Here is a 72,089-nt window from a genome sequence, read left to right as displayed (position 1 = left end):
TTTGAATAAATAAAAGAGAAATAAAATAGAGAAATATTGGGTGGCAAGGATTTAGGGCTGCAAACGAATCGAGCCGCTCGCGAGCCGCTCGAGTCGAGCTCGAGCCGGCTCGAGTCAAGCTCGAACTCGAGCTCGAGCTCAGAATATTAAGCTCGTTAGCTCGCGAGCCGGCTCGCGAGCTTGGGTATATATATATATATATATATTTTATTATTTTTATTTAATAATAAAATTACGTATATTATATATATATTTTTATTTTTATTTTTATTTAATAATAAAATTACGTATATTATATATTTTTTTTATTTTTTATTTTCATAGTAAAATTACGTATATATCCTTAATATTTTATTATTTATTAAGAAAAAAAATTATTTTATTTATTTTTTTAAAATAAAATAATTATTTTTTATTTTTTTTGATTCGAGTCGATCTCGAGCTCGAAATTTGCCGGCTCGTCGAGCTCGAGCTTGGTAAAATTTAGTCGAGACTCAGCTCGATTAGCTCAAAACTCGACTCGGCTCGACTCGTTTGCAGCCCTAGCAAGGATAGAAAACTAGAGGCCAACTATAGGCAAGGAAAAGGGAATAGTGAGGAGTTATAGAGTGGCAAAAATAGTTGAAAAAAAATGTAAACTACTACAAGTTTGGACAAAAAGAGGAGAGAAGAAGGAAGGGGTTTGTAAGGATATGACAGGGAGGACAATACTATACTAAGAGGTCTAAAAATTGTAGAAGACAACGGATAGCTAGTTAGTAAAAGAGGATGGAAAGAATGATAGTTTTTAATAATTTTGAAAATTTTAAAAACACATCTTATTAAGATTTTTTTTTAAATCTATGTTAAAGTTTATGAAGAACACCATTGTATAAGCACTCAACAATTTTAGGATTACAAGATGGGAGAAAAAAATCTCTAAAATTGAGGAAAATGAATTAGCTAAAATTTATATTTTTAATATTAAAAATTTTGATATATGGGTATCACATGATATATTGATAAATAGGTTTACAATTGCTCTATCATGTAAATCATTATAAATTAAATTATTTTATTCAAAATATATTGACAGACAATAGGTAATCAAATTTTGGTTTCAACTTATTTAAGATATTAAAATTAAGAAATTCCATTTTGTACTTATGAAATAAACTTTTTTTTAACATGTTAAATATATACACTTTTTGATTTTTTTTGCCTTTTTCATATACTTTATTCTATACTATAATATATAAGTATATATATATTATTGTTTTAAATTGAAATATAAATTCCTATAATATATAAGCATATATATTAGTATTTTTTTGAATTGAAATATAAACCCGTGTATAGCATGAGTTAGAATGCTAGTAAAGAGATAAGCTTTGATAGTAATTCAAGTCATACACGAGTAAATTACTTGGACATATGCTACAAGATGTAGCTAAAGATGCCCTAGTGAATCAAATCATATGATGTTTCTAACCAAAATGCTATACTGAATCACAACAATTCAGGGATTCACAAATAAAATTTCAATAGTTCTCATTGTGATAGGTGAAGTTGTATAATACATCGATGCATGTGTACAAGCTTGAAGAGGGCTAGGTGAAATCTAGCCTCCAAACAAACCATACCAAAATCTGTAGTTGTATATTCTATACATATGTAACGGTTACTTCATGACCAAAATCTGCACGATTAGTGTTCTTTTGGAGGGTTCTGAGCTAGGTATGCTTCATCACACCAAGCTTGCTTCTCCAAAGTATATCCAGTCCAAAAAACTTTCTTTGAAACCCAGCAGGAGTTAGAAAGAGATTTTTTTTGTCACCAAAAAAAAAAAATCGAATAGAATAGTTTGAGAGCAAATTGTTCATAATCTGTGAGAGTCAAAACAACTTAGAAGTGTTTGGTCTTTGCTGAATCTCTGAAGAATTCACAAGCTCATCACCTTTGCGACAATCATATAGGTAGTTTCTCAAACTCTAAATTCCCTTACTTGATTTTCCATTATTCTTTGGTTCAATTCTGGTTTAGAAGTAAGAATTAGAAGGTTAGAGTTCGAACTTTGAAGACCTATTAAATTTGAATTATCTTTATTATTATTATTATTATTATTAATTTATCCTCTCACTCCTTCCAGATCCTTTCAGTCTAACTGTCAGCTATTAGTTACAGGATTCAAATTCTGAACTTAATAGTAAGGAGGACTTTGAAAGCCCTTCTCTGACCACTGTTATTAAATTTGGATTATCAAATTATATTTTGATTCATTGCCTTGGGATTTAGGGCTCGACCAATAGGTGAATATTAATAATCGGTTATGAAATTGGATGTAGAGATGAGATAACATTGATGTGCAAATCAAAATTCACAAGTGCATGGTCAAAAACCCGGATATGGACATGTAACAAAGATAAAATGCATTTGTTTTCTTTTGCTCTCTCTCTCTCTCTGGTACACGTATTTGCTCGTTAGTCAATAATATATATCAAATTTTCCATCCTGACCACTATTGCTATTGCGGCTAATCCTAAATTGAAGTCAAACCGTACATTGCTGTCTAGGCTCAAATCTTTTTGATATAAATTTTTTGGAGCCATATAAACTTTGGAATTGATATAGAGTCTTTTTTAAAGTTTTTGTAGGTTTAAAAGTTTCAATCTATAAATGACATTTTGTGAAAACTTTAAGCTTTTTAAGGTGGGAAATCATAAATTTGGAGGACTTGCAAGCAGTGGCCCCTCGTCCTCTCCCCCCCCCCCCCCCGCCCCGCCTCCCGAGGCCTTTAATCTTTAACATACATACATATATATGTATGCATGTTTGTATATTAAAATTTAATTTCTCTTTAGAAGAGTGTGCCATGTCCTGAATAATGATATAAAAGACTGATTACCCGATGCTCTTTTGTCAATTTTGTATGTTTACTCCCATCTTACTACTTGAGTTAAAAGTCAACTAAAACTAAACTGAAATGAGTAAATTTTATATATACCGTTAGTGTATACACTATCACAATTGGATGGATGACATATGAACAAATTTTAGATTTTAAATTCAAATTTTGTGCATGTGTCATAAATTTAATGGTGATACTCTATATACTGACTGTATATATAAGATTAATCTAATTGGAAAGTGTAAATCTTATATATAGTGTCAGTGTATATACTATTATAATTGGATGGATAATACATGAGCAAATTTTGGATTTTAAATTTTACTTTTGCACATGTGTCATAAAATAATAGTGATAGTGTGTATACTGACAGTGCATATAAGATTATTTTAACTGGAAGAATAAATGTTATGTACACTGTTAGTGTATACACTATCACAATTGAATGGATAACACATGAGCAAATTTTAGATTTCACATATAGCATCTAATGACTTTGTATGAAATATTGATTTTGTAAAACCTGTGGTTGGAAACCAATGTTCTAATTTTTTTTTTCTTTTTGTTAATAACGCCAACTGAATTTCAAATTTATCAAAACAAAATTTGGCCATTGAAGTTGCAAATACAAAAAATCAAGGAAGTCATGTTGGAGTAGTAATTTCAGGGACACTTGGGAATTACAAATTACAATTTTTTGATAAAAAAGAAATTTCATTAATAGATTGTTGAAAGTCGTCCAACATGATTTGATTATCATTGCCCCAATAGCAGATGTTACAAATTAAGGTTGATGTTGCTTTGGAATGAATGAAAACTAAAAATCCTCAAGTACATAAAGAGATATACAAACAAGGTACTGATTAATTACTGTACTTGGCCCGAATTTACCATATCACTGTTAATTTATAATTTATTCATGGAATTATATTCTTGTCAAACTGATGACTAGGTTAATGGCATTAGACTCGGTTAGGAAGGTGAAAGAAATCACTTCTAATATATGTAAAATGACAGCCCAACAGACTGGCCATCCATGCAAAAAATTTTGGATGATTCTTGGTGATTTTTGCTTTATTGTCAAACGGTAAAGTCTACTTTGAAAGTGTAGTGTAAAACTTTTTCTAACTATAAATGCTGAAAACTTGTGGGAAAAAAAACTTTTCAGACAAAGGTACAGTATGAATGTTTTCAAACATTTCATCCAATTTGGAACAAAAAAAAAGGTTTACATTGGAGATGATTCTTAAAGTTTGAAAAAGAAAAAAAGAATTCCCTAATTCTTGAAGAAGCAAAAACTAAATGTTCTGTGTATAACTAAAGCTAGAAAGAGTATTTTCATTTCAAATTTTCTTCTTTTAACTGAAAAACTTGAGTGTTTTAATTTCTCATTAATGTCCATGTATGGGGTTTATATATATAGGAGAACATGATAAGTTGATAACTAAGAAAAGCATGGATTTAGCTAGGTTAAAGGTGCACACATATATGGAGCAAGAAAAAAGGAGGGGGAAGATAAACACAAAGGGAGGAGTTCTTCTGAAAGCACTGATAAAATTTAATCTATTCAGAAATTACCTATGGTATCCATTACCATAGGGGAATGTAGTAGTAATCTACATTCTGCAAAATCTATTGCCAATTAATTTATTGCAGCTCTTTTTCTTTTCAAAACACTATTACCCTTTTATTCCATCAGAAATGCTCCAAGACAAGGCAAGGTTATTGGCATATCTAAATCTTTGACTGGGAAATATTTTCTCCCTGGGGGATGTAAGAATTCTCATCCCATCTGGATGCCAAACTAACTCCTCCTCCTTTTTTTTCTACTGATAATCAACATAGAAAAATAAATAAATAAATACGAAAAACTACGCAAGAAATTTCCCAAAACTTGGGTCCCAAAATCTTTAATAAAATATAAAAGCATGTCTCAACTATTTTTGCTTAAGCTTAAGAAAAAAATCCTTCAGAACGTCAAACTAAAATAATTAAACTTAAAGCAAATTTTGCGTTTTAAGATAAAGAACTTCCAGACAATCAACTCTTCAAACGACAGCTGCTCTTGGAGTTGTATGAGAAGAGGCAAAAAGCTACATCCATCTTCAATGATGCTAGAGTTCCTGCCAACTAATGAAACAAAAAAGAAAAACAAAAAAAAGTTCAAATTTTCAGATGAAATGAAGAATCTAAAAAATCATTATTTATATGAGATGGTTCACTATGATGATAGTGCAAAAGATTGTAAAATGATACCAGTGAAACTTACAGTATTTCCATAAAGAAGCTGCAAGAAGACCAAAATCAAGCAAGGTAATTAAATTACAACGATTTTTGAGGCTAATACTTTGTCATATGGAGGAGCAATTCCTGGTTAAACCTCTCCTCACAAAACCCTAAGTCAGCATTTTGAAGATATATTTTCTGTGGATTAATAAGTACAGAATGGCATTTATGCAGTAAGTAATAGTTTGCTCAAGGAAAATAGAGAATATCTCAATAAGCTAAAAGGCTAAGCAAAATGAATATAGAGAAGAGCATGATATTTAGCAGAAACGCATTCACTTGTCTTAATCCATAACATAATAATAAGAGTCCCAAAATTATTTTAAAGAATATGTAATAATTGGTTGTCAAAAAAGACTTTAGAATTAAAGTAAGAAAAAAAATGAAAAATGATGGAAAGTTTAAAAAGCAAAAAAATGGGGATTGAACCCCCTTGGGTAAAAGTTTGAAACTTGGAAACTTTTTATTTGTAATTTCAACAACGATGCAACCAAGATTAACATGAGGATATGATATGTGAATACTACTTCGATTGGAAAAATGTACAACCCAATTATTCTAGCAGAGACCCAATATTTGGGGGCCTATCATTCTTATGTAGGGTACTGACCTATTCCAAACTAACCTTTAATATCTAAAATGAAAAATGCCAAGGTTTTCTAAATCCCAATTTCAGAGCGTGTGAATTGGCACATACAGATGAAAAGAGAAGGACAATATCTATGCTAAATTTATAATGTTGGATTGCTAATTTCTTGATTTTACTTTTACTTTGTACTTTTTCCCTAAGTATGTCAACTCGTCCTTCTAGATTATGTCAACAAAAAATGTGTCTATTGAAGGGTTGTTTCCGAATCCCCCAGGCTAACGACACTTTATTAAGTATCTATACACAATTAAAGCCACCTCGACTGGCACCAAAAGCACAAACAACATAAACATTTGTTGCTTTAGCCTTTAAGCAGGACAAGGAGAGAATACTAGTAAAAACTATAAATTAGTGCGCAATAAAGCAAAATCGGTTTCAAATGTTATGCATCCACCAAACATGACGAAATGACAAATATAGATGCATTTTGTGTTTGTAGATGTGTGTTCTATGGTATATATATAAATATATATATATATATATGTATAGACACACACAGGAAGAAGCATGCCTATTAGACCAAAATAGTTCTGCTTGACCTTGTATAAACCAAAAAAATTTATCTTGCAATATTCCATAATACAAGATTCAAAAATCTTGTGGAATGCTTGTAGCCTGAAAACATTCAAGTGGCACCCAAAGTATATATCCCAAAGTAAAGGACACTATAAATTGTTCCCAGAGAGAGAGAGAGAGAGGGAGAAGTTTTATTGCAATGATAAAAGAGGCAGGAAAATAAACAACATTTAAACCACAATATCCCCGAGAAGTGCCACTGAATCCCAATTTCTAAGTAATTAAGGACAACTTTTTCCCAAGTAAGAAAACCATATAACATTCTCAAACAATGTTTTCTCAGTAATTCACATGTACCTGTAGTTTTTGCCACCATTTTCTGATTTCAACGAAAATTCACCCCTCCCCCAAAAGGAGGGCTTTCGGGAGCAGTCTTTCTCTCTGAATCCAATGGCTTAATCTCCACTCCATGCTCCCTCTGCCCAAACCCTCCTCCACTCATGCTTCTCACAAGCTCTCCAGCAGGTCCAACACCAAGAAAGTCTCTTGTTAGCCCTTGATCGGCTCCTCCAAACCTAACCCCAAGATTCTGCTGCATTTTACTAGCTTGTTCCAGGTTGGAGAAACTTGGGCTTCTGTGTCTCAGAGATTGTTCACCAAAGTTGAGCTTAGTAGCACTATATCCATAGTCATGCTCATGTGGAGCTCCACCAAAGGGTCTGAAAATGGAGGACCTTGGACCGGTGATGGAACTCATGAACTCATAGATATGGTTTCCAGTGTTGTAATCGCCAAAGATGCCTCCAAATTGAGTTGAACTAATAGGGTCTGGATCAGGTTTTGTGCCACTAGAGGACGCCCCGCTTGTGAAGGATTTTAGGAAAGCCCCGGTAGAGTTGCTGGTTGTTGAGCTCAGTTGAGCAGCCTTTTGAAGCAGGGCAGTTGCTGACATATATGGGCTAATGTTATTGCTTTGAATCGAAGTGCTGTAGTGAGAAGGGATGGAGGCAGAGCTCAGGTGCTGGCGAACAAGATGATCAGAGAATAAGGTCGACCCTCCATTGCTACTTCCACTTGCATGATGATGGTGGCTGCTGTTGCATAAGTTTGAAAACAGGAAGCTCGAAGATATGTTGCTGGTGCTGTTGGGACTGTTGTTACCTAAGTTACCAGCATTGCTGCTGCTTGGGAAAATGCTAAGGTTAAAAAAACTCGAACCAGCAGAAGCGCTTGAATTGTTCTGAAGATCAGAAAATTGCATCAGGCCATGATGAAGAGTTTTGTTAGAGAAAAACTCATGTTGAGAATGATTCTCCAGATGATAATCTTCCTGATCAGATTCTGGCAAGAAGTAGCTAGAAGAAGCCATGGATTTTGACGGGCGAAGAGCCGAACCCATTGATGATCCGATTAGGTTATCAAATTGCCCAGTGACTCCAGTACTCCTTGCACTTCCTAGGCGTAGCATATCAGCCTTTGGCTGGTTCTGATGATCATGATCTTGCCCTGCAGACATTTGGGAACCAATTTGAGACATGTCCATGCTCATGGTGCTGCTGTTGCTACTGCTACCAAATAGTTGGCTCGCACCAATTCCCAATGGGGGTGGGTTCCTTGCACTTTCTTGAGCAAGTGCATCACAAAAAGCTCTGTGAGTGATGAAACTGTCCCGCCTGCAAAAATTATCAGGCACCAAACGATTAGTTAAGCTCCCCACAATAAAAGAAAATTGGTGTTTTGTTTTGTGCATGCTTCTTAAAACTTATCTGAACTGCGGAAGTCTTGAAACTTGAAAAGAATTCTGTGTTTTCATGTGAAATTGTTGTTGCTATAGTCCTTTTCATATGTTGAAAAAACACGCCCGTTAAAAGGGTGCCTTCACCATCTTCAGGTGCATATTTCAGTTAGATGTTTTAGTTGAATTCTTCCTGATAAAATGGTATTCTGGTCCCACATGAAGATTAATTGTTTTTCATTACTAAGATAACTCTAGAAAGTCATTTAATCTATTGGAAATTTGGATTTGAAGTAAACAAAAATTTGACAGTAGTAAAAAGAAGAGGTAAAAATGGTAATTTAACAAGAGACAAGAAAATTTGTCATGATGATCAAACAATGGAAGGTAGTCTACAATTGTAGAATGACATAATGGTTGACAATTTAGTTGGCAGAATAACGGTGACTGAGATTTCTGAAGTAGGCCTTGTATATAAATTTGGAAAAAGACAGGAATTATTCTAGATGGTAGGTGAAAAAGTTACTAAAATCGAGAATGAATGCATCAACAAAAAGCTAACCATTTCTAGTATTGCCTCCAAACTGAAATCTAATAGAGGAATTGACATGAATATGCAATTAAAATTGAATACTCAATCATAAAGGCTCCATTGCCTTGAATTGAAAGATCTCATTCGATGAAAGATCTTTTGACACAAGAATGACACATCCAAATATACACTTGAATTACTATAAATTAATGTTAAGAGGAAAATCTAGAAGGCTATGCAAAAGGGTACCTGAAAGAGTATAGAAACGGATCACATCTAGCCAACGTAGGAGAGAACAAACCTCACAACTGAGATTATTTTTTTCCCGAAAATGCACCACGTGAATGAGAAAAAGGGGAAAAAAAGGTAAAGGGTATGGGAAAATATAGAACGGTGGTTCCAAGAAGGGTGAGGAATAGAGATAAAGATGAACTATTTTTCTCTTTGTTTCTTAGAAAAATTTCTCAACTACTAAATAATTCACGTGCAGGCATATTTCTCCTGTTTTGTTCCCACTCAAGTGCGAAAAAGCATCCAAAGAATTAAACAAACAAACATGAAGAGAGAAACAAAATTTAATTTTGAGAGAGAGAGAGAGAGAGATTTTAGTGGGGAAATTTGAGGAAAATTTTCATTAGGCCTTAATTAGTTAGTTTCTGGTCCAACATCGATCAGAAAATTAATGTGCAAAATGCCCAAATTTGACTAAACTTCAATGATGAAAACTCCCCAAATTTGAGATGGATCTATGTTTTTTTCACCTTGAGAAAAGAGTTCCACAGTCACATTTGTACTCCCTAGTACCACAGGTTTTTGTGTGGGCTTTCCAGTCAGAGTGAACAGCATACTTCTTTGCGCACTTGTTACACTTGTACTTCTTCTCACCATGTTTTCTTGAGTAGTGTTTCTTGATTCCTGTGAGGTCACCAAGAGCCCTTGAAGGGTGATGGTGCACGCAAGTCGGCTCGGGACACAGATACACCTTGCGCTTCACTTCTTTTGTAGTCTTCTGCTTAAGCTTCCAAGGGAGGTTATGTCCTCTTCTGTGCAGTTGAAGATTTTGTTCCCTTTGGAACCCCTTGTTGCACACCTCACATACAAACCTGTTTGTTGCCATTAGGGTGTGGGGTGATAGTGCTATGACTTCTGCTTCTGGATCTACTCATGAAAAACGCCAAACCATAAATTATTAGAAAATTCACATAAGACATTCCCAAACTAAATTTTCAAGAGTAATAAAAGGAACCCTCGTTTTTTTTTCTTTTTATTTTTTTTGGATTTATTTACAAAAGCAACTTTTGACAATTAGGGTTCCCTTTATTTAAATGTCTTTGAATAGAAACAAAGAAAAAAAGGAAGGGGAGTTTTTGAAATTCTTGTAAAGGGCTCATCATGTGTGGTTAGATTAACCATTTCTTGATAAAATTGGTTCGATACTTGCTTGGGGTTCCTGGCTGGTTTCTTCTCCTCTTTTGTTGTTGGTCTGGTGGTGGTGGTGGTGGTGCTGATGATGAAGATGGTCCTGCAGAATGGTGTTGTTTGCTTTTGATGTGATCTTCTCCATTCCTCATTGCTAGAAAAAGTGCTGATGAAGATGCCGCCATGGTTTCACTTTCTTTCTTGTTCCTCATCTCCAGCTGATGATAATAGTCTTTCATTCAATCCAAAATCTACAGAAATCACCAACCCCACATGCAATTCAAGCTCTTATCAGAAGTTACTTAGCTCAAGACTCAGAAACTAAATCTCTTGAGCTCTTCCTATATATCTACATATAATGAAAATTCAAGAGAAAAAGAAAATAGAGCTGCAAAAAATCATGGAAAAGGAGAAGGAAGAAAAGAGTGTAAGAGCAAGAAACAAGAGTGCTTAACCATGGCTAACTAGCTAGCTACAACACTTCTTGCTTCTTCCCCACTATTTATCTTCTGCTTTGAACGAGAAAATCAATTAAAAAAAGAAAAGAAAAAAAAAAAAAGAAATGGTTATGCTAGCTAGCTAGCTTCTTAGGTTTTGTCAAATGATTTGGTGTCCTGCATAGACACAAGCACAAAAGAATAGAATTTATTTCCTTCCCCTGTGGCAATTTCTTCCCGTTGCTAAAATATTTTTTGGCAAAGAAAAAAGTCTTTATTATCTAAAATTAATTTTTAAAAAAATATAATCTTACAGAAAAATATTTTGGTTTTTCTTGGGGGGGGGGGGGGGGGGGGAGGGGAGGAATGCTTCTCCTACTCTTCGTGTTAAGCTTACATCCCCTAACGTGTCCATATTTGGCGTGGCATTGGCCCCAGTGAACCCCTCCATACCCCTCTCCCCATCCCCCCTTCTGTGTCTTTCTCTTGTTTCATAGTTACTTCTACTCAGATTGAGATAAAATGCTTTCGTCACTTGCTCTCTAGCTGCCACACAAAAAAAAAAAAAAATTAAAATCAAATCAAATATAGACTAGTAGTCAAGATTATACCTCAAATTCCTAGTATATAATACAAAATAATTTGTCTTTGTGTAAAATATATTGGCCTTAAACCATTAGACCACATGACCATTTATTCTGTGAGCAGTATTTGGGGAACTTGCTGCATAAAGATCAAGCATAGCCAACATTCGAGTATTTGACTCGAGAATGGGAAACGTAGTACTAAGTTTGTGGTAGATGATTTGGTAAAGAAAAATCCAACAAATAGTATTGATAGATGTGTAATTCTATCGATGACTCAATTTTGAATTAATTGATAGGGTTTGATTTATCGTAAATATAATTAATGGAATTTTCAATGACTATTTAATTTGAGTTTGTACTTAAATAAACATAGTATATAATAGATATAAAAAAACAAAATTCTGCACATTTTACCACAATGCTAATGCAAAGGGACTTTCACGTAATTATTTGCATTTGAGCAACATATAATTACATTCAAAATGATCATACAATCATGCTATGCAAGACCTTTTTCCTTGTGCAATGTGATTGCTAATATTTCACTGTCTATTGATAAATGAAAAACCTACAAGCAACCAAATTCACATCTAATTAGACAACAATTGAATTTGAGAATATCACAACCATTGTTGCTTTTCGAGAAATATAGACAAAGTACCATACTTAACATGAAGTGAAAACTACAATTAACTGAACCTAAAAGGAGGGGGAAGAATGGGTCGGATGGTTCGGAGTAAGGAAAAAAATACTAAACCAGAAAGGATAAGTCCCAAAAAAATTTTTTTAGGAGTTCTAGACACATCAATTCATATTGGTTTGAGAATATGAAAACGGTAATTCAAGACAAAGAAATAGTGTTAAATCGAGAGCGAGGACGAGGACACATACATGCACCACCAAGAAATGAAAAGGTAATTATGTAGTTAAAGACAAAAAGTTATTTTCAATCGCTACCCCAAAAATGATCTAATCCAACTACTGAGGAAAAAGTATTGTATTACACTGAAATTTAGGTACCAAATAGCGGTTAAAGTTCGAATGACATCAACCTGCACAATTCCAAGAACTGTCACACGTTCTTTATTGCTTTCTAGACAAAGAAAATTGTCTTTGGCATATATCTAAAAACTTTTTAATGTAATATGGATAACTTACTTGGAAAATAATTGGATACCATTTCAACCGATAATTCATTTCAACTACTACTATTCATGAGTCCTGTAAAAAGTAGGGACAATTCTTTATTATGTATACCATGATTATAAGAATAACCTTTATTTTTAGAGTAATTTTATATGCACCATCATCGTTTGATACATAACACATGAGCAAATTTTAAATCCCAAATTCAAATTGATATATGTGTCATTTATCTAATAGTAATAATATATACACTGACAGTATATATAAAATTAATTTTTATTTTTATGTAAAACAAGAAAAGTTAGTGAAAGTTCACTAGTGCAAGTTCCTATATATGCCAATATTTATCTATATGTGTGTACTTAGAGAAAATGGGAACTGTGTGTGCTTTGTGTGTCTGAGTGTGTGCAGACTAAAGACATTTAAGGTTATTATCCAAAAATTTTAAAAAAAAAAAAAGACATTTAAGGTTTCAGTTACGGCTGATTTGTCTACATTCTCAAAGAACAACGACCTTCTTTGCGGTCGCCAGGTGAGAAAGTAAGATGTGCTAAGCATGAGACCTTGCTTGACAGCACAACGATGTGTTGTTGCCAAGGGAGCGGGGCTGGAACATTTGTCCCCGAGCGACGTTATATTTTTACAATTTGAACTCTTATACATTTGGATTTGAGAGATGTTATATATGGATATTGTTTACATGGACTCTTATACACTCGCCGTGTCAAAATGACGTGGCGTTATCTCATCTATACACTGTCAGTGTCATAATAACGTAACGTTATATTTGGATATTGTTTACATGGATTGTTATACATTTGTCGTGTCATAATAAATTTTTCTATACATTGTTAATTTATGTATAATATTTTTTTATACTAACAGATCTAAATCATTGTCACATAATATAAAAATCAAATCATGCACATTTGATATGTATTCGTAACTGTTAATGTTAAAAATTCACTATATTGTTAGTGTATAAAAAGTTAATGCTTTAAGTATTAATTTTGATCTATTTATTATTTAGAATGGTTGTTTCTAATAATCGTCCCTGTCACATTTGTCCTATTGAAAAACCAAAACACTATATGGTCTAAGTATATACATTGACTGAATTGCTTTATTTTCGACAACGGCGGCTGACTAAGAAGTCTCTCTTTCTTGGGATCACTACTTTCACATTTATGAAGATATTGATTTGAATAATTGCCCTTTCTAGACAAAATTTATTATGGATTTGATCTATCTGAATTGTGTTTTGCAGAAGATGTGGATCCTATAGATAGTGTTCAATGTGAACTTCAAGTGCTGCATGAGAACCTCCTCTCCCTAATTATCTAGAGATATTGTCATAATGGATGATAAAATTATGACAAATTTAAAAAAAAAAAAGATTATGACAAATTACGACTCTAAATAATTAATAAGTGGTTAGGATTTATGTTATACTGTCAAACACATAAATATACAACTTAAGGATGACATGGTACTCCACTGTACAAAAGAAAAAGTAAACACTTGGCAAAATAATACATGCATATATCTCTTTTATGACGCTCCTTTGCTTTAAAGAATTTATGAGAGATAAAGAAAAAACAAAAGGAAATAAAGAGGGGAAAAGTTTCATCTTGAATTTTAAAATTAAAATCAATAAAAACATAAAATCATCCAATTGTGGACACATGGCCGAACGGTTGTTAGGAAAATTGTTCGGACCGATTTTGTGCAAAATGTTTGTATGTATATGGTATAATTTACTTTCAACAACGTATAATTATAAAACAATATTTTACGAATCCCACGTATGGTGTGAAAAACGATATACAAGATGCAATATGAACCTTATATATATATATTTTTTGGTCAAATCTTGGTCATGAACCTTCGGTTACTTCCTGTGTTCCTGCCCCTCCTCCTCCAATTGTAAGTTGGAAGAAATTTACTGCAGATTTGATAATTAATTAACTTTCCATTTACGATTAGCTTATAATTTTATTCTCTTAACATATAAAACCAAATTAGAATCGTTTGTGTCACCGTTTTGTTCTTTTCCTTGCTAAATTTCATGCTAGCAAAGCTAGAAATTTATTTTAGTGCTTCCCTTTCTCGTGTAGCTGGTGGTAGCAACTTTCTTTCTTACCATATAAAACTTCCACTAGTTTTGGTTTTTAGAAAAGGACAAACACTAATTCAAACAATAGAATCTTTCATTACTGAACGGTTACAAACAATGAGTCGGATTGCAGACCATTCACGGGTGTATGCAAAAACTTACAAATATAGACCAGACAAATGTATGTACGACTTTATCTAGTTTTTTCTTTCTTTTTTTTTGTAAAAAAAAGCCTTTTTTTTTTAAATCTTCCCACCCTTAACTGTCAGACCCAGAATTCGGATTCTGAACGTAGCAATAGGAAAAACTCTAGAAGCTCTCCCTTAACTATTAGGCTAATGTGTATGGTTTTATCTATATGCATACATTTAACTTTGATAGACAAGGACAAAGTTAGATGAAAGACCAATTTGATGAATGAATGGTTGCCAGCTCAAAATAATTTGCTCAGTAGCATCCAAATTTTGGTCACAGGTGAAAATGGTTTCTTAGCAAAACCAAATTTGTAAAATTATTGATCAATATGTGAGTACTTTGAGAATTGTTCATTAACTTGTATGATTCACAAAATTTGACAGATTGAAGACATAAATATGTACATTATGGTGCAAATAGTACGAGGTGCAATCAGAATTACCAACCAGATTGATCAACCTTGGTCAAATTTAAAAATGCAAAGAGTTTTACTATTTTTTTTCAAGTTTCTTTAAGAAAAATGAAAAGATATTAGGTTTGTGTGATCGGAAATGGAGATGTCCATATATATAAGTCGTACAAATTCTATGTGTATATCCTAAAACTATTGTTTGGAAATTAAGTTTTCAAAACTAAGTATGAAGAGGAGCAACTGTCTATTGATTCTGCTTGGGATCGCCAAACTTCATTATATGTGGTGCATTGAAAATCACGTTAAAGTTCTACTAATAAAAACTATCATATGATTTTAAAAAGTGAAAGAAAATAGTAGTAGTCACAAAAATCACAGTTTAGTGAATTGTCTCTAATAATACCCATGTGATTTTCAAAAGAAGAAAAAGATTAGTTTTTGTTTACAAAAATACACTTCATATCGATCGAGTACTTTATTTCTCTATGGATTTCGTCAATATGTTGTAACAAGCGACAAAAGCACAGTTACATTTGAACCTTCGTGCATATCAAATTTATACAAGACTTTGGTGGAATAATTAAAAAATTAAAGTAGGAATTCATAAAGGACTTGCTCATTATGTTTCTACTATTGGCCCGTATTTTCACTATGTTAGTTGTGGAAATGGCTAAACTACTTAGTCCGTATGACAGCCTAACAACACGAATTGATAAATCTAACTAGGCCGTAGAACCAAACCTAAGCCTGCCTGGCACCGCAATCCAAGATTCAAAAAAACAATCTAGATATATTAGGTAACCAAAGCAACTATGTTAAATCTATTTTTAAATAAAAATAGTGTAATTTTAATTCATTTTCACTCCAGACTCTATATTCTTCTTTTCTAAATAAATTTGGCAGGGTTTTTCCTTAATTCCAAAATTTAAAAATCTAGATACCCTATTTTTTTACAGGTATACAGATCGTTTATTGAGTATAGAGAATATTGAATGTCGATTACACAGGGGTAGGGTGATTAATTACTAGTATTACTCGAATTTCTTTATTATTTAAACTATCACAAATGCAAATATATATATATATATATTTTTATCTACACTACAAACATATAATAAAAAGGAGGTAAAAATAACAATAAAAAGGCTCATACGGTTATGGAATACCTAATTACTTTTGAAAGTGAAAATACCGGTTAAATGATTGTTATTATCTTGGCTACGTTTTAGTGTAATTTCCTAATATATGTAAAACCTATTCTTATAATGAATTAACTATACTTATACCTAATCTGTACCTACTTTCATAATTATGAAATTAACTATAATTTTATTAAATTCTATGAAATTATATGGAATAAACCACCAAAATCAACAATTGTGCATTTCTACTCTCGCGAGTATACTCCCTAGGACTAACACTTCCTTGAACTAATGTTAAATTCCAATTCTTATTACAAACTTAATACTTGAGATTTTTATAATTAACACCAGTTAATCATCATTATAAAAGCAAAAATACTAAATAACTGGTTGAAAACAATAGCAGCAAATAACTAAGTAAATATCACAAATAATCATAAAAAGTTCATCCATACCCAAAGCATAAACTTAACGAGACATAAAGGAAACACAATCAACAACAAAACTTGTATTATGACCAAACATAAGATTCAATACAATAAATAAAGTGATAGGAGAGAAGTTATCCTTATCACATGAGATTCCAAAACTCTCCAATCTTCATCCTCTACCTTATTCATGTCTAGTTATATACAAAGATTGGATACAATTATAGTAACTTAAACTAAGCTAATAAATTAAGGATTTCTAGTGAAAGACTACATTTTGGTGTAATTTCTCTAGCCTCCAAATTTATGAAAATAACTTACAAGAGGCCTATGTATAAAAGATTTTGCTCCAAATAATCATGTTTCAAATTGTGCAAAATTGGTCTTGAGATTCTCCAAATTTTTAAAATGCTTCTTGCACTTTCCAGCAGAAATCCGCTCACAAAATTGGTAAAAAAAAAAAAAAAAAAAAAAAGTAGTAGGAAAGAGTTGCAAGTTGAACTGCAACTAGTTCTAGTTGTGAAGCCACCAAAATATGAATACATGGGTGAAAAATGCAGGTGGAGGTCTCGTTTTGGTTTGCGTTTTCTCCTCCCATGCAGGTTTGCACTTTTCTGATGAATCTTAGAAATTGTCCTATTTTTGCACCAACTTGTGCTGCAAATTTCTCAATAATGGAAGTTGAACTAGCTTTTGCATAGAACATGAAAGTTGTAGATAATTGAATAGCTTTTTAACGTATCAAGAATCATGTCGTTTAGAATTTTTGTAGGTTGAGAAATAATCAAAATACCCTCAATTAGTCAGAACCCTATTTTAGATCTTGGTATTAGAAAAACATAACTGTATTTCAGTTTTTTGACCCTCAAAATGTGTGAATTAGACTTTGACATCTCACATGTAGCCCTAGATCTTATCTTTAAAGTTCTTTAAAAATCATGCCAATCCAACACTTGTAACTCAAGTTATTGATAAAATATCTCAATGTGTCAAAGTTGCCAATCTTTTCTTCATTTGAACTTGATTGTATTTCATCATTGGAATATTTTGCACTTCACGGCACTTGAAATCACTTCAAATCATGAAGAATCATCCCAATATCTTCTCATTTTACTCCAATTAATGATTGAGTCATTAGAACCTGCAAAAATATGAAGTTTTAACCACTTAAATCCATAAAAGTGCAATATTTCTCACTTAAACCACAAAATGCAACTAGAAACCTGGTTTTGTAACACTTAAACTGACTAAAACACACACAAAATAAGTAATAAAAAATACTAGAAATATGCAAAATAAACACTTACAAAAATTCATCATATTAATAATGTTTGTGTTCTTAATAGCAAACTCGTATTAATGCCTAAATTACAAAATATAAGAACCAATTATTTTTATTTAAAAAATAATTAGACAACGTAATTGAATACCAAAGCAAAATATTACTCGAGAACCCAAAGCAATCAGGGTGAATTATTGGGCGCAATTCAATTAGTTTTTAAAAAAAAGCGATAACAAAATTTTCGGTTTGGAATTGACTACATTTATTGGTTCGGCATTGAGAGGGTGTATGCGTATTTGGAGTCATTTATTATTCCTAGAATACACCAAATTCTGATTAGAATTGAGATAATATATAAGTTTTTTCAAGATCAAAAGAATGTAAAGATCATTTCTGCCATACATTATCTGTATGGTTTTTGTAAACTAGATTGCAAAAAAAAAATTTTGAATTATGACCTATAATAGTAGTTTAACTCGAGAAGGTAAATGTTAATTGCTGGTGTGTGGCCAAAAAACGTAAATATGATGTGGCAAATTTAGTTTATAATAACTATTAATTTAAGTAAAATCCTAATTTTGTAACAAATTTCTGCAAGAAATATTTAGAAAACAGTTCATTAAAAGTGTCAAAATTATGATTACACGAGAAATTCTATTGACGTTGTAATAATGCACAGTCATGTTTGAAAAGTGCCAAGTTTAAAAGTTTAAATAGTCAATGATGATTTGGAAATTAATTGTTTTAAATAAGAAATTTCTCAAACAAGTTGTTGTTCACAATTTTCACATAAACATTTTGGTATATGATTTACAAAGATATATCTTTAATACTCTTTTGGAGTGAATTTTTATATTTTATATCTAAATTTATTTGCGACAGAGAATTGTTCAACAATACTCATTAGATCTTGTTATTCCACAAAGTAACTAAACTTTTGGCCTAATTCACGATTCTTTTATGTTAATTTAAGAGCCTCACTAGCAATAATGGATCCAAAATTGAATTTCAGATAGTAATCTATGTCAACATATTAAAAAAACTATTAGGGAACTAATAAACTACAAAAACTTTTATGAGTACAATTATAGTGATTCAAGAGGATAGATGTTTAAAATTGGATTCAATGCTACTTCGTTGGACTATTGAATTGTTACTAAAGTTGAAACATATAAAAGCCATCTAGAGTGCAATATTTGGGTGCGTTTCTGAACCACCCTATACAGCATATGGTGGATACTAATTAACATAATAGGAATGACAATGCACAAAAATCGGAATTTATTTCATTTTATTTACTTTGATATTAGAAATATTATATATAACAAATAAATGGTTAAATTAAATGCCTAATTGAATCCCTATAAAATTGAGAATTTAGAAAATATCCTAGAATAGTATAGAAAAATTTTATGAATTAAATAAATATATGGCATGCATATCGTAATTTATGTCATTTGCAAATATTACTAGACACGTATCATATACTAGAAGTTCAATAAGTACATGTCTAACAAGTTTTTCTTAAAGCTAAATGTGTCAAAATCGACTAGATCAACGTAAGAAAATTTTCCACGAAAATGCAAATTAAGTTAGGACTGAATGTATGAAATATTAAACTAAAAGACCAAATTAAGCTTGGATTTCGGATAAACTACCGTGCAGCCACGCAAGTCATTAGAATTTCACAAAACAAGAACCGAGAGAGGAAATACTTGGAGAGATTAGAACCCACTGGAAGCTAGATAACCGTCTGCTAAGTTCAAGCGGTGGAAAGGAAAAGGAGTAGAAATTGTCTGACAGTTTGGGCGGCGGAACATTTGCTGAGTTAAGTAATGACCGAGAGAAAGGAAGTGCTCTGACATTTTGGACTTCAACCGAGAGCAAAACCAAGAGAGGAAACAAATAGGAGTCGGCTGTTTCATTTGATAGCAGAAACCGTGAGGAGCTGCAACCTATTGGTTTCATAATTTGAATATAATCATTGTTGCATTGAATGCCCCACTCCCCCTCTTGAAAAAAATAACTTTTTAAGTCCTCCTATGCTGCATATTAATAATAAGATCAATTTGATAGAAAAATTCAAGATAAGATGGTGCAAAAGGATAGCATTGCTACGTTGGGAGGAAAATATATGTCCATCCTTCTATGATTATTTTAGGAATATTTTTATTATATGGGGGGTACATTGTTACAAAAGATATGATTTGAGGAGAGGTGAGTGATATTTTTAAAACTTGAGGGGTGATGAGAGATATTAACATAAATCTCTAGAGAAGTATCTCAAATCATCCCTTCTTTTTTTTTTCGGATGATATTGGAGAATGGAAGAAATTAGCCATAAGTTTGGCCTAAGGAAGGATTTACCAGAAACATCATTAAAATTTAGCCGAACAAGACATACTAAGGTTTTTGCCTGAATAACAATTATTTAAAATCGAAAGAAATAGCCATCACTTCTAAAAACTGAGAGCCCATTTAAATTGCAAGTTTTTGGGATTTCTATAGGCATTAGTTTTTATTCAGAGCCATGTTTATTCTAAGATATGTTTCTCTAGCTCGATGCCATTATAATCTACAAAACATTGTGCTATTATCTAAATAAAAATCTAATTTTGCAAGAGTTATGATGATTGTAAAAAATTGAGTTTACAACTTCAAGTTTCCGACAATAAAGCGTAATCGAATTGGAAAAATACTTTACCTGTAATCGACAGGTCACAGGTTCGAGTCATCAAAAGGATAAGTGGAGAATCACCGTTGATCGTCTCAAAAAAAAATTTTGAAATGTCCTAATCAAAGGGGCAAACTGTTTCCTGTTCCTTATAGAGCATTTCCTAGCAATCTATTGAGGTAAAGCTCTATATCCACGTATTTTATATTAATTACTTTTACTTTATTTTGATGTTTACTGTATTCTAAACCCTTACTAATATGTTTTTGTGTTTGATAACAATGCGCAATCAATTATACTTCAAACATCATAACATTCTGAATCTCATGCATGTTTATAAGGATTTCTAATTTATCCAACTCAAAAGAATGAGAAATTTTCTTAGTATGAAGCATAAAAAACATCTTCTTAATAAAATTAAAGTTTAATGGTGCTAATTAAACTTTTTGATACTAATAAAATTAAAGTTTAATGGTATTATCACTCCAGTTTTGGAACTATAATACATCTTCTTAGTTGCTAAGTCTTTTCTTGGATTATCCAATTAGCACCAACCAATAAGTAGACATTCATCTTTCAATGTACACTGGACCTGGGAAGTTTAGTGCCATTATCTTCTTTAATCCCTTTTGTAATCTTTTTTTGAAAGCCCAGGTGCAGCCAACTCGTCAGCTATACAGGAGTTACTGATGTTCTTTGTGATTTGCACGTTATGGCTGAGAATTAGGAGATTGTTTCCTTGCAAGTTTGGTTGATACCAGGATTTAGCCCTTCTTTTCTTCAATTTTCATTTTGCTGCTCTCAGAGTACTGATTACTTTCATAAAGAAATTGCGAAAATTTTTAGACTATGCTGAATTTTTTTTTTCTTTAAATTGCTTTAAACTTGTGAATTTCCTATTAAACTTTTGGTTCTGATTCAAAATCTTAAATTGAGTTTCGAGTTTTCCTGAAAATCATTATAGAAGAATTTTAACTAGCTCACCGCATTGTTCAGGAGATGGTGCTTGAGGAATCGAGTTCTATTTCATTTACATCACAGCTAGACGTTCTTGAATGCAGGACATTTTCCTCTATCCTTTCTATTTGTCTATACAACACATAGTAGGGTTTTAGTGATATTCATTTCGCTAATCATGTTCAAGTCTTCTTTTGCTTGTTTTCAGACATGTTTCTTCTGTTGAGGTTTTGTATAATGTTCTTTTGATCGTCACCAATTGATCGATCTGTTTCAAGAGAATTGCAGTTTCTTTTCTTTCTGTTAATTCCTGGAATTGTTTATTAGTTCTCCTTCTTATTTGTCCAGTAATTCCAATGTGTCTTCCTTCTCGATATGAGGATGCAATGAGGTGATAATCAGATACAAGAGCTTAATCAATTATAGCACTACTGGAGAGTCTAATCCAACCAGTATAATCAGAGCAAAACTGAGGTTTTGTTTTGAACAAATTTTTTTCAAGCTTTTTTAGTTAGCAAACATCTTGACTTAATGATGATTTTATAATTTTTTTTTTTTTAGCTTCTATTGATAGTGCATTTTATGATACATTTTGGATGTTGGTCTTATTAGAAGTAAAGTTGTGCTTGTATTAAAAATGCATTTAGGACATAAACCAGTGGGGAAAAATCTTCAACGAATTGAAGAAATATACAAGGTGAACAATTGAATATGGATGCAATTGACGGGTATTTTACATACATGCAAGTTAAAAAATACCGAATTACACCCGTTCACTGCAAGTATACAGATCAACTAGTAGTTTAGGGTATATATCGGGTCGATCCCATAGGGAAGAGTGAACAATTACCGATATTACTAAAGTTTCTCTATTATTTAGACTATCAATGAATTATAACAAATTAAAACCTACTAAAATTATTCAAGAAAATAGCAAATGAAAGCTCCTTAGGTTGTGGTATCCCTAACTACTCATGCAAGTGCTATATTTGGATCATTGAATACTACATCTAGGCTAGTTATGGTGTAATTTCCTTAAACATGTGAAACCTACTTTCGTAGTGAATCAACTATACTCATAACTAATCCATACCTATTTTCATGGTTATGAAATTAGCTACAAGTTCATTTCTTCAATGAAATTACATGAAATGAATCACTAAAAACCACATAAGTGCACCTCTACTTTCGTGAGTGTACTCCCTATGTTTAGCACTTCTTGAACTAGTGTTAAATCTCAATTTTCATTGCAGAAACAACACCTTAGATAATCACAATTAATGGTACCAGATTAATCATGATTTAAAGAGCCAAAGTGCTAAATAACTTGCTTAAATCGTAGCAATCAAATAACCAAACAATTAACACTAACAATCATAGAAAGTTCAACCAAACCCAAGGTATAAACTTTAGAAACACATAATGAACACAAAATCCAGAACTTGTATATTAACTAAACTTGGAATCAAATACAAAAGATAAAGAGTTTGGAAGGAATACAACCCTTGTCACATGAGCTTTCTTCCTTGCCTTCTTCATCCTCCATCTTCATCCTAATCTAGATAATAAACAAGAATGGAAAAGCTACACTACTTTATACTAAGCTAAACTAACACTAGGGAGATGAAAGAGCTACATTTCTGCAGCTTCAAGCTTTCTCCCGTAGCTCACTCTTTATTTTTCTGCTATGGACTCCCTTCTCTGCTATCTACTCCAATCACTTCATTTTGCAATGAATTTGGCTCTTTTATGATGAAAGGTGGTCAAGAAATGAGGATTACATCTCCCTTTTACAGCTGGGAATGTTTCTCACATGTATAGCATCACATGTGAGTTGGTGGAGGTGAAATTGAGTTTTACGCGTACAAAGCAGCTTTTTCTGACCACAATCCGGCCAGGAATCCGGCCACAAATCCGGCCAAATTCCTGCCGGATTGCTACAGTGACCATTTGGTCACTTCTGGTTCAATTTCCAGCTCTGCTCCGATTTTGACTCAACTTCAACTGAACTTTTCTTGATGATAAAAGCTGATTTAGCTCTTGACCAAAACATAAAACTTGTAGCCCTTTGAGTTATCTTTCCAATGCATCAAGAATCACCTCATTTGGATCTGTGTAGGCTGAGAAATGACCGAAATACCCTTACCTGCTCATTGCCCTGTTCCAGTTTCGACCAGTAGAAATTTGCTATTGTAATTCGGCATTTTGACCTGGAAAAACTTCAAACTGGATTTAGATGTCTTCACCAAAGTTGTAGATCTATCTCTTATCTTCAAATTGGTTCAAGAATCATCTTAATCCGATCACTGTAGCTCAAGTTATAGCCGAAATACGAAAATATGTCAAAACTGTCAAAATACACAAAATTCAAGTAAAAAGTGATAAAAACCTCATTTAACCATTTAAAAACATTTTTCACCAATTATAGCCAAAATGAATCATTTTCTTCCAATAATATACCCAAAGTGACTAAAAATAATATAAAATATCATACAATTATTACGTAAATTAGTCACTTATCAAACTCCCCCACACTTAAATCATTGCTTGTCCTCAAGCAATTCACACATAATCAAATGCAATGATTCAAGAGGTGAAACAATATATGCACTTTGTCCAATTTAATTCCTCAAGACTTGGAAAATAATCATTATACAATTATTCAATTTACACTAAATACTCATAATATCAAGTAAAGGAAGATAATTATACCCTAAATTCAACAAGTTAAACTTAATCTCTTACCCTAACTTAATTTTACAAATAAGCAAATCACATAGTCGATTTATAGCCTTTCTCCTCCTATAATCATCTTTTTCTCAAAATTTTACATCTAAGAGGGATTTATTCATACTAATTTTACTTAATTAGTGAGAATGCCTTTTTACGCGAAAATCGACACTTTTAGGTGAAGATCTCCGGTTACTCAACATTTCACTTATTCAAGTTGCTAATGCATACTCTTAATTCAAGTACCTTTTTACGCGAATGTCGACATTTGTAGATGCCAACCCCCGGTTACTTGGTACGAGAATCATTGGAGTAGAACAAATTTTTTTTTTTTTTACTTTCTTTTTTTCTCTTTTTTTCCTTTTTTTTTTTTAATAAAAGACAATAAATAGATGTTCCCTCTTAAAAAATATATAAGACTACTCAAAGGAGGAGTATAACCTTATCGACTATATCAATCACTTACTTGCAAAATTAAGTAAAGAGAAGAAATCTCATTAAACATGTAAAATTATAGGCATAATTTTCCTCACTTTATCCAATATATTTTCTAAAATGCAAAAATCCTAATTGCATAATACTATTTCCAAGTTAAATGAGGACTAAATCTTCCAAAATACATATAACATTTCAACAATTGGAAGAATAAGGTTGGAACAATTAGCCCTTTTTGAATGAAAATGCAAGAATTTGAAGAACTTTTGGGCCATAGTGAAATATTGGAAAAGATTTTAGAAAAATTTTTACAGAGTTTCTCCTTATAAATGGAAGAAAACTCCCTGCCAACAAACCTATTTTCTAGCAAATTATCCACATGGCAAGCATTTCAAACACAATTCCAACATTTCCAAGCATTTAAATCCACAAAATATCATCACCTAGCAAGTAAATGCAAGTTCAATACTTTCCTCCCCCACACTTAAACTTCACATTGTCCTCAATGTGAGAAAAGAAAAATAAATAAGGAGTAAAAGAAAATACTGCTCAATTGAACTTGCGCAATCCGAATTCATGTCCAAGTGATGAATTTCCAACCGTATTTGAGAAAGAGTGGAGAGTTCATTTATTGCACCCTGAAAAAGACAAAATCAAAACAAATAAATTTCTTAAAAATAAAAGGTTGCAATCAACAAAATCATGCAATTCAAGGAAAAAGGAAAAATGATCAAGCATGTGGAACCATACAATGTTCAAGGGATAAAAACATGAAATGAGCTAATCTTTGCTAATCAAATATATGCATTAGTATCCAAAGCAAAGGGAAGCTAATTTCACACAAAAAATCCACAATCATGAACAAAATAAGTTCCATTTATACATTTTGTCATCAATGATCAAATCCCCGCAAGTACAAAAGTAATCTCAAAATGGAGACAAACACACCAAACCAAAATATAGATGACCTTCGTGAGAATTCATGAAATACTAAAAACTATTGAACCACAAAAATTGTAAGTGCATTTATGAATTAAGGTCATCTTCAATTCACCTCTTTTTTTAGAATTACCTAAGAATTCAACAAATCATTCAACCAAGCCCCTTTGCATTCATTAGGTAATCTAAATTACTCACATGAATATCATAAACTCCCACAAAACTAATTAAAATGCTACATTGGCCACTTAATATGCAACTTGATCACTAAGCCAAATTAAGCATAAAATTAGCAAAATTTCACCAAATAATGACAAACTCATGAGTTAAACATCACCAATAATCATCAATAAGCTCAATAAGCACAATGTAAAGCACCAAACTTCACAAAATGAAAAAAATTCGAAATTGCCCAAAAATAGAAAAAAAATAAAAATTGGCAAAATTCAAATGACAACATTTGGTGAAGATTTGTTACCTCAAACTTGTTGGTTGATGATTATGGATGCCAATGGTGATGAAACCCCCAAAAATTTCACTCCAATTCGGCCTCAAATGAAGAGTTCAAAAATTTGAAACCCTTGCTCTTGCTAAACTAAAATCCGAATTTAGACTTGTTTTTGAAGAATTTTTTAGCTATGAAATCATCTCTCAAGTAAAAGGGGAGTGTTTTGGTATAGTTGGTTTGAAGATTGGATGGTGAAAAGAGTGAGTTTAGTGAGTAGTGTGTGTTTGAGGTGTTAGTGTGTGAGTTGGGTTGAAGAAAAAGGAAGAAAAATTGTGAGGAATCCGTGAAACGGATTCATCTTACGCTGGTTACTGTTCACAATCCGGCCAGAAATTGGAGGGATTCGTGGAGGGATTCTGGGCAGAAAATTTATTTTTATTTTTTTTTTACTGTTGCATATCCGGCCAGTTTTTGGCCGGATTTCCGGCCGGATTCTTGGCCGGATTTGCTACAGTGGATTTTTTTTTTTTTTCATTCCGGCCAGTTTTTGGCCGGATTTCAGGCCGGATTTTCGGCCGGATCCTGTCCAGAATGCTCGAAAAAATTTTCTTTTCTCCCCTGACTATCCGGCCTTCAATCCGGCCAACATTTGGCCGGATTTATGGCCGGATTTGCTGCAGAAAAAGCTGTTTTCTGCAGTTTTTCCTCCAAATTTGCTTGGCCAACCTTCCACATTCAACCCACTTCATGTTCTTTGAATAAAATTCAAATTTAACATGATCATGCATGAATATAACTTAAACATGAAACACTTTAAATGCATGAAATGCAGCAATTGAACATGAAAACTCCCTTTGCCTTAATATAAACACCTTTGCAATTGAGATCATTTGCATGAACTCTTGCCATTGCCACTGAATTTGAGGTATTGAGATCTTTGATCAAACTTCGCCCTTTTCACCTCATTTGGTCACTTTTTCAAAACCTACAAATGAAAAACAACAAAATTACTCAAACTTATACTTTAAACATAAAATCACTCCAAAGTAACACCAACTTAAACAAGCATTGGGTTGCCTCCCAATAAGCGCTTCTTTAAAGTCAATAGCTTGACTATATCACCTCATTTTTCAAGGAGGCTTAGTTAACGAATAATCCACCATTTTAGGCCTTGGTGGATCATTGTAAGGTGACTTAATAGAAAAAGCCACATGATCTAATGATCTGAGAGATGGAAGTGACTTACATATTTCAAGTGTTTCATAGATATTACCTTGAATATGCACCACTTGAGAACTTACCAAAAGAAATGTCATGAGAGTATCTTGAGCAGGAATACCTTTAGAACCTATACTTTCAATGCACTCCTCAAGAGGGGTGAAAAATGAGTCATTAAAACTCACCTCTTGAGGTTCAAAGTTAGTTCCAAAGATATTATCATGTGAAATGGATATTTGCTCATTAAAACACTCTTGAGATTCATCATTTTCATCAAAATGCAATCCATTTTCACATACAACATTTCCACCATTCATGCTAGGATCATTTTGCAAATTATTAGAAGAAATAACTTCACACAATACATTCAATTGCTCATGTATATCACCAAAGTGAGAAGCTAATTCATCTAACCTTTCCTCAATCCTATCAAAACGGTCAGAGGTTGCATTTGCTAGCTTTTCTATGGCTAAATCAAATTGATTAGAAAATTTTTCTACAGCTAGCTCCCAAGATGCATTAGAATCATTAGCTAATGGTTCACTTTCTAACTCCCAAGGTAGAGGTGTATTAACTAACTTCTCTATTGCCAACTCCCAAGATGGTTTTGATTCATATTGGACACTTTCAGGTTGGTAATCATAAAAACATGAATTATCACTATAAGTACATTGATTATTCCAACCATAAGCAGGAGAATTGCTCCAATTAGCACTATATTGATCAAAACAAGGATTGTAATGCTCTAATTCATCATAATAATCCACATTTTGTGCTTGCATACATGTATTAGTAGCATGATAACTTCCACACAAGTCACAAATCACATGATAAGAATTAAAAGCATTAACATTCCTCCCTTGCTCAATTTTATGCATAATTGTGTCCATTTGAACTTGTAACATCATAACATCAAATTTAGCCTTTAAGCACCTTAAACCATCTTCAAAAGACATACATTCAGTAAATTCTTGGTTACCTCTGTTGAAGGAGCTTTGCACTTGGTAACCATCCATTGCCAATCTTCCACTTCTCAAGCATTGTCCTCCAAATTGACCTACCCTTCTCATTACCTAAAATTGCTTTTAAACAACTTAAGAGCAAAATTAGTAAGAAGAATAGGTGATAAAACACATACACACATAAAACACAAAAATAACAGAAAATAACATTCACATTATAACTAATATTATGTCTAAACTAATAAAGTTACTCTTCACACCGATATTGCCAAATCTTCCCCGGCAACGGCGCCAAAAACTTGACGGGTATTTTACATACATGCAAGTTAAAAAATACCGAATTACACCCGTTCACTGCAAGTATACAGATCAACTAGTAGTTTAGGGTATATATCGGGTCGATCCCACAGGGAAGAGTGAACAATTACCGGTATTACTAAAGTTTCTCTATTATTTAGACTATCAATGAATTATAACAAATTAAAACCTACTAAAATTATTCAAGAAAATAGCAAATGAAAGCTCCTTAGGTTGCGGTATCCCTAACTACTCATGCAAGTGCTATATTTGGATCATTGAATACTACATCTAGGCTAGTTATGGTGTAATTTCCTTAAACATGTGAAACCTACTTTCGTAGTGAATCAACTATACTCATAACTAATCCATACCTATTTTCATGGTTATGAAATTAGTTACAAGTTCATTTTTTCAATGAAATTACATGAAATGAATCACTAAAAATCACATAAGTGCACCTCTACTTTCGTGAGTGTACTCCCTATGTTTAGCACTTCTTGAACTAGTGTTAAATCTCAATTTTCATTGCAGAAACAACACCTTAGATAATCACAATTAATGGTACCAGATTAATCATGATTTAAAGAGCCAAAGTGCTAAATAACTTGCTTAAATCGTAGCAATCAAATAACCAAACAATTAACACTAACAATCATAGAAAGTTCAACCAAACCCAAGGTATAAACTTTAGAAACACATAATGAACACAAAATCCAGAACTTGTATATTAACTAAACTTGGAATCAAATACAAAAGATAAAGAGTTTGGAAGGAATACAACCCTTGTCACATGAGCTTTCTTCCTTGCCTTCTTCATCCTCCATCTTCATCCTAATCTAGATAATAAACAAGAATGGAAAAGCTACACTACTTTATACTAAGCTAAACTAACACTAGGGAGATGAAAGAGCTACATTTCTGCAGCTTCAAGTTTTCTCCCGTAGCTCACTCTTTATTTTTCTGCTATGAACTCCCTTCTCTGCTATCTACTGCAATCACTTCATTTTGCAATGAATTTGGCTCTTTTATGATGAAAGGTGGTCAAGAAATGAGGATTACATCTCCCTTTTACAGCTGGGAATGTTTCTCACATGTATAGCATCACATGTGAGTTGGTGGAGGTGAAATTGAGTTTTACGCGTACAAAGCAGCCTTTTCTGACCACAATCCGGCCAGGAATCCGGCCACAATTCCGGCCAAATTCCGGCCGGATTGCTACAGTGACCATTTGGTCACTTCTGGTTCAATTTCCAGCTCTGCTCCGATTTTGACTCAACTTCAACTGAACTTTTCTTGATGATAAAAGCTGATTTAGCTCTTGACCAAAACATAAAACTTGTAGCCCTTTGAGTTAGCTTTCCAATGCATCAAGAATCACCTCATTTGGATCTGTGTAGGCTGAGAAATGACCGAAATACCCTTACCTGCTCATTACCCTGTTCCAGTTTCGACCAGTAGAAATATGCTATTGTAATTCGGCATTTTGACCTGGAAAACCTTCAAACTGGATTTAGATGTCTTCACCAAAGTTGTAGATCTATCTCTTATCTTCAAATTGGTTCAAGAATCATCTTAATCCGATCACTGTAGCTCAAGTTATAGCCGAAATACGAAAATATGTCAAAACTGTCAAAATACACAAAATCCAAGTAAAAAGTGATAAAAACCTCATTTAACCACTTAAAAACATTTTTCACCAATTATAGCCAAAATGAATCATTTTCTTCCAATAATATACCCAAAGTGACTAAAAATAATATAAAATATCATACAATTATTACGTAAATTAGTCACTTATCAGCAATATTTATCTTTGAAATTGGATAGGAATGGTGATGACAATAATGGCCCAAGAGCTGGTGACACTCGCTGGAGAAATGCATAATATATTGGTTAATGCTTGCTAAAGATATTCATTTTATCGCATAGGCCATTTTATATTTTCTAAAGTTTATCTCTTTCTTTTTTTTTTAACGAATATTGATATCAAAGAACTAAAATACTAAATAAAAAATTAAAGTTAAACCCAACAAAGAATAGTTAAAAATAGGATATTCAGTTTTGCTTACTCTAATTACTGGGGCAATATATGGTAATTACGAAATTAAGGAAAAGAGGGTGGGAAAAGGATGAGATTGATTGTTATTAAACAAATAAAACACGAAAAATAGAGCAAATAAATTGTGAAATATGCACACATGATAAAAAAGATAGGGCTTTTATTTGGCATAGTGTAAGAGTAGCTAAGTCAATTTACTATATAGAGAACTGAGTAGTGAATTATTATATGATACATATGATAAATGATATGACATGATAGATTCATTGAAATTTATGATAAATGTATTGAACTTTAGAAAAACTAAAAATTATTCAAATTTTAGTAATAGGAACTTATAATCAAACCAAATAATAAGGATAGAAAACTTGGTCGGAAAAAATAAAAAACTATGAGCTTATTGACAAAAAGGTTTACAAAGGCATAATTAATACGAACTTATACAAAGTATGAAATTAAAAGATTGATTGAAAGTTGCAATAGTAAAGGAAGTGAAAAAAAAAGGGAAAAGAGAATAAGTGGATGATAAAATAAAGATAGAATTGATTATTACCAACAAAAAATAGAATACTTAAAAGTTTTTTGAAAGTTGCTATAGTTAAGGAAGTGAAAAAAAAAAAGAGAATAAGCAGATGAACAAATAAAAGGTAGTACTTACCCACAAATAAAAGATAGAATTAATCATTATAAAAATTAAAATACTTGAAATCTAATCAAATAAAAAATTAAACTTGGCCACATGTTGAAAAATTAATCAATCCATCGCGGATTGTTCTACAACATGCAACTACTTTAATGTATCTTTTGCTTTGTCAAATGTTTCTCATGCTTGATTTGAGACTTTTAGTGGTTCTATAACTGTTTTAGATTTTAGCAATGAAAATTATGATAATACATGTATTAGGAAATTCATGTGATTAAACTAAAAAATTGATAGAGATAGAACATCATTATTGTAGGTATAAAAATAAATATGAGAAATAGGTATGTTGAATGGAGAAAATACTGCCGTTCTAATAGGAATTAGAGGTTTTGAATTCAAATCTACTCGCTCTTCACTTCTTAATTCACACCCTTCCTAAATTGAATTTTTTTTTTTAAAAGAAAGTATCTTTGACCTACTATCATGTATACTTTTGACGGTGCTAATGAAATATATATATATATATATATATATAGGGCTTGTTCTCGGTTGATTATTTTAATTGATTATAGATCTTAAATTTAGATAATCAGTTTTTGTGACGTTCTCAATTGCTTTTGTATCTTTTTTTTTTTTTTGTCAAAGGTCAACTTCTATATATAATTACTTTTGTATTCGGATTATAGATTTTTTTAGTGACCAAGCTAAAATCTCTAATCACCAATTGAGTAGCTATTGTTGATTCTTTTTTTTAATATATAAAATGCAAATTTCATTAACAAATTGCTAAAAATCATTTAGCATAAATTGATCAGTATCACTACCCTAATGGTAGGTTAAACATACACTAGCCATTACAGATCTGCAATTTAACAAATACAATAGATATGAAAAATTATGAACAGATCTAAAAATTATAAGAAATTTTAACATTATTTTCTAATAGATAAATTGTTGTAGCTCCCTTCTGTGCATGTTGCAATTGCCATATCTACTAATCAATGGTCTTAAAAATTTCAGATTTGACAACTAGATCTAAAATAATAACAAAAAGGAAAAAAAAAAACAAAAATCTCAATAGGAATCCTTAGGAGAATAAAAAAATCTCATCTGAAGTCTAAATCCATTAAGTTATAAAATTGTTAAGTATTAAATCTAATACATTTGAGTGCATATCACATTTAGTAACAAGTGAATAACTTATCACTTATTTTTTGGAGTAAGCTTTGTATAGAAAATTCGGTGTCACTTAATTAATTCAGATATTCAATTTTTCGTTATCAAACACGTCTAAATATGTTAAGATTTGAATCTATTAATTTTAAGTATTGAATTGGATTATTAAACAGAGATTAAGAAAACTTACGATAAACTTTATTGAAAAAATAAAATAAAATTAAACGAAGTTCATGAAGGGTATAAAGTAAAAAAAACAAAAGTGGCAAGGGTATTATAGTCTCTTACTAAAAAAGACGAGACAATGGCAGTGTAAATAATAAGAGAGGGTATCATTAACATTTTGCTTTGTATATACCGATTTAATTTATATTCATTTTTATTAAGAATATATCCTTTTTAATTGGTAATACTAAGGGTTACTATCAAGTCGAATTCAAATAGTGCACTATTCGAATAAAATATTTGAATTCGAGCTTATTCTCATCAAGATCTTCAAAGTTGAGCTTGAATTGGAGCTTATTTTACCTTATGTGATCTCGATCAAATCGATTTCAATCGAGTTTTCAAACTAAGTTTTTTGAGTAAATTTTATAATTTTTTAATAAATAATTAAAACATATACTCTTATAAATACACTGTTCGATAAAGGTTCAATAAGTACCCGAGTTTTGATTTTTTTTGCTCAGAAATGACTCAATTACCTTATCAGGTAGTTAGAAGTCGAATCGAGCCTCTCCCCAAGTTACTCGCGAACTTGAGGCGAGTGGTTCGCTGAGTGGCTTGGATTCCAGTTCGCGAGTAATTTGGTTAATTTACACCGCCAAGGATCAAACAGCCAATTACATGGGTTCGGCAAAATGGCAAACAAAATCATGAAGTACCAAATAGACATTGTATAGTGGTCCTATCGTCCTGCTGAACTCTCTGTCTTTCCAAATCCTTCAAATCCCTGTACAATGGCATTTCACATCCCAAAATCCATCCCTTCTTCACCAACTCCCTGCACATTTCCCCATCCTTCATTCTTGCCTCACAATCTTCATTACTCTCACTATTACTACCGCACCAGATTCACTCCCATTTCCCGCCGCAAGCTCCTCCGACCACAGCTGCATATTTCCAACAGTTCCAAAAGCGCGAACTCCATTTCCGACGAGGATAGTAAGAACAATAGGCAGGATAGTGTTGAATATGTGGAGGTGTTCGGAATCGGGAGTAGGAAGGATGCCATCCTCGATTTTTGCTTGAATTCTCCATTTCTTTCCCCAGCTCTGCGTTTCTGGTAATATATTTTTCTTCAACTGATTAATTCACTTTTTTCATTTATGCAAATGTATGAAGAAGGCGCTTTCATTGCAGCATGGTGTACAATATTTGATGCAGTAATTTTAATTAAGAGTTGTGTTGTTCTGTTGATGCAGGAATATTGTTGTGAAGGATTCCACAAAGGTTCAATTGCAACAAAGGCTTTCCAACCAAGGTCTGTTCTTTGAACTTAGTAGTCCACTTACTTTAATACATATGCATATAAATTACAGGGAATTTTTTGACTTTTTCGACTCATTGGAAATGATAGAATAACTCCTATTACTTTGTCTTTATTCAATTTTGTGGAAAGGGAGTGAGTGTAAATTCAATGGAAGATAAGGGTTGTTTTGTATGATTTACATCTTTAAGGAAGTTAAGGGAGTTATCTTATATTTGTTAATCTTAATTGGCAGTCTACTCAGGCTGATGATATATGATCTTTGGAGACAAATACACCCCTATCATTCATTCCTGCACTGGACTTTTTGATAATACCCTGTCTTTCATTCTGATTACAACATTGGATGGGAAAACAGGGTGAATGTAATGTTGTTGAAACATTGGGTAGTTTTACTATATAGTTATGATTATTTAATTCGTGGGGAAGCTGAATTTCTGAAAATGCAGTTGCAGTTAGGGAGCTGATATTGGTGCTCCAATTGGCCATGGCACTTCCCTGGGATTTTCTAATCATATTAAAAGACAGAAAAATTATAATATTGGATTGGTTGAACTTTGAAGTTGTTTTCTTGCATTATTGGAAAGAGTCAGGAAGAGTGCAATTAACACTTGGCAAGTGTGAATATTTAGTCCGTGGCAGCTAATTAGATTATTGGTTAACTTTATCTGCTAATATATATTTATAGTGAATTCGCTGTTCATGATGGCTTGATCCATTGGATTGGCTACATAAATTTACTCTAGACATCTAGCATTTTGTTTGACCTGCTAATGCAAAAGAAAGGTAACAGATAGTGAGTGATGAGACCTTATATTAGTGCTATATCAGCCTCTATAATTGCAGAAGAGCTGAATGACAATAGCTTCTGCATGTGAGTTAATTTTCTTTATTCCAAATACTGTTGGAGCTATCCCTACTTGGTTGAATGTGATTCCTAGTTGGGTGATATTGGCACCATATTTGGCTTTGGAATTTCCTCAGTCTGTAATTTTGTAGATGAACAATGCTATTCCATTACCACTCAATTAGGTTATAGTTTATGATATGAAAAGTAAACTTATCTTTTATACCAAAAGATTCCTAGAAATGAAATAAGTGGATATTCAACCAAAATGTCATTTCACCTATCTGTTTACTGTCTAGTTTGTTCCACTTTTTTTCTTCAAACAGTTGCAAGTTGGCAGTTTTATTTTCAAATTGTGTTTTCATCAATATAGCTGCTTAAAGTACTATTTTCCAAGTGTTGGCCCTATCTCCAAATCCAGCTACCTGCATCACTCCATAAATAGTCTTCAATAAATATTATTACTGGTGTACAGGAACTCTATGCCTACTTTCTAAGACAGTTTAGGAAATGTTGATTTGTATGTCTGATTACTGTGGTACACTTCTCATTGTATGACTAATTGAAGTAGTGGATTGCCCAAGCAAAAAGGGGAGCATTAGTAGTATTGTCCTATTTGCTTGTTTGGAGCTTTAAAAATAGAAAGGCCCTTGGTCAGTTAAGAATCAAAGAGTACAGTTGCTGTTTGGTTCGTTGTACTTTGGGTCAATTCAAGAATTACTCCTTGCTGGTTTATTACACCTATATGCAACGGATTGCAGCTTTTTTTTTTTTTTTTTCTTTTTAATACGGGAAGTTTGTCTACGTCATATTGCAGTCTTCCTTTCAGAGTGAAAATGTTCAAATATAAAGAATGGAAAATGCATCTGTTAGGTCTGGTGCTAGGAAATTGACCAATGAGAATAATAGGGTTCTTGACAACTCAATAGAGACAATAACAAAGCAAATAAAATAAACGGAAAAATATAAAATTTTACATGGTTTAGTCGAATTGACCTACGTCCATTGGCGAAGGGGTAGCAGATTTACTATAACAAAAGGAGAGTACAAAAGAGAGAGTGCAAAACCTAGAAAAAAATTCAAAAGTTCAACGGCACCTAAAATTGAAAACACAAAAGAGTCTAAATAACACAAAATGTTTAATGGTTCAAAGTCCGATAACTTGCCCTTTTGGTTTGATACCTAACCAAAACTCCTTTTAGATTGGGACATGGGCTGCCTAAAACTCTCTTGGGCTAGTGCCTATGGCACTTGGGTTGGTAAACTCACTTAAATTTACTATATTTATAGCCACCAAGAGGAGAGACTTCTTTGTAAAATTTCTAATGTGAGATACAAAGATAAACTCAACTAATTTCACCTTGGTGTGTATTAGCAAACAAGGTCCACATTCTCCATAAAAATTTCAACGGATCCCAACAGACCACAAAAATTCCAACATATCTCAATAAGTCACCAACGAACCAAGATGCAAAAGGATAACGAATTCCAGTGGACCAAAACTCACAAAAGGTTTAACAGATCCCAACGAGCTAAAAATACGAACATAATAATCTTGCTCCATCTTCTCCTCAAGACCCTCAATGAGCTTGAATGGGTCAAACAGCTCTTCTTGACAAAAAATCCAACTAAACTTCAATGGCTCTTCCTCCACTTTCTGTAGTGCTAAACCGACATGGAATTGATATTAATAGTTTGTTATCGTCATCAAAAACTTAGAGCCTGAAACTTTGATATCGGTTTGTTAGGAGTGGTCCCAGAAAATTAACCAATGAGAACAACATGGTTCTTGGCAACTCAATAACGACAATAACAAAGCAAATAAAATAAATAGAAAAGCACAGAATTTTATGGTCCAATTGACCTACGTCCACGGATGAAAAGGTAGCAGATTTACTATAACAAAAACAAAGTACAAAAGAGAAAGTATGAAACCCAACGATACCCTAGGAAATAATTCCAAGGCTCAACGGCATCTAAAACTGAAAACACGAAAGAGTCTAGATAACACAAAATGCTTAATGGCCCAAAGGCTGATAGCTTGCTCTTTTGGTTTGATGCCAAACTAAAACTCCTTTTAGACTAGGACATGGGTCCTTTAAAACTCTCTTGAGCTGGTGCTCTTAGTACACTTAAACTCACTTAAATCCACTATATTTATAACCTCCTTTGTCGACTATATTTATAACCACCAAGAGGAGAGACTTCTTTATAAAACTCCCGACATGGGATACAAAGACAAACTCAACAGCATCACATGGCGGATGTGACTTCTAGCTCCCAAGATATTCGTTGGTGGTGTTTTTAGAATTGAGGCTTTAGCCACAACTGACAACATAAGAATTGTATTCAAATCAAGACAGTTATTGCTAACTGAGGAAATTTCCATCCCCAAGTTAATGTCTTCACAAACTCAAAACCAGTATTGCACCATCACAAATTATATCTTAACTAAACAAAGGGCCTGGTCCCATTGCCTTAAAGGAAGCTGTTTCACGATTCTCCTCCTTTTTCCATTTCCATTTCTACCTGCACTTCATCTTTTTTTTTCTTTTCATGAAATATGTGTTGTTGGTGTATTGATTTTTGCTTAGCTCATCTTTAGGTGAACAAAAATGGTCTTTTGTTTTTCAAAAGCTTAAGATAGCATTTTCATGTTATGAGTATCTACTATATTGGACAGAAGAAAATGGGCTTTAGATAACCAACTGCAAAGCTTTCTTGCAGGCCAACAACAAGGTAACAAATAAATAAACTTATCTGAAGGCTTATTGATTGGGCCATCATCTAGAATTAAGTGCCTTATTTGAGCAGTCTGACTTGTAACAATGGTAATTACGACCACTGTCCTATCTCTTTTTGCTTATAGAATAGGAATCAAATCGAGTGCATGCAAACTCTGTTTTATAATGCTGCATTCATGCTACAGTAACCTGTTCACCACCGTCCATATCATGTTCTGGTTGCAACCCAGTTAGTCTCTTCTTAATTCACATCCTAGTAATATATGTGTGTGTGTGTGTGTGTGTGTGTGTGTGATGAAGATTAGAGTTAAAGGTTATATTAGCAGAAGCTGAACAGTTTTGTCCTGTATAATCATGTAATAGAGGGCACATACTAATAACACCAAAGTTCACCAAACTGGTAATGGGAAATGCTACATGAATCTAGATGTCTGGAACCCAGAATGGGATCATCATATGCATGTGGATTTCTCCTTAATGAAGGTTTCAATTCCTCTTCTACTTTTTTTCTCCTCCTTTAATTCCCTGACCAAAACAACCCCCCCCCCCAAATCTTCTCTCTCATGGGCATTCTTTTACACCTTTGCAGATATAAATCCATTAGTGGAGGCTCCAGCCCAATTGCGGCAATGTTCAAAAGCGGTTATACTTGTTTGTACATCCTTTATTCTCATCCTTTTGACTGTTTTGGTATTCACCTTTTATGTCAGTTTGCATATCTGGGCAAACACTTAATTAAATAGGCAAATGAATCCCAACAAAATGCTTGGCTAGATGAGCAATGGCAGTTTCCAATTGTTGTGATGAAATGTCAGAATAGCTAAATAGTACAAAACCAATGAGATCTTTAATAGATGAGTCAGAATGGCAAAAAAGTAGAGTTAAATATTTGAATTAGTAAAGAAATAAGTCTGAAGAAGAAAAACAGAAGGTTAAAAATGAGATCATTATGTTGGAAAGGCGATAATTTTTTTCAGAAGTTGTGATGTTCAAATATAGGACAACTGCCTCCAAATCATGCTGTGCTTTACATTTTGGTGGTGCGAAGAAACTTTTCTTTCGAGTCTTCATTGTATTTGAGAATAACGGCAAACTTTACCACACTATGACTAACTTGATCGCCTTCTCTTCTAATAAAGGAGGCACAATCAGAAAAGGAGTTTTCCAGTCTAAAAATATCATCCAAAAGAACATCAAGTAGACAAATGTCTCTATACCTCTTCTGGATCCTGTTTATGATACTCTTGCAGCCAGATTGCAAAATGACATTCTTCCACCATTCTTCAGCTGCCTCATGCTATGCTATCCTCAAGGCCCAAGCTTCTGCAATCTCACCTTTCATTTCTGATCTAAACAGACTGTCCTTGTATCCACTATCATCCCTGTGAGTTCCTTGCAACTATCACCATGCTTATCTTGTTCTTTGTGGAACTAGTTACGGTGTCTGTGTTGATGTCGATATATCCTGGAGATGGAGTTTGCCAAGTTTTTACTTCATTCCTTGTTGCCTCTGTAGTGTTCACCTGCTGATCTTCGTTTTTCTGAGCTTCTGAAAGTTCCCTCAATTCTCCAATTGTTTTGTTGACCAGGATTGGTCCAGTTATTATCTTCAAACTTCATTTCTTGCCTTCCAAATCTGTGAGAGAAAATTTACTGTTAATTGAATATGCTCCATGGCATTAGTTCTTTCTCAGCTTGCTCAAGTTTTTTCAACCACCCAAAAAGCTCCATCTGTAATTTCCATAGGCTAATCCCATTAGATGAGAAAGATTTTCCAAGCCACATGTACATCATTCCTTCAAAAGAAGAGCATATGCTCAGCAGTCTCCACTTGTTCTCTGCATCAATTACAAATTCTTTCATATTTACCAGTTCTCTTTCATTGCATTATTTGGAAATATATTTTTTAAGCATTTCCACAGGAAGTGCTTGAATTCATGCTTCAAGTTCTGGCTACACACAAACTTCCGCACGCTAGCTTCTTGTTGGTTGTCGCTGCTCTCACCTTCCACCTGATGTCTTATTGTCTGGTGATGCTGTTGTTGGTTTCCCAAGTAGTGTCTTCTTCCCAGAGTGTACTGGGCCAAGGGGGAGAAGTTCCAGTAACGACTGTTCCTTCCTCTGAATATGCTTAGTGGTAACTGCTTAATCTATTACATTCCACCTCAGAGAATAGCTCTCCTAACAGTTTGGCATTCAAATTCCTTTTATTAATCGGATCCTTAACAAACACATGGGGACTGTTTGTGGTTGTTGGCAATCTTAATTTGCCTTCATTTTGTTTAGGTAACCACCTGTCTTCCCAAAGTTTAATGCTGCAATTGTCTCCTACCTTTTTCCTTTAGTCCGTTCTCAAACAGACTGATTGAACTGCACTGACTTTGCCAATCTAAGAGGAGGCATTGGGGTTTGCCTTACTTCCAAAGAAGATGGAGTTGGGAGCTATCTTGCTTTTATGACCTTACTGACAAGCAAGTTAGGATTTGTAATAACTTTCCAAACTATTCTATTATGAGAGTACTAAACTGTTGGATGCCCCTGAACCCAATGGTTCTGTGTGCAAGTAAGCATTCAAAGGACTACTACAAGAATTAAAAGGTGACTGATTGGAAACTAAGGATTTTGGTGGTTAGTGACCTCTAGATTGGCATTAAAAAGGATAACGTTTTAAGATTTGAAAAAAGAACTGAAATATTATGACTCTTGAATGGAGATGTGCATACAGTATGAGACAGAAATGCAGTAAGAGATTGTAGCAAATGGTAATGTGAGAAGATTTGGAAATATTACTAGAAAAGGAGGCACTTGAGGATTGACTTTTGAAGAAAATCTGGTCTGTTGGCAGTTTTGCATTTTGGATTTAGTGTAGGTCTCTTTTCTGTTTTAAGTTTGTTTGATAATTAAGGGTAGTTTTGCTTTGTAAATCGGGTCTAACTAGTAGATTAAGATGATAATAAGGTGCTCTGTGCCCTTAAATTATCAGGGGTTGGCTGCAGTAGCTCATTGACAGCAATTATGCAAGGCAAGACTTTAATTGGTGATGTCATTCTGTCCTGTAAAAGTTGTAGCCTGTGCTGCATAGATTCAGGTGTAGGATCTGGTTAAGTTGATTGTACAAGCATCAGTCTTTAACACGTAAAATTTTAGATTGAGGAATATGGATACAAAATTGCTCTAAAATGGATAATGCTACAAGAAGCAACTTAAAGATTTTCTGCAAGTTGATTTATACACCTTTTTCTTGAATCCTCATGTGTAGATCTAGTATCAATAAAAATTCCTTTTTGCCGAATGTCCAATGCAGCAATAGTGCTGAATTTAGATTCCCTACAAAAATCTAAGTCCATTACATGAAAGATTGATGAGGAAAACTCAGAAAGTAAGAGTCCTTTTTGCCAGGGCTTTGGTAAGCAATTTTATTTTCTATTTTTGGCTGTAATTTGATTGAAGTTGATCTATTAATTGTTTTAATCAGAGTAAATTCAGAGCTATTTCCTGAATTTAATGATGTAAAAACTTCAGAGAGTTCTTTAGCATTTGGCTCTGCTGTAGTTTTTAAGCATCCCTGAGTAAGAGCTGGTCTAGTTTTGGGCAGTCTGACAAAGAAACATGTTGAACTTATGATGGAGGAATACTTGATGTAGTTTCTTGATCAGAAGCTGCTTGCAAAATGATCGCACGGATTTCCAGAATGCATTTGTTAAGAAGAAGTTTGCTGCTGCAGCCAGACTTTTGAAGTTTTATTGATTAACATAAATTAAAATAGTAGTCCATCTTGCGACGGAACAATATTTTTTCAGGCATCGTGTCATGTAAATTATTTTTCATTCACCCCTTAGCAACTGATATTTTCATTTTTCATCAATCTTGTTAAAGTTGACATTTGTGAAGAAGCATTATGACGAAAAAGAGAGTTTTATTCACATACTCTCGAGGATGCATTATGTTAGAGAAGTAGTTTTCATACATCTAGTCCTATCGTTCTTCATCTTCTCGATGTTAACCTTAGCAAAGAAGCATCCCACTTTTTCTTAAACATTATGACTATGTGCCTCAACTGCTTAAAACTGGCTCATTTGTGGCATTATTTTCATTTTAGTTGGTTGTTTCCTTGATCCTAGGTGGCTAGTGCTGCTTATGGCACTGAGGATACTGTTGCTCTTGAGATTCTTGGGACAACAAAGTCTGAGAATGGTTTAGTTGTTGGCATTATTTTGAGACCTTTCAGCTTTGAAGGACAGAGACGCCAAGCGGAGGTATAATTTTATTGGTATAATTACTAGTGATCCATATAATGGGATATTGAAGCTTTCAAAGTTTGTAAATAGAATGCTAACTAAGAATGGCTGAAGCAAAAGTTTGCTTTACTTTCTTTTCATTCTTTTGTTGGTCAGAGACACTGTAACATAATTTAGTTAAGACACTGTAACATATTATTTGTATCTAATTCAATTTTGCTCTTTCTGTTACCAGCTTCCATTCTATTGAATAGGGCATATTTTTTTATTTTCTAAAATGCATCTCAGGTGAATCATTTGGTGGGCAAACTTCAAGAGCATGCAAACTTTTACATTGGTAAGCTGTGACCTTTGTGTCATTCACTGACTGTTGGTGGCATTCTGGGTTTTAAACCATAAAAGTTGTATAGACTCTTTATTTATGCCTGTTGATCATAATGGTTGTCACCATTAAATATAACTAATTTCACATTACCCAAACTATATTGTTTGCTTTGCTGAAAAGTTTCTTTGAACACCTAAATATTGTCTTCTGGAGAAATTGTTTTGCTGTTGCTCTCTACTGACTATGTATCATATTGGCCATGGAACTGAAGGTTTTTGTTGAACGTTCTGATTTTATTGAAGGTTCTGATTTTGACTTGTCGTAAACTGAAATTTCCAGTTTTCTTTGCTGCTAATCACCTGCTAAATTTCTTGAGGGCTATTAGGTTGTTTGTCTTGACATGCAGTGATTGACACTGATGCACTTCTAGAAAAGGATTTGGTGACTTTGGATGAAGCTTTAAAGACTTCGAACGACGCGGTTTTAATGGCCATAAATGCCATAACCATTCTCATAGCTGTGAGAAAAACTACTGACTTCTCTTATCTTCAAAACTTCTGCACTGTGCAGGACTTTTGGTGGTTTCGTTATTTACTGATCAATTTGGTTCTACTTATTTTGCATCATTTGACAGGAAAAGAATCTAAAGCTTCAAGAGGTGGCACGTAATGATGCTAAAGAAGTTAAAGTTCAAGAACTTCAAAGGGTGAGTTACCTGAATATCTGCTTTGATCAGTGTAGTTCATTGCCCTTACCCTGCCTAGGCTAGTAAGCTGTGTGATTTATGTTTATGTTTCCTTTTCATACACATGCTACTTTGCCCTGGCAATCCCACTTTTTATCCTTGCTCTGCAAGCCAGATGCTTTCAAGACCTTAATGAGCAAAACAGAAGCTAGAATATAGTCTTATTTCATGGAGATTTTCATTTTGCACTTCTAATTCAAGTTTTAGTTGTCGCCCAAAAAGCTAATGAGACGTTTTGCAGATTTTTGAGGCCTGCCGTGAAGCGAAAATTGGATTTGGAAATGGTTTTAATATCAAGACTTCAGTTCTCAGGGCTGTTTTTGACTGCCCCTTCCTTGGTGTAGGCGTAAAGGTTAGAGCGGACTACATATTCTGCAATCTGAATTGCTTTTTTGTGCATTATTTAGCACTTTTCTGGAGTTCAGTGGCATAGCTGTTAGACATGGCTTAGACGTGTTCCTGGTGCAGGGGCTAAATAAATGAGATGACAAGTTAATCAGTGTATTAATTGGTGGAAGGATTAGTATTAAATTACACATTTCGTTTGATACAAGTTAAATTATTATTCATTTATGAATCATTTAGAAATATGATGATGACTCAAGTTATGCCTCTCTTTGGTTAAGGAAAATTTTCTTTCCCTCTATTCTGAGGGTATATTAAAACAGGCAAATACTCTCCAAATATCACTTGGGAATACCAGGCTAAGAGCAAAGTAGATTCAAATGCAAGATTAATTTTTGAGACAGTTTCAAATTTTCCTTAATTTTGTTGTCTCATATGAGCAGCTAAAGGCATTGTTAGATCAAATAACATGTTTCAAGATGGTAATCTTTGGTTGTGTAGATATAGGACTATTTTAAATGTTTGTTCTGAGCCATTTCCACCATGAAGTGGGAAAGATGAGAAAGTACGTCTAAATTGATCAGAACTTGGCTTCCAAAGTCCCACACACCTGATAACCATTCAGATTCTAGTGGAAAAGGACAATCTTTGGTACGTGTCAGCACCCAAGAGCCGAGGAAAGATGAAGATGCTAAAAGTGGCTAGATAGGTTAATGCTGATTAAGTTTAAGATTATCCTGTTTGATGAGGCTAGTCTGATAGTTTCATCTTGTTTCTGAGCCTGTTGCTATGCTTTATTTTTTTTGCATTTAAAGCCTGGTTCACCTTGTTAACCTTTGCTTGGGTTATTAGAAATATTTTCCCTCTGCAATTTACTTGATGACATTGCATGTTTGAAGTTTGATTCTTAAGCTTTTTTAAGACAATGCTTTACATCTTCTTTTTATACTTACATGGTATATTAATGCTCAGGATTCCAGTGGCACAATCATCTGCATTCTTGCAAGCTCAGGTGTCATCAGTAACAATGATGCTGGTGCCATTTTCCAAAGTGTTCGTCTAACTACTGAGTGCAAGGGGGAAATTATAATGTCTATAGTCCATGACTCCAAACTCGAGTCCAATTTAATTAGAACTACAATAATAGCATTTGGGTAAGGTTTCTTTCCCAGTTTTTTGCCCTAGTGCAATGGTGAACTCTTTGCATTCTAATTATGGATCTATTCATTTAATCTACTTTCTTTTTTAACTGAAGTTGTCACTGGTCCAGGAACTCAGTTTGATGCATCACTCTCATTCCCCTTTCTCCACTCCTCATGTTGCACATCCTGTTGTTAAGCGTTGTTCAAGCCAATTTTCTATGTCAAGCATAATTGCAAAGAGATGTTTTGAGATTCTATGCTTTGGAAGGACCAGATTTTAGAGTATTTTTCTCTTTCAGTTATTAAAGTCGTTACTAGTGTCCTTTTCCGAAGTAGTTATATGGTGTCAAGCATACAGAGGTTCTTCTAAATATAGTTTTTTCTTCTAGTCTTCTCGTATTTCCCCAACTAGGCAAATCAGCCTTTGGGTTTTTGGGAAAATCCTGCTTTCCACATAAGAAGCCAATCAACGAGTCATAATGTAGTCTTGAGTAGGATTGCTGTTCCAATGAAATAGCATTGGGGGCTATTCTTAAATCATCTGCTCACATCTTTGACATAAACATTCATATGATTGAATGCTTACACCTCTAAATGAACTTACTTGTACTGTGGTGAAGTTTTTGAACATTTTAAGGTTGAAGTGACTAATTGTGGATTTTATACTTCTTTGCATACCACTGATGTGCTTTTATGACCAAATCTTGCCAAATTTTTTAAAATATTATTTATTGTTTGCTGTGGGTATTTTCATTGTTCTTTCATTCCTTATTTGAAATAATGCCTCATTTCCTCTTCAAAATTTGTGATGGTCAAATACTGTTGTACAGTTGGAATGGACATGACATTGTTGTTTGATAACAAGAAGTCTTGGCACCCAATACTATTCATATCTCTTCCAATTAGAAGTCTTATGTCATCTATGTTATTGGTGTTTTCAAGCTGAGTATCTTCTTGTTACAGTTGTACTGGACATCAATCCACTAAGAAGATGGGATTTTTATCAAGACTGGCCCAACAGTTTCCTTTCATCTTCAATATCTTGAAGAACCAATCACCAGAACCTCAGAGAACCACTGAAGCCAATTTATCCGAGCCTCAGCATTTTTCTGGAGTGACATTTTCTCAAGAGCATGATTATATGCTAGATAAAGGTTCCCTTGATGATACTTCTGATGCTTCAAGTGCCTACAGAAGAGAAGTTGAACCATCGTTTAATAGTAGTGATAGAGATTCATCTTCTTTAAGGTATTTTCACTTCCTCATCCTTGCTTTGATCACATTTATATGCTTGCATTATGTCACTGACATTTATACAAATGTTCCAAGTTTTCTTTCCAGGAACTACAATCTCTCTCATGAACAAGTTGGTGTTGAATTTGCTGATTCTGACTCATTTTCTCTTGCAAACATGCCAGATGCTGAAGGTAGGTTATTTGCTTCTCATTGTCTTACATCACAACGTGCTTTTCATTATGTTTTGTAATCTCACTCTGTAAAAATCATTGAAATAACCAGTGTGGTTACAATAAGCATATATGAGCATCCAATCTTTACTAGAGTTGAAGTAATAGTGGTGTTGATGCACTTACACAGGAGCGCCTACTTTTAGGGAGGAGCTGCTTATTAGATACCGCCTGGGGGCAGATGATCAGAAGACACAAGAGTGGACCCAAGAGTTGGCTGGAGATACAGAAACCACTCTAACAGTTGATAGTGTCAGCGTCTTCAGACTTCCTGTTGGTGTTAAACATTTGGAACAGGCAGATGAATATCCGGCACACGCTAAGCATCTGAAAAGATGGACAAGGGAGGACAGCAGGAAAGCTCAGGTTGATACTGCTACAAGTGTGTCTCGGGATGCGATGGGTGACAGGGGCTTCGAAGCTACAATAAACTTCAATAATTTCTCAAAAACTAGAAAAGGAAATTCGACCAATGATTCCAATAAGCCAGGAGTTCTTTCCAATCGGGCAGCATCAATGCTGGTAAAATCCAAAGACTTATAGCAGTTTAACATACTTTATAAGAAGCCATAGTCATAGAAAGTCTTATTTGTGTTTTTGTGCTCCTAAGATTAATGTGGAGTTATTTTATCTTCAACTTGTATGACTGGGAAAAATGCTACTTGGTTAATTTGCATTTTCTTTCCTTGTTAGGAAAAACAAGATTGTTGGTTTTTGTTAGGAAAAACAAGAACTTGTACATACTGCATTACTGGCTTCCAGTTTTATGAGTGATTATTGGCAATACCTTTCTATGAAGAAGATCTACCCCACTGGTTTATGTTCTTTCCCCTTTGACTATAAGACTTCTTTTTAACCAAGTGCACTTCAAAGAATTACCCAGCCAAAATGTTAATCTACCTAGTTCAAGCATTATTAAGTACAAAACAAGTTTTTTTTTTTTCCATTTCTATTCATTCAAGTAAAATGTTCTCTACATTCGTGCATGTGGTTTCTGCCAATTGACTCGTACAGTAGGAAAATCTTTATTGTCTAGATGAAGCATGAAAGGAGCGTCACAAGGCATTAATTAGAAGTTTCTGTTGAAAGAAACGATAGTTTTTTGTTCTTGTTCTTGACTAACAACTGCGGCAGAATCAAATCAAATCTTAGTGTTTTTTTTTTATTGTTTAGTTTGTCTTCAGTTAAAAATGTGTTGTGTAGCTGGTGTACATGTGCTAGGCATGTGGCCCACTAAGAATATTTTGGTCATTTTTGCCACTTCAGGACAACCATGTCTTTGGGGCCCTATATGTAGACATCTTATGTACTGCAGCGAGCAGTTTTTGATATCGAATATTTCCTAAAGTTTTATCAGCTTTCTCGGGCTTCATACAAGCCTAGAAGCTTTTCTCCTTCAATTTGTGATTTCCCTTCATTAATTCCTTGTGTTTTAGGGCTGCTACCTAAATTTCCTCTTAGCTTTATGCATCAAATACATAACGTTGCTTTTCTTCATGAGACACTGAATTTAAAGATGTATAAAATATGATATGCAGCATTCTGCATAATGAATACGGTAAAATGGATGTCAAGTGAATATTGTGTCAAAGGTTATGTGCAAAGACTTGTGTTTGTGAAGATACAATCCAGCTTCAATGCAGTGAATATGTGTTTAGAGTGCTTACCCTTCAAAAGTCTTATGTTTTGTCCATGTAATGCTGGACTTTTGTATATCCTACACATGCATTTTAGTTCTCTGCCTATAACAGCTAAATCAGCTACTTGAGAATTTTGAAAGTTCCTTACTTTCACATCGAGAAGATTTTTCTTCTGATATACTGCAATCAAATGTGATAAGAATCATCCTGATGTAAGGTCCATCTTAGTAAGATGGAGGGATGTCTGGAATTATAGAGAGATGGGACCATAATGTGGGTTGGGTTTTTGGTCAAACCACATTGGATTACTGCAGTATAAGTTCTCTTCTTTGTGTGTTTTTCTTGTTTAATTGACACAGTTGTTTTTGGGATTTTCCTTTTTGTACTCAATTACAAACCGAATAAAACAAAGAATCTGCTACTTTACCCCTCCCCTCACCGCCCCCACCCCTCCAAAAATAAATTGACGTAAAATGGAATCAAAACTTCTGCTTTTTGGGTTGAATAAGATGACTTTAGATGCAACAGTGAGATTCAAGAGGACAGAAATAACCTTCAGGCATAGGCAGGAGCAATGCAGAATTTGCTGGAAGAATCCTCAATCCTGGTCCGTCTTTTGGGGCCTTTTGCATGCCTTTGACCTTTAGTGTTAAATACTAAAATGGCTTCTATAATAGCAAAATGGCTTCTGTAGGATGTTTTTTGAGGCAGAATTTGAAATTTTGATTTGTTTATTTGGGGTAAGTTCAGAAAGTAAGTTGATATAGCTTGACAATTTGGGAGATTGACATTGTTAAACATCTAAAAGTAGCAAGTGTGACAATGATAGCGAGACGAGGAAATGTTGTGCCTAAACCAATGATTCAAGATTGAAAGATTGGTCTAGTAGAAGAGTTTCGGTGACCATTATGCTGGTGCAGATTTATGGAGAAACAGACTTTAGAAGTAGAGAATAATGCTGAAATCAGAAGGAAAGAGGAAGAAGTAGAAGATAAGACAGGAGTTAACTTGTAGAAGTATTACTTAACATATAAGCTGCCCAAATGAACTGATGATGAGGGGAGGTCTGTTGTGAGAGGTTCTTCTCTCTTCCTGCTGCTGGTCCTAGCCTTTCCTGGAAACTCCATAAGTTTTCTACTTTTATCCTTAGCATGTTCCTTACCAAGGTTCTCCTACTTTAAGTAGAACTAGATGCCTAAAGGTTAACCTGGAGTCTGAAAATTTCACTTGAACAGCCTGGGAATAAAACCCACAAGCGTAACTACTACAGTTCCTTAAAAGAAAAGGAAAAATAACCCTTTGGCTAAATCCTATTTTTATAGAGTAGAATCTTGCCAACATGGAGAGAACCAGAACGGTTACTTTGAGGGGGCGAATTTCACACACATAAACTTTGATGCCGGTACAAAATTTTTTAAACTTTTTTGAGGCAGCAAACGTTTCAATTTACAAAAGAATATCTTAAAATATTTCATGGAGGGGGGAAACATTAATTTGGAGAATTTGGGGCAGTGTCCCTTCCTGCCCCCCATTCCCTCTAGTTCTGTCTGTGCCTTTCAAATTCAAGTTTCTTCTCTTAAAACTGGTCAGTCTCCTTGTTTTCTGTCAGTTCAACAGGGAATAAGCTTATTTCTACTCAACCGTCTATTCTCCATGTTTTTATTCAAGTGCATGGATCACCATTTTTGTACTAGTGTACAACAGACCATCCAGCAAAGTGCATGGTTTATTAGCAGAGTTGGCAAATTACCTTTGGGTTAATGCATCTTATTCAATTTGGGATGATGCAATATACTAATAAAGCTGGTACTGCAGGATAGTTCCTTGGTTGGCAAATTACCTTTTTAGTTTTTTCTTTTTCTTCCCTAGTTCTTTTGGACTGAAAGTAATCTTTTTTAAGTAGGTCCTTCGAGTGGTGGAGGGGATAGAATCTTAGTGACTGTTGAGCTTCTATCTCATTTTTCACTTTTCTTACTGTCTGACTTTGAATAGGAAGCAGAACGAGATTTACCAAACAAGAAGTGGAATCCTGTACTGCAAATGAAATATAGAGGAGGAATATACCATGGCCGCATCCAAGGAGGACTTCCAGAAGGAAAGGTACTCGACAATTCTTTGAAGGGCTAGAAAATCTCCTTTCAGAGATACTCGTTCTATTAAAATGACAGAATTGCAAATGTAAATTTTCAGGGCCGTCTTTCTCTTGGAGATGGAAGCATATATGAAGGCATGTGGCGTTATGGTAAGAGATCTGGTCCAGGTACATTCTACTTCAAAAATGGTGACATTTACCAAGGATCATGGAGGGATGATGTCATGCATGGAAAGGTATGAGCGTTACTATTCTGTCCTTCATTGAATTTTTACTTGTCATTTAATGTCATAGAGCTAGCCTAAGTCTTTGTATTGCTTGCTGGGATATTGTTTCGTCTTCTGTTCTGGTTTTTTCTTGAGTGTATTCTTGTAAATTGTCCAAGTATTGTGTTGTCCTGAGAGAAGAATACTATTCTCGAGCTCTATTATTAGAGCACATGCATGAGCATGTGTCTATTATCACACTGAAGCTTTTGGAAAAAGCACTTTGACTTTTTTTCCTATGTTTTAACGAAGACAACTACTTCTGTCACTTTGACCTTGAGATCATTGTATTACTGTAGGGTTGGTTCTATTTCCGCACCGGGGACCGATGGTTTGTAAATTTCTGGAAGGGTAAGGCAAATGGGGAAGGGCGATTCTACTCAAAGCTCGGTGATGTGTTCTTTGGTCACTTCAAAGATGGATGGCGACATGGCCACTTTCTTTGTATTGGCATAGATGGAACAAGGTCTGTTTTATTCAAACTGCTGTAGTGCACACTCTATGTTGTCTGTTACATGCTTTGGTTGTACTCCATGCGTCTTTCAATATTTCTAAAATATTCAAGAGCAATGAAAACTTTATGTGGTTAATACAGAAAGTGGGAATGTTGTTCTGAAAATCTCTGCAATGATACTAAGATCTTAGCATACACATGGTGGTGATTTTTATCTTGAATTACCTGAAGAATATGCACCTTTTGGTTCAAATCTATGTGGTGTGGTCGCAAGAATTTCACTGCCTGCTTTTCTAAGGGATACCTTATAAAATGTTCTAAATAATATCTATTATATGTAGATCACATTGAAAAGTGAGCACTCAGGTTTGTAACATTTTAACATTGCAATCACAGATTAGCAGATTCAATGCTACATTTGCAAGTGAGTTTTATAGAATGCAATAGAGATGCCATATTAACTTACATGTCTTTCATGACCCCAACCTAAAAAAAGACATCAAGAAAATAAGGATTCAAATGAGACCCAACTGGATGGATAAACTATAATTTCTTCTAGCTTCCTGCTATATATGTGGTTTAGGGATTATGACTGTGGATGACAGCAACTCTTCATGATCAATTTTTAGAGTTAAGAGATACAATTGTTGATATTTTCTTCATCAGGTGTGCAGTCATCAATTGTTTCTTGTGGAAACCCATATTTTTCACGTGAAGCATCTAGAGATTTGTATCGTAAAACGTTAAAGGATTCTTCTTTCAATCTATGACAGCTAAAATCTTATCGGAGAATGCATTTTTTGGGTCTAAAAGTACAGAGGAATGCCTAAAGGAATAAACACTTTGAGAACCTTCAATTGAACTCTACTAGCATAACTTGAGCTTGTGACTTCTCTTTCCTTATCTATTCCTCCGCATTTGTCATGCGGTAAATACACATTTGTATCAAGCTAGACTCTTCATTAGCTTACAATGATGTTTATGATACCTTCAAAAATTCCCTTCCTCGTCCATATGACTTCTGTTATTATGTTAATGAATGCCAATTTGCCTTTGAGCAAAGAATGCTTTTTTATTTTCACTGTTTCCAATCTTAGTGAACTTCTTTTGATGAGGAAAAAGAAAATTTCAATAGTGAATGACACAATAATCTATTGAGTTTAGATTCACCGGTTGTTGAAATTCATAGATATTGAACTAGTGTGCTTCAAAATAATTGGAATCATACTTCAAGATATGGCTTTTCTAGATTTCATTGATTTATTCATAATACACACAATCTGTGCAGATCTCGTGAGGTTTGGGAACAAGGTGTTCTTGTAAGCCGTGAGCAGTTGGATTCTGATGCTGATGTTGCTTAAGCTCTTTAGAGATGTAATTCAAGTTTGTATTATTCAGCCAAAGGTTTTTCTCTCTGACTCTCCTGAAGCTCAATATGGTAAAACAATAGAGGATGCCGGACCAGCCTTTCAGTGAGAGCAAATACTGGGACCAGCTGCCTTGTAAATGTTGCACAGATCTTGTTTAGTTTCTTCGCCTGTCTTGCCAACATGTATAGGTGTCCCATTCAATTGTCAACCATTTGTATATATATATACCTCTGACAGTATGCAAAAGGAAAATTTAGCGTTTCATGGGGATGCATTTTTAACGTATGTTGTGATGATTTCAACCTAGAGAGAACATTGGTGCACTCGTGCAGATTTTGAAGTTGGGTCATTGTTGCAGATAGTACCTTGCTTCAGCTCTGCTTCCTTTATTTGTTGGAAATCTATTGTTGCATTCTTAGATGAAGGATTATCAATTAGGGCTCCCTAGGATTGGGAATTTTTGTATTTGCTTCAAGGTCCACTACCGTATTAATTTCCCCAGGTTTCTCGTCAGTGTTTGAACTGTTGCCACCCGTATTATCTGTGTTTGAAACTGCTCGAGTTGTTGTATTATGTTCCCTTTAATCAAGACTAATTTCTTTAGACAAAGTGTGAATCATATGGTTTCGATTGCAATTTAATTTAGATAAGAGCATATATATAAAGAATACTACTGAGAAGAAGCAATACTAAATTGTTGTTGGCTGATCTTGAAAATTTACTGGTAGCAGAAATCCAGAATTACATGGTTCCGTCAACTATTTTGGCATCACATTTGAAGTGGATATAATCTTTCGTCGGTAATGCATAGAAAAATTGCTTATATGATAGATAATCAAGGAATCTTTGTTCGGCCGAGCATGATTTTCGAATTTAAAGGCTTTTTTTGTTTCTGAATTATGGTACAACTTTTTAATTTTTTTTTCCCTTCAACATGACAAGAACGAAGTTTGTATCACACAGCTTACAAAAGCAGAAACCAATTTTTAGCGTAATTAGATTACTTCACTCTCCGTCTTACGAGACCTTGTCTCTAAATTGATGGGCGTATCTCTTCTTTGTAAGAGGTTTCAAATTTCAAACGTCATCCCAAACACCCGCCTGCTCTAATCAATCCAAAACCCACGAGAATAACCAAAAATTCTACAAAATGATATGTTTTGTACCATTTTGGTATAAAGGCAAAATTAATGGTTAGGAGGAAGACAGCACAACAAACACTCAATTATAGGTTGTTTTTGAGGAGAGATGAATCCCAGTTGAAGAAAGAAATTGGTACAAATAAACAATAAACAAGGTCTCTGCTTATAAAAGTTGCCTTGTCTTATACAATGCTATTGAATAATCTTCGCCCACTTGTAAAAATAGTCTTATCTAATACAATACTCGTTAACCTACGTTGTTAATGAGTTACAAAACAGAAAGCATGAAATTATTTTTTATTATAAGAAAAGCATAAAAAATATGTGTATATGCATTAACCATTAAAAATTAATATTACAAAATAATGGAAGGCCAAATAAAATAAAATGTTTTGGCTATTAAGAAAATAGCCAAAATTTAGATAGATCCGATCTTTAAAAATTCAATAACCCACATTGTGTCACACCATTTGATGAGATAATATGGCACAATTTGGACTATTAAATCTTTAAAAATTGGATCGACCCCGATATGAGTCTAAAGAAAGGAAAGGTGAACTTTATAAAGGATCAATCTAATGAGGAGTGCCCAAATAAGATGTAATTCAAGTATTAAATTTCATGAAAAGTAAAATTTATTAGAAAAAGTACTTAAATGCGAAAGAGCATAATAATGGTTAACATACATTCACATAGCAAGTTGAGTGTGATTTAAGTGTTTAACAAGTGTTATTAGCAAAATCCATTTATAAATAATTATTAGGTTTTACATATATAGTGAAGCATTTATAAATTAATACTTGATAAATTAATAACATTTAATAAATAATAATTTTTCGATCCCGACTTGAACTAATCAACTAAATTAATAATTTTATTGAAAACCTTATATAACCCTTTGATCCCATTCATATCATAAATTAATAATGCACTAAAATTACAACTCATGTTTTTCTGAAACATAAGTCTATTGCTGTTTGTTTTATCCTAAAATTTAAATCTATCCAAACCTCATTCCTAATTTTCCTTATTGTATCTAAATGTTTTGGACATGAATTCTCATATTGCAATAAATTATGAAGAGTTAATAATGCTTTAAGTGCTTCTTTTTGTGTAATAGGCTCCATAGTTACTGTATCATCTCTAACTTTCATCATTAGCATGATTTTGAGTAATGTCAGCAATAATCGCTTTTAAACTGGAGACCTCTAAACTTGTCTCATTTTCATCATCTGGATAATCCAATAGGTAATTTACATATTTAGACTTTGAACATCTTTTTATTACTAGAATAATTCATATTTTTATAATATTAAATTAAAACTTTAGTCGATTAAATGAGTGTTTATTTGAATTGTAAGCACACTCAATAAATTAATAAATTATTAATTTATCAATTAATTTTAAATTAATAGAATTTGTATAACTCTGAAATTGTTAATTTATAGAGGTTTTACTGTAATTTGTATTAAGGAAACTACGTAGCTTTCATTAAATTGAGAAATTAGTACTTTCATTCAATAACTTCAAGGCTAATTAACCATGCAGCTATAATTATTGCTAGCTATGACTTCATAAAAAGAAGAAGAAGAAAGTATCATACCCAATAATGCTGCACATATATAGTACTGATGTATACATACTTAAATTTAAAAACTAGTATTGGTTAAACTATCATGACACAGTTAAGAACAATTTTTAGTAGGGACGAATACAAGAGGATAACTTTGCATCTTGGAAAATTAGAAATGAATAGATTTACATTTCTTTTATGATTCAAAAAGCATTGCAAATATATGATAAAATTAATAGAACAAGATGTTGTAAGGAAATGATCATGTATAAGAGCTAACTTTTCCTTTTCTAATGTATTGTTGCTTATCACATGACTTCATCCTATAGTATTAGGTATAGTTGCAAACAAAAGGACCAAGAATAATTGCAAAGAAAATCAAATATTGTGCAAGAATTGCGAAAGTGTTAACAATAATTGGTAAGAATAATTACAAATTCATGGATTCAATTTGTAGTTTTGTGAAGTAGAAAGAAAGAACTCTTTTCATGATTCATGATCTAATTGCTTGAGCATACAATAAAAAAGGGCTAAGAATAATTGCAAATTAATCTTGTTTTCAAATTTATGAATTATAAATTGTAAGAATTGTGAAAGTGTTAAGAATAATTGGTAAGAATAATTACAAAGAGAAACAAATATTATTTTAGGATTCGTTTTGTAGTTGTGTGAAATAGAAAGAAAGAACCAGTTTCATGATTCATGAATCATAAAGTATGATTTAATTGTTTTTCATAAATGAGAATGAGATGTTGAGCCATGTATGTAGTATATGTTATAGAAGGACTAAGAAAATTGACCAAAGAAAAATTAATCTTCTTTTCATGATGCATGAAGCATAAAACAAAGTATAATTCATTTGCAATTGAAAGTGAACAATGAACTGAATTAACAATATATAAATTTAAATATATAACTTAAATTAAAATAGAAAAGTTGAATAAATTTATTATATCTAAAATTGAATAAATTTAGATTATTTTAATTATCTAAATTTAGACAAGCGTAGATAGTTTACATAATTTGAATCAACAGAGGCAATTTTAATACACCATTCACGCGACTTCTATCTCTGTAGACCTGGTTATCCGGTAACCAGTTATTTTGCTCTTTCTTCAATTTAATTTTATGCACTTTTTGATTTCTTTATGCGAACTTGGCCCCACAAGTTCAACCTTCTCAGCTGCTATAATTGTGTACGGATCGAACTGACATTGGACTGAATACTTGGGTGTCAATCAAATACCAATGAAATGGTACAAACCGTTGTACCATTTTGAAGATGCTTCGCAAGAAGAACCCTAGATTATTGATTCTTCCCAAAATTACCCAATATTTCTACCCAATCACCTTCTCAATCTCCTTTATTACTAGAATTGAAGGCATGAATAGACAAAAACCATTAGCTCCATAGGTTAATGATTGAGGGCAGCTCCTATGTCTTTCCTCACAAAACCACCTCTCCTCTTTATCTAGCTTATGTCGTTCACATCCTTTGTCTGTTGAATTTCAACTAACTTTTCTGCTTTTGACTTTGTTATTACCAGGTTTACTTAGTAGGTCGAATCATGACTTGGATTAACAGGGGACACCAGCTGATACATAGACAATGGAGGACAAACTAGTAGCAGCATTCCAAAAATTCAACTTGTCATTGGAGCAAATAGAAGGTATGGATCTAAACCCAACTGATATTGAACCAAGTGTGGAAGAGCCCAGGCTTAGCTTAGTAGGGAAAGTTGTAGGGAAGAAGATAGTAAACTTCATGGGTATGAAGAACTTTACTAGCCATGTTTAGGGATACTCGAGAAGTTTCAAAGTGACTGAATTGAAGGCTAATCTTTTTCAATTCCACTTTGAATCCAAAGAAGATAGAAATAAAGCCCTGTAGGAAAGGCCATGGGTCCTAGATAATTAGTTATTGGTCCTTAGGAGGTGGGATCCATACGTAGAAAGTGACCCCAGTTTCTTCAATGTTTCCTTTTTATGGATACAAGTTTGGCATCTCCCAGTACACTGGATGAGTAAACTATAGGATTTAGGTTAGGGCAGGTTTTTAAAGCAGTCAAAGAAGTCTAATTCCTTCAAGAAGGGGAAAGAAGGGTAGACACATGAAAATTTTGGCTCAAATTGACATTTTGAAACCTTTTCTACGAGGCACTGTTGTTAAAATGAGTGGGGACATGTCACTAGACTGAGTTAAGGCATCCAGATTTTTGCTATCGATGTGGGATCACTAGGCATGGAGATAGGAATTGTATGGCGGAACTAGGCAGAGACCAAAATCAAAGGAAAGGGTAATACGAGGCATGGATGAGAGTTGGGAATATTATGGCATCTCCATTAGGTTATAGGGCTGCTTAGACTCAAGTGATAAAGAAGAGCGAACAAATAAATGGCACAACAGAAGAAGAGAGGAAGTCCAACAATGACAAAAGTTCTCTGGTGAGGAAAGCAGTACTCCAACACCAAATAAACAGATATGTTGAGAGACTAGAGGCTATGTGTGCATCTATAAGTACCGTACAAGCTGACAAAGGTGAAAAGAGGGAAAAGGATGGGAAGGATTACGGAACCAATGAACCCCAAGTACTACCAAAATCCCAAGGGAATGGTGATGTAGAGGCACTAAGGGATATGGATGTTGAAATAGAAAACCAAAAGAAAGGAAATGAGTCACCTTGGCTCATGATCCAGTGCATCAGCAATACCAACACGACATTATAGGAAAAGAAAACACTATAGTGTCTACCAATAAGCAGTAGAAAAGAGGCAAAAATCAAAGGAGAAATGGTCCAAAAGGAACAAGAATCACACTTAGTGTCATGAATACATGACAGGAAGAATACATACTATTGGGGAAAAAGAAGTTTTGTCTGAAAGATAAAGATGAAGAAATGATCGCTGGGTAGCCTAAACAAGGACAAGAAAATAAGATAGCCGAACTGAACTAGAATAACACTAGAAGTAGAGAGGAGATAGAGGCAGCCCCACCAATGCCTCCACTGTGCAAATGATAGCTACGGTATGAAACTGCCAAGACGCTAGGAGCTCCTTGGTAGTTCTCCAACTCAAAGAGATAATGCATCTCCATTCCCCAAACTTGACTTTCTTATGCAATATATATATATATATATATATATATATATATATATATACATGGAAAAAGTTAAAAAGAAGGCTAGGCTATGAGAATTGCTTTGCAATGAACTCTGTGGGTAGAGCTCGAAGTCTACCTATGTTATGGAATAATGACCTGCAAGTAACTTGTGTGGAAACTACTAACTTCTTAATTGAGGTCCAAATACAAGATGTTGAAAATAATAACACCTTGTGGTTTGTGCTAATCTATGCGAGCATTGATGATTGTGTGAGGAAGAAACATGGCACTTAATTGATGAAAGAAAAAAGAGATGGGTATTGGCTAGGGAAGTAGAATTAGAACTAAGGGGACCTTTAGATATTTTAGGGACTTCATTGAAAAAAATAGTCTAATGGACTTGGGATACAAGGGATTCCGTGGACACAATGTAACAAATAGGAAGAGGGAGAGGGGCAAAGACTAGACAGATGCCTTGGAAGTCAAGAATGGTGCATGAATTTTAGAACTGCAAAAGTGGAACACATACATAAGGAAGCCTCTGATCACTACTTGTTGTTACTCAACACTAACCCCAACATTAGGAAAATTTAAAAAATATATTTTGTTTTGATAAGATATGGATATCAAAGGAAGGGGCTAATGATATTGTAACTAGCGCCTAGGGAGATCAAGAACAGTTAAATATGTATAAGGTAACTAGAAGATCAGAGCATGCAAAATAGCTTTATTAAAGTTGAATAGAAAGGAAAGGAACAATTCTAGGGGGAAAATAAAAGCTTTAAAAGAACAGTTGGCTACTGCAGCATTTGGCAATCAGGGAGCAGAGAAAGAAAAAATGGCAAGGTTGAAACAGCATTGGGAAAAAGCATATAAAGAGAAAGAAATATTTTGGAAAAAAATCTAGGAATAGGTGATTGAAAGAGGGAAATAAGAACACCGCCTTTTTTTTATACCAACACAAGTATAAGGAGAAGGATGATCAAAATTTCTAAACTACAAAAACATGATGGTGATTGGACTACCCGTGATCAAGAGTTGGTGGATGAAGTGTGCAATTTCCGTTAGAACCTATTCACATCTAACTAGCTAAGAGAGGTAGAGAAGGTATTAAAGGATGTTCCTGCTCAATCACAAGACAGATGAATGACCAATTGACTAAACCTATGGATGCAAAATAGGTCAAAGTAGCCTTGTTCTCTATGAACCCAAGTAAAGCCATTGGACCAGATGGTATGCCTCCTAGTTTCTTCCAACATTTCTGGCAGTTTCTTAAACATGATATTGTTAATGCCATTAAAAGTTTTTTCTATTTAGGTCGCATGCTTAACTCTATCAATGACACCTTAGTAATTCAGATGGTTGCAACCCTTATCAATCTTTCTAATTTCATATCAATCAGTCTTGGCAATGTAATGTATAAAACTAATCGCAAAAATCCTTGCTAATAAGCTCAAAAGGGTCTTGCCCAATTGCACAAGTCTATGATAGTCTACTTTTACCCTTGGAAGGCAATCTTTGAACAATGTTATTATAGCCCATGAAATCCTTCATTTTCTTAAGAACAAAAGACATGAGAAAACTAGTTTTTATGACCCTTAAGTTTAACATGGCCAAAGCTTATGATAGGATTGAATAGGTGTTTTTAGGAAGATTGATGCTCAAGATGGGTTTCTATCCATTATAGGTTAAATGGATTATGGCTTGTCTTTTTACTATATCTTACTCTTTCAATCTGAATGGTCAAAAAATGGGTCTTGTCAAACCCTTAAGAGGCATAGAACAAGGGGACCCTCTATCCCCTTATCTTTTCATCATCTGTGTTGAACGTTTATCCAACTTACTCAATATAGCAACCTCCAACAAATTAATAACTATTGTTAAAGTGTGCAGGAATGGACTAGGCACGTCTCATCTCTTTTTTCCAGATGATGCCCTCATGTGGCACAAAGCCAGTGAATAGGAGGTAGGAAAGCTCATAAAAATTCTGGACCTATACAGCAAAGCATCAAGACAGATGGTGGACTTTGACAAGACAATAGTATACTTTAATAAGAACACCACACAGGCGTGTAGAAGGAAATCTCTGAGAAATTAGAAAATATGAAGAAAGCAAAAGCAGGCAAATACTTGGGGCTCCCTATGGAGATTGGAAGATCTAAAAACCAAGTATTTGGATATCTCAAGAGAACCATCATCAGCAGGCTTCAAGGTTGGAAACACAAACTGTTGAGCCAAGCTGGAAAAGAAATTCTTGTGATATCAGTACTTATGGTGCTCCTTGCTTATGCCTTACCTTGCTTTAGAATTCCCAAACGATAGTGTAAAGAGATTTGCAGAAAAATAGCCTAGTTTTGGTAGGGGGATGTGAGAATGAGAGAAAGCTACAAATGGTCAATTGGAGTTAGATCACTGAAATGAAAAGCAAAGGTGGACTTGGATTCTGGAATTTGGAAAACTATAATTCTGCACTGCTAGCCAAGCAGTTATAGAGAATTCTAACATCTCCTGACCTGCTTGTCAGTAGAATCCTAAAAGCCAAGTACATGAACAAGAGTGATTGGCAAAAAGAGCCTCCAAAAAATGCCTCGTAGGTATGGAAAAGCATATGAGGTGCCAAAACCTTATTGCAAAAAGAATTGAGAGTTGGATTTTAGGAACAAATGCTGGCAAAGTCACTATAACTAGGGATCAAAGAAGCCAAGTATAGAAAGTCCATGACCTAATGGCACAATGGAAATGGAATGCCAAGCTGATCCAAGAAACCTTCGGAGAAGAAGATGGAAACAACATAATTAGAATTCCATTAAGCATCTACCAGAGGAAGGACAAGTTGATATCGAGATATACAAAATCAAGCAATTACACTGTCAAATCTGGATATGCCATTGACCATCAGGAGGAGAAAAAAGCCACAATTCAAAAAAAAGAAGAGAGTGAAACAAGTGTAGAAAACTCCAAAAGGAGAGTGTGGAAGGAATTGTGGGGCTCAAATGTTAAACATAAACTAAAACACTTCTTTTGGAAGTACTTATATAACAGCTTACCAGTCAACAAAATAATCAATAAAAGGACTGGGATAAGTGATAGGATCTATAGGGGATGTGGAGAAGAAGTAGAGACATTGGAACATATTTTCTTTAAATGCTATATAGCTAAAATGATATGAAAATTGGCCCCAGTAAACTGGAATGGATTACAAAATCTGTAATTTAACTTATGGAGATGGTGGAAAGGCTTACTACAAGCAAAATGAAGAGAAAAATGAGATGACTATATTGAGCTGACTATTAACATCCTCTGGCAAATCTGAAAAGCCAAGAATAAGATGCATTTCACAAACTGCAAAACTGGAGAAAGAGATATAGTTAACAAAGCCCAACAAGAGTGGTTAAAATTTAAGAAAGCTTTGGAAGGGAAGTCCAAAGAGTGCACTGTAAGAACAACTCAAGAACAATGCAATATATCAAAGATGCTAAGAAAGGAAGGAATCCATGCCATCAACACTGGTGCAGTAATGTCATCACGTCTACTATGAATAGGATAGGGCATATTAGCAAGGAATTGGACAGATATGGCAGTGAAATCTTGGGTTGTGATGGCAAAGAGAAAATGAATACCTATGTTGGAAGAAGCACTGGCAATCAAGACCACCTTACAAATGGCCAAAGATGCTGACTGGAAAGAAGTTAAGATCTTGATTGATTACAAGGAGGTTATTAACAGAATACAAGCTAACGACCCATGTCACACAGCCAATGGAACAGTAATTGAAGACATACTAGAACTAATAGAGTTGTTTAGTAATGTAATTTCTACTTCATCTTAAGGAAAACTAATACTTGTAGTCACAAGCTAACACAATTAGCCGTTATGTTAGTTAATGACACCAAATAGGAGACCAATTTCCCGGTGTGATTTACTCAAAGTGTACATGAAGATATGATGCTGGTAGCTTTTTTCTGACTAATATTGTATTATCTAATGTTAATATAATATACAAATGTTGCCCTTTGACAAAAAATAAGAAATCCATTTTTAGCACCCTTTTGGAGCAGTTACCTTATTCAACAACCAAGAGTACATCCCCAATTCTAAGCTTCGAGCTAGTGAAAAAATGTGAGAACTTTCTTAATTTTATTTTGCTCATTCCTTTTTTTTTTTTTTTGCTTTGACTAAATCAATCTATTATTATTATACACGTACATACACCACATACGCTGTCAGACTCCACAATTGGATCATATAGTCTTACATATGAAGAAGGATTTCTTGACATAATAAACCATTTAGTAAATGGAATTCATAGCACTAGGATAAATGTATTTACATAAGGTATATTAGGGTTCAGGGTCATACACACCCAAGTTTGACTAGTTTGTGAAGACTAAGCATCATGAAAAGTTAGGTATTTAAAATACTTTAAAAATCAGAATAAAAAACCCCTATAATTATTCCCTATGATTAAACTAGGTTAGCCCTAGTTTTAAAGAATTTTCTAAGTGTATAACCCTATTAACTAAGACTCTTAAAATTAAACTCTAAGCTAAAAATTCAAATTCTGATCTTATGAGGAAAAGTTGGCTTTTTAATTCATTAAGAATTTGGCCTTAAAACTATTTTTATTGAATCCAAATAGGGAGTACTTCCTTATTTACGTGCAAATAAGGAAGTACCCCCTATTTGGATTTATTGAAATGATGTTACACGAAAATAAGTTTTGAACGCTGATAATATGAACTGCCTGTAGCTTGAATACAGCTCACTCAAACCTAAGGGACCAATGTGCAAATAATAGACAATTTTGCCACATTACTTCTTGAAGTTACACGTGTCAAACATATATCGCATAGCTTGACACATATCCACACACGTGTCACAACCATTAACATATGTCACACCATAATGTGACACATGTCATCTAGCTTGACACAGGTCATGACTCTATAACACGTGTCGCAATTCCATCACTCCTCCAGTTGATTCATCACCATCTCATCTTCCTATAAAAAAGGCCCCTTCTCTTTATTTACACATCAAAAATTAAAAACTCTCACTTATACTCCTGAGAGAGTATGAAAATGTAAATTAAAGAGGAGAAAAGGAAGAATAAAGAAGGTTAAAAAAATATGAAAAAAGGCCATAATAAGAAAATAGTGCTAGAAAAAGATGCATCCTATCTAAACACCAAAGATATCAAGTGAGTATCCATTTATATTTATGTAGATGTATATTGTGTCCATATAAATATTATAATACTCAAATATTGCTGCATTATAATCATATAGTTTTAGATCTACAATTTATATAATAAATTATGATAGATCCATGATAAAAATGGATCAAGTAAATTTAAGATTAATAGTCGTGTGTATCTAAATACTACCATAATGCTTGCCCTTACTTTATTTAAGTTGTGGGTAACCATTCATGATTAATATAGATTGACTTTATTTAAGTGGTGGGTAACCATACACGATTAATATACGATTGTTATATTATATAGTGATGATTATACTTGATCGTTGAATCGGTCTGCAAGTGAGTTGAATCAATTGTTGGTTGTGCACATTATCGCATTGAAAAATGTTCATGTGCTTGTCTTGCCAAAGAAAGATATTGTCATTACATGTGCTTGACCATACCAGTTGTGTACTTTATCGCACTGGTATAAGTAGTTATGCTAGTGTTGTGCCTTAATCCGTCAAGCAAATAAGGGTTATGTTGAATATCATTGTACACGCTAGTTCATAGCCCACTATTTAGTTAAGAGGTTATCCACTTATTAGGTCAGGACTAAAAGCACTTTCAGAATTGGCCTATTATTCAAGAGTGGAAGGTTGACCTCATGATGGTGATATAAGGTGGAATTGGGTCATCATGAACAACTAATCCTGTATCATTTATTGTGTTGTGATTTTTTTTTCTTACTTTGTCTCATATTACTTATATCAGGTCTAACTATCCATCTAATACTTAATTACATAGTTCTCAATAACATGTGTTAACTCACCCATTATTAACAAATTTTGTAGATGCTGATTTGAATATTGAGATACCGTACTAGTGACCTAGCAAACAGTATATCAAGTTGTTATTAAATCTCATGTAAAGAGACTAGGTGTAAAGATAACTTGATTTGTTCTACTGTAGTGTGTTGTAACTCTTTTATTATAAAATTCAATAAAAGGATTTGTGTTTCAATAAATAGACTATTGTGGTATTTGAGTTTTAGTGAGAGTTAGGCAATCTACTACTAATGAAACCTTGTTGGGCGTTAAAGCTAGGGTGTGACAATTAGTTTTATTATAGTGAACCTCACATGGTCTCTACACGAGGTGAGCTTGGAGCAATGTGTTGTGATTCCGACTACGCAAGAAAATGCAAGAAATTACGTGCCACATACGGGGCCTACCTCTAGAGTCCGTAAGGAATTTTGTGTCACGTATAGAAGTCACCTCTAGAGTTTGAGTACATCCAAATGTACAACTTGGATTGTGACAGGCTTTACAAGGATGCAAAGTCCTTAAATCAGGGTGAATATGAGGCCCTTATCTCCCATCAAAAGTGAGAGAAGTTTAATAGTTTGGGCCCATGAGCTATTGAATAGATTGGGTTAACTATGATTTTGGTTCAAAAGTTATTTGGACTAACTCTTAGGTTCGAGTTATGACAATCTAATTGTCATACACCAACTCTATTCCTTAGTAAGGTTTCATTGGCAATGGACTGTCTAACTCTCACGAAAACTCACTTAACTAGTTTCACTAGTAATGGACTGTCTGGCTTTCGCAAAAACTCACTTAACTAGCACAATAACATGTTTATTGAAACACAAATGTTTTTATTGAATTTTCACAATGAAAAAGTTACAACATACTGTAGCGGAACATACCAAACACTCTTTACTCCTAGTCTCTTTATATGAGATTCAGCAAAAGTTTGATCTACTGGTTGGTAGGTTACTAGAACGATGTCTCAACATTCAAATTAACATCTAAAAAATTTGTTAATATTGAGGTAAGCTAACACACCTCAGTGAGGCCCATGTAATTAACTTTTAGATATATAGTCAAACTTGATATAAACAGTATTAGATAAGCAAGAAAAAACAAATAAATCACAACACAAAAAAGAATATGGCATTGGTTGTTGGAGACAATCCAGTTCCATATTATACCACTATCATGAGTTCAAACTCCGTTTCCCAAACAATAGATCAATTCCAAAAGTGTCTTTCACTCTCAACCCCATAAGTGGACAACCTCCTAATTAAGTATTGGATTGTGAACTGGTGTGTACAATGATGTTCAATAAAACCCTTACTTGCTCAATGAATTAAGCACAACACAAGTTTAATCACTTGTACCAATGAGACAAAGTATACAACTGGTACGGTTAAGCGCATGCAATCACAATATCATTCTTTAGCTAGATGCGTACATGAATTTTTTCTGGTATGATAAAGTACACAACTAGCAAATGATTCCATTCACTTGTAGACTGATTCCATGATTAAGTACAATCACCATGTGTACAATATAACAATTGTATTTAAAGCATATATGGTTATTCATCACTTAAATAAAATAAAGGCATGCATTATGATAGCATTCGAACATACTAGAATAGTAATCTTAAATTCTACTCGGTCCACTTTTAGCATGGATCTAACATAATTACTATATGGAGTGTAGATCTAAAACTATATGCTTATAATACAATAATATTTGAGCACTAGAACATTTATATAAACACAACATGTATCTATACGAATATAAATTGGCAATCATTTGGATATCCTTTGTTAAATAAGGTGGATTTTTTGTTGAAACTATCTCCTTATTATAGCCTTCTTTCCCTACTTTCTTTAACCTTTTTTGCTCTTCCCTTTCTCCTTTTTAGCTGACTTCTCTTACCCTCTCAGGAGTATAGATGAGAGTTTTTATTTATATGTAAATGATAGGGAGGGCCTTATTTATAAGAGGATGGTATAGTGATGAGTCAGCAAAAGGAGTAACGGAACTCCGACAGATTTCATAAGGTAATGACACTTGTTGTGCTAGCATGAAATGTGTCCACTACGGTGCGACACATGTTAAGGGTGTGACGTGCATGGACATGTGTCAAGCTATGCAACATGTGTGTAACACATGTCACTACAAAAAGAAATATGGTAGAATTATTAGTTATTTTTGTATTAATCCCTCAAGTTTGAGTAGGCTATATTCAGGTCACAGGTAAAACCTCTTTACCCCAAATCTCCTAAGTTGATTTAGCTCAAGTTAGAATCTCCTTAACTCATGGTGAACACGAACCTCCTTAGCTAGAGTCTCTTAGGTTGAATTAGTTTAATCTAGATTAATGCTAACTACTGCTAAGATATCTCATACAAATTGATTGAGCAAAACCCTAATTTTTACCATGACAAACCCACTCTAGTTAGATAAATAAGAGATGCAATTTTTTTTTATTTTCTTGGACGAATTTGGGTATTTTTCTATCAAGATTTTTTCAAAATCTCAGAAAATGTGTGTCGAGTAGCCTTGCTAGCGAAAGCTTGATGAGTATTTATAGACAAATAAGTTGTCAATATCTCTATGGAAACCTGAAATCAATTTCCAATAAGATTTGACTTTCTTACTCTAATAGATCACTTGTATTTGGAAGATTTAAACTTATTTGTACTATAAGTTCCTCTAGTTTATTTTGTCTCACAAATTAAACTACAAGTTATAAAAGCTTATCTTTCAAGACTCCACTTAAAATTCTTTTAATCCAGTTAAAGAATCTCTTGATATGTGTGATCCATTATGTTCTCATATACGTTGACAATAACTATAAATTATAATTCTTAATAAATAAGAACTAGATAAATTAAAACTCCTTTTAATTTATCATGATTCTACTAATCAATCAATTCATTCTTATATATCAAAATTGGTATCTAACAATGATCATGACTACCCAAGTAATAAGAAAAGTCAAGTAGATGAATTCACCTTTTAGTGAACATTTATCGTGTAATTAATATTTTTTTATCATAGTTATCTCATATTAAACTTGAAATAAGTTGTACCTGTTGAAGATATGTGATTATAGAAAGATTTGCTATTGTAAATATTAGGAAAGATTTGATTTGATTTGTTTTGATTATAGTATCAAATATTAATTAGGTAATAGATTGATTTAGTCTAGTATGATTTTAGGATCTAAATTAGGTTACACTTATGTATATATGTATTTGTATATCGTGTAGTGCAAAAATATGAAGAAGTGTATTTTCTCTCCCTTTTTCTTAGTTTTTATGGTATCGAGCTTTAGACTCTGTTATCAGTTTGTCTTTTGACGTGACCCTATTTGAGTCACTTTTAGGTCTTTCTTGTATGAATTATAATGGCAGATATGAAAATAGTAGTGGAGAGCTGAAAACAGTAATTTCTGATGTTATTCCTACAACATAAAAAATTACTGAATACAAACTAAGTGAAAAAATTTGTTTGGATTGGAGTAAAACTATTCGGATATATCTGCGCAGCATCGATAGAGATGATCATCTTACTAATGACCCACCCGTTGATGGGAAAGAAAAGAAGATTTGGCTAAGGGAAGATGCAAAACTATTTTTGCAAATCCGAAACTCTATTGATAATGAGATAGTCAGTCTCATCAATCATTGTGAGTTTGTTAAAGATCTTATGGATTATTTGACTTTCTTATACTCTGGTAAGGGTAATTTAAATCATATATATGATGTTTGTAAGGAATTTTACCATCTGAAAAAACAGCAAAGATCCTTTACATAATATTTTATGAATTTTAAACGTGTGTATAAGGAATTGAATTCTCTCCTTTCTTTTAGTACTGATGTAAAAACTCAACAGTCTCAACAGGAACAAATGGCTATAATGAGTTTTCTTGCAGGATTACCAATTGATTTTGATGTTGTTTGAACACAAATTCTCTCTAACTCAGAGATTGTTTCCCTCCATGACACTGTCACATGAGTGTTGAGAACCGAGGGATCTTTGTCTACTTTCAATGTTACTAGTGCTCTCGAGAATCGAAGTGGCGCTGGTCGAGAAAATAATGGTAGAAACAGTGGCAAAAATGGGACTGGTGGGATTGCTAGTCATGGACAATATAACTCGAATCAGCGAGTCTGTTATCACTGTAAAAAATCTGGCCATACCATACGTACGTGTTGGGACCTTCATGGTAGACCTTAACAGCAGCCCCCATTTGCAAATTTCGCAACCCAGGAAAACAATTATGTGCATTCTGACAAATCCATACTCATCTCTACTGATGAGTTTGCCCGCTTTACTGAGTTTCAGGCCTCACAAAAATCTGCTAACCTATTTTCTAGTATCAATTCTCCTTCTATTGATCACTCAGGTAAACCTACTACATGCCTTGTGTCATCTTCTAATAAATGGGTCATCGATTCCGGTGCAACAGATCATATGACCGGTAATAAAGGTATCCTTTTCTCTTTTAATCCTAACAAAAATCATCCGAATGTTATTTTGACTGATGGGTCATGTGCTTCAGTTGTGAGTTTTGGTGTAGCAATTCCTATCTCATCTATCTCATTATATTTAGTCTTATGCTTACCTAATTTTTCTTTTAATTTACTCTCAGTCAGTAAATTACAAAAACTCTCAAGTGCTCTGTTTCATTCTTTCCTGAATATTGTGTTTTTCAGGATCTTATGACGGGGAAGATTATTGGTAAAGAACGTGAGTCTGGCGGCCTGTATACACTTGAAACCCCTTCATCGAAAGTGCCGAAACCTGTTGCATGTTCCTCTACCTTGACTCCTCTTGAAATTCACTGTCGTTTGAGTCATCCATCTCTACCCATCTTGAAGAAGTTGTGTCCAAATTTTCAGAATTTATCTCATTTAGATTGTGAGTCATGCTAATTTGCCAAGCATCATCGTTTGCCCTACTTGCCTAGAGTCAATAAACGGGCTACATTCCCTTTTGAATTAGTGCACTCTGATATTTGGGGCCCTTGTCCAATAGTATCTAAGTCTGGTTTTAAGTATTTTGTCACTTTTGTTGATGACTACTCTCATGTTACTTGGTTATATTTAATGAGAAATCGTTCAGATTTATTTAGTATATTTTGTTCCTTTTGTACTGAAATAAAAACACAATTCAATGTGCCTGTCCGCATTTTTCGAAGTGATAATGCAAAAGAGTACTTTTCTAAACCCTTTAATTCGTATATATCAAAAAACGAAATCTTTCACCAATCTTCATGTCCTGACACACCACCATAAAATGGTGTTGTTGAAAGGAAAAATAGGCACTTATTAAAAGTTGCTAGAGCCTTTCTATTTCATATGAAGGTTCCTAAGTAATTTTGGGCAGATGTTGTTTCAACAGCTTGTTTTTTAATTAATCGCATGCCATCTTCTGTACTTACTGGTGAGATTCCTTATTCAATTTTGCTTCCAACTCAATCTTTATTCTCCATTGAACCACGTATATTTGGGTGTACTTGTTTTGTTCGTGATACCCGTTCTCAAGTATCTAAATTAGATCCAAAATCTCTCAAGTATTTATATTTGGGTTATTCACGTCTTCAAAAGGGGTATAGATGTTATTTTTCAAATTTAAATCGTTATTTAGTCTCTGCTGATGTTACATTGTTTTAGACACATCTATTTTTTCTTAAGTCTAATGTCTATAGTAGTCAGGGGGAGGAAGATGATATTCTAATCTACATTGTTACAACAACTGCTTTAACCAGACCACCGATCACTCAAGTGTATTCTCGTCGTTCTCAACACATAGACTCACATCCTCCACCATCTTCTCTGTCTACAGATCCGAGTCCTGATCCACCGCTTCCTCAGTCTCTAAATTCCAGTCTTGATTTGCTTATTGTTTTAAGGAAAGGTAAAAGACAGTGCACTTACCCAATTTCATCATTTATTTCATATGACCATTTATCTCATTCCTTGCGTTGTTTTACTGCTTCTTTAAATTCAATATCTTTTCCTTAACGCTTATCTGAGGCTTTGGAACATCTTGATTGGCGGGCTGCTATGGAGAAAGAAATGATGGCCTTAGATAATAATGGTACCTGGGATTTGGTTCATCTACCAACAGGTAAGAAACCTATTGATTATAAATGGGTATTTGCTGTTAAAGTCAATCATGATGGTTCTGTTGCTCGCCTCAAATCTCGTCTTATAGCAAAAGGGTATGCTCAAACATATGGAGTGGATTACTCAGACACATTTTCTCCTGTAGCAAAACTTACCTCTGTTCGATTATTTATTTCTCTTACTGCTACTAATAATTGACTTTTGTACCAATTAGATGTTAAGAATGCATTCCTTCATGGAGATTTGCAAGACGAAGTTTATATGGAGCAACCACCTGGATTTATTGCTCAGAGGAAGTTTGGTAAGATTTGTAAACTCCGGAAGTCATTATATGGTTTAAAACAGAGTCCTCGTACTTGGTTTGAGAGATTCAATGAGATGGTTCAATAGTGTGGCATGAAAAAGTGTAATTCTGATCATTCTGTCTTTTATCAACAATCTGAAGTTGGTATTATCCTATTAGTGGTTTATGTTGATGATATTGTTATTACTGGTGCAGGTATTGCAGCCCTTAAAAATTTTCTTTAATCGCGCTTCCAGACAAAAGATTTGGGTATGTTGAAATGCTTTTTAGGCATTAAGGTTACAAGGTGTAAACAAGGTATTTCTTATGCCAAAGGAAGTATGTCTTTGATCTTTGAAAGCAACAGGAAAGCTAGGTGCTAAGCCATGTAGTGCACCAATAATTCCCAACGTGCAACTTATAGCAGATGGTAGGAAGTTATTCTCAGATCTCGAAATGTACCGGAGGTTAGTCGGAAAATTGAATTATCTTACTATGACTCGTCTGGACATTGCATATTCGGTTAGTATTGTGAATCAATTTATATTCTCACCAAGAACCACCCATTGGGCAGTTTTAGAACAAATCTTATGTTATCTTAAAGGAACTTCGGAACGTGGTATACTATATGGTAATCATAGCCATTCCCATGTTGAATGCTTCTCAGATGCGGATTGGGCAGGTTCTAAAATTGATCGAAAATCTATAACTGGATATTGTGTCTTCGTTGGAGGTAATTTGGAATTGTGGAAAAGTAAGAAACAAAATGTAGTATCTCGCTCTAATGCAAAGTTTGAATACCAGTCTATGGCACAATCCACTTGTGAGCTTATATGGATACACCAATTATTGTATGAGGTGGGAATCAATAATTCACTTCCAATGAAGTTATGGTGTGACAATCAAGCTGCCCTTCATATAGCATCAAATCCAGTTTTTCATGTGAGAACTGGAGAGCAGTTAGCTGATATTTTTACTAAATCTATAAATGGTTCGAGAATTGATTATATTTGTGGCAAGATGGGCATGATTAACATCTATGCTCCATCTTGAGGGGAAGTATTGAAGATATATGATTATAGAAAGATTTGCTATTGTAAATATTAGGAAAGATTAGATTTGATTTGTTTTGATTATAGTATCAGATATTAATTAGGTAATAGATTGATTTAGACTAACATGATTTTAGAATCTAAATTAGGTTACACTTGTGTATATATATATTTGTATATTGTGTAGTCCAAAAATATGAAAAAGTGTATTTTTTCTTCCTTTTTCTTAGTTTTCAATACCTATTCCATTATATAATTAATATTCATTTCTTGAACCAAAATATTACTCCGATGAAGAAATACTTAAAAACATGTTCTAAAACTCTTCCACTTAGTTCTAAGAATTCTGAATTACTTCTACAATTGGCCAGACATGAGATAACTCATCTTTCATAAGATGTGGTAAATCTTTATAAGTTGTTCACTATCTTTCCATATTTCAAATGTATACCCATATGCTAATAATGTGAGCATTCCCTGTTATGGAAGAAATCATATAACAAACAAAGTATAACCATCAGTACTCACGATACGATGATAACTTTAAATCTACTGATCACTTACACAAATGTCACTTAGAGATTAATCCTTTGGCACTTAAAGAATATCTCTATGTAGATCAATTCAGTGAATTTGATTATCTTTTCAACCACCCATATATTAGTTTAGGTGTCTCACACACCATAATAGATGAGATTTACTACTTCTCATATAGAAGCGGAGTAATATATGCCAATCTAACCGTAATGCTCTGTTTTATTAATACTTTGATTAAAGATATTTAAGAATAAATCTTATCCATAATCGAATGAATCTCACCATCATAACTCTTATAATTTTATCACTTAGATTTAATCTAAGAGTTTTATCATACAAATATAAATATCTATAAATAATCAATATGGTAAAGATATCATGTAAAATAACATAAATAATTCAAGTGCATATTAAATGTTAGAAGTTAGTTGACTTTAGGTCATACACACTTTCAACTAGCATGGGACTAATAAGAAAAATGAAAAAAGTCATAATTAGCAATGGACTAGTTTGGTAACGCTATCCAATCAATATTTATAATAAAACATTTAAAACATAAATTAAAACAAGCAAACACATAGAAACACATAGCATACAAACATAATATCTAGATGTGATGTCAAATCCTAAGGAAAATGAGTAAAGTACATAAGACACATAAACACACAAAATCTATATATTAAAGGGGCCAACTATCATCTAAAAGTAAAAATATAAGAAAATAAACATATCTAACCTATCTATTATATTTGTCTATCTAATTACAATTTTTGCAAAACATAACCTATTTATTAGATCTTGAGTA

The 72,089-nt window shown here is 33.6% G+C and overlaps 2 protein-coding genes and 1 long non-coding RNA gene across 6 annotated transcripts; 2 read left to right on the top strand and 1 right to left on the bottom strand.

Moving 5' to 3' along the window:
- Positions 1-4,770: 4,770 nt before the first annotated feature.
- On the bottom strand, positions 4,771-10,850 carry LOC113716612 (protein indeterminate-domain 4, chloroplastic-like). The gene is made up of 4 exons (XM_072070580.1): positions 10,047-10,850; positions 9,367-9,763; positions 6,696-8,011; positions 4,771-5,017 (listed from the first exon to the last, which is right to left on the bottom strand). The coding sequence occupies exons 1-3, from the start codon at positions 10,261-10,263 to the stop codon at positions 6,724-6,726; spliced, it is 1,902 nt and encodes a 633-aa protein (XP_071926681.1). The 5' UTR covers positions 10,264-10,850; the 3' UTR covers positions 4,771-5,017; positions 6,696-6,723.
- Positions 10,851-33,048: 22,198 nt separating this feature from the next.
- Positions 33,049-51,986, top strand: LOC113715487 (protein ACCUMULATION AND REPLICATION OF CHLOROPLASTS 3, chloroplastic-like). 4 transcript variants are annotated; one of them, XM_072070487.1, is made up of 16 exons: positions 33,049-33,595; positions 33,735-33,793; positions 37,980-38,041; positions 41,512-41,646; positions 41,917-41,965; positions 42,360-42,472; positions 42,588-42,659; positions 42,940-43,050; positions 44,016-44,197; positions 45,149-45,433; positions 45,527-45,612; positions 45,782-46,173; positions 49,284-49,391; positions 49,482-49,619; positions 49,949-50,115; positions 51,392-51,986. In XM_072070487.1, exons 1-16 carry the CDS (start codon positions 33,270-33,272, stop codon positions 51,462-51,464), a joined length of 2,358 nt encoding a protein of 785 aa, XP_071926588.1. In that variant the 5' UTR covers positions 33,049-33,269; the 3' UTR covers positions 51,465-51,986. The 4 variants fall into 4 exon arrangements, with proteins under 4 accessions (XP_071926588.1, XP_071926589.1, XP_071926587.1 ...); XM_072070488.1 differs by having other exon boundaries at positions 33,050-33,595; positions 42,384-42,472; positions 45,515-45,612; XM_072070486.1 differs by having other exon boundaries at positions 33,052-33,595; positions 45,515-45,612.
- Positions 51,987-55,263: 3,277 nt separating this feature from the next.
- Positions 55,264-70,806, top strand: LOC140017028 (uncharacterized). The gene is made up of 3 exons (XR_011823330.1): positions 55,264-55,858; positions 69,627-69,713; positions 69,912-70,806. It is a non-coding gene; the product is annotated as an uncharacterized lncRNA (long non-coding RNA).
- The last annotated feature ends 1,283 nt before the right edge of the window (positions 70,807-72,089 follow it).

The sequence above is a fragment of the Coffea arabica genome, chromosome 11c (genome assembly GCF_036785885.1).
Source record: "Coffea arabica cultivar ET-39 chromosome 11c, Coffea Arabica ET-39 HiFi, whole genome shotgun sequence".
NCBI classification, from domain to species: domain Eukaryota; kingdom Viridiplantae; phylum Streptophyta; class Magnoliopsida; order Gentianales; family Rubiaceae; genus Coffea; species Coffea arabica.
This window is presented reverse-complemented; position numbering and strand designations above follow the sequence as displayed.

Bases quoted from the DNA above. Each gene is read 5' to 3' on its own strand.
- LOC113716612 (XM_072070580.1), bottom strand. From the start codon at position 10,263: ATGAAAGACTATTATCATCAGCTGGAGATGAGGAACAAGAAAGAAAGT. The intron at 9,764-10,046 runs GCAAGTATCGAA...TTTCATGAGTAG, and splicing joins AAACCAGCCAGGAACCCCAA to ATCCAGAAGCAGAAGTCATA. The intron at 8,012-9,366 runs GTGAAAAAAACA...TAATTTTTGCAG, and splicing joins TGTGGAACTCTTTTCTCAAG to GCGGGACAGTTTCATCACTC.
- LOC113715487 (XM_072070486.1), top strand. From the start codon at position 33,270: ATGGCATTTCACATCCCAAAATCCATCCCTTCTTCACCAACTCCCTGC. The intron at 41,966-42,359 runs GTAAGCTGTGAC...CTTGACATGCAG, and splicing joins GCATGCAAACTTTTACATTG to TGATTGACACTGATGCACTT. The intron at 43,051-44,015 runs GTTAGAGCGGAC...ATTAATGCTCAG, and splicing joins TCCTTGGTGTAGGCGTAAAG to GATTCCAGTGGCACAATCAT.